General features: G+C 36.5%; 3 protein-coding genes and 1 long non-coding RNA gene across 6 annotated transcripts; 3 read left to right on the top strand and 1 right to left on the bottom strand.

The window, feature by feature from the left end:
- Positions 1-835: 835 nt before the first annotated feature.
- LOC126815010 (uncharacterized) lies at positions 836-20,044 on the bottom strand. Of its 3 annotated transcripts, none has more exons than XM_056099566.1 (12): positions 19,933-20,044; positions 17,800-18,282; positions 13,234-13,309; positions 11,127-11,204; positions 10,423-10,554; positions 9,382-9,413; positions 8,050-8,126; positions 7,011-7,089; positions 5,486-5,590; positions 4,352-4,418; positions 3,192-3,313; positions 836-2,401 (listed from the first exon to the last, which is right to left on the bottom strand). In XM_056099566.1, the coding sequence occupies exons 2-12, from the start codon at positions 18,262-18,264 to the stop codon at positions 1,832-1,834; spliced, it is 1,803 nt and encodes a 600-aa protein (XP_055955541.1). In that variant the 5' UTR covers positions 18,265-18,282; positions 19,933-20,044; the 3' UTR covers positions 836-1,831. The 3 variants fall into 3 exon arrangements, with proteins under 3 accessions (XP_055955541.1, XP_050396475.1, XP_050396476.1); XM_050540518.1 differs by having other exon boundaries at positions 13,234-13,315; XM_050540519.1 differs by lacking the exon at positions 13,234-13,309.
- A 2,496-nt stretch (positions 20,045-22,540) lies between these two features.
- LOC126815781 (uncharacterized) lies at positions 22,541-24,388 on the top strand. Its single transcript, XR_007678064.2, has 2 exons — positions 22,541-22,684; positions 23,015-24,388. It is a non-coding gene; the product is annotated as an uncharacterized LOC126815781 (long non-coding RNA).
- An 8,784-nt stretch (positions 24,389-33,172) lies between these two features.
- On the top strand, positions 33,173-40,777 carry LOC126816046 (uncharacterized). The gene is made up of 9 exons (XM_050542171.1): positions 33,173-33,246; positions 33,768-33,806; positions 34,746-34,835; positions 35,423-35,686; positions 36,545-36,734; positions 37,235-37,314; positions 37,930-38,088; positions 39,812-39,966; positions 40,626-40,777. Exons 1-9 carry the CDS (start codon positions 33,183-33,185, stop codon positions 40,749-40,751), a joined length of 1,167 nt encoding a protein of 388 aa, XP_050398128.1. The 5' UTR covers positions 33,173-33,182; the 3' UTR covers positions 40,752-40,777.
- An 8,649-nt stretch (positions 40,778-49,426) lies between these two features.
- Positions 49,427-54,392, top strand: LOC126816048 (mucin-2-like). Its single transcript, XM_056099698.1, has 7 exons — positions 49,427-49,534; positions 50,898-51,248; positions 51,433-51,622; positions 51,778-51,857; positions 52,235-52,387; positions 53,128-53,273; positions 54,267-54,392. Exons 2-7 carry the CDS (start codon positions 50,948-50,950, stop codon positions 54,390-54,392), a joined length of 996 nt encoding a protein of 331 aa, XP_055955673.1. The 5' UTR covers positions 49,427-49,534; positions 50,898-50,947.
- Positions 54,393-72,089: the final 17,697 nt, after the last annotated feature.

Genomic DNA, 72,089 nt, shown 5'->3' on the forward strand with positions numbered 1-72,089 from the left:
TGAGACTAAAATACAGTATTTGTTGTTTCTATATGTGTAATGCTAGAGAGGAGAATTTTACCTGGACATTGGCATTTTATACCCATTCTTCATCAACTTCAAATTATCAAGGGTACTTTTATGTGCACAGGGGTTTTTGGGCCCAAATACAACACTTTACCATTCCATTCACTTGTTTTTATATATTCACTTGATTTAATATACTCTTTCTTATTGCTTGCAATGTCTGCGTAGTTCGTGTGTCTTGGCCGCAAGTTTGTCGTATCAGTTTTAGCGTGTAGTGGTAGTCCTGTGCACATTACCCGTGACAGAGCTACAAATATCCAGAGATTCTTTTCATACAACACCAGGATTTGAATCCTGTGTCCTGACCACTCGACTGACCTGCCCACTCATGTGTATTCATAAAGCTATTTACCTGACACAATGGCTGGCTGCTATTATTTGTTGGAGTTAATTGGAGACAACATAGGCTGGAATGATCAAGACTACTGAAAATCTGATTAAAACACAGATCCTATTTCGTTTCATTTCTTATTGTTCAAAATTTAGTTTTACTTGCCTTTACTACACTTGGATCTGGAAGAGTTGTTATATTACCTGAATTCTGGTTGAAGTGAAGGATTAGCCAATGAAACGGTCTGTTACGGCGAGTTCTTGGTGTGCGATGCACGGAACTGTGGGTAAACCACTAGAAACGTCAATGTTGATTGATTAATCAATGTCTGATGCCATAGGGTAAAAAAACCATTTGTGCGACCCCTGACGCAACCTTCCAGTACAACCGATCAGACCGTCATGTAGTGTAAGCCATTGAATATATAAAATAACGAAATATAGATCTGTATTTTACTCAGATTGGACTAAAGAATAACATAAGATATTTAAGAAGCAGTAGTATATATTTCCCAATAGACATTAAGAACACAAGATTAGTTTATCCATATAAGAAAAAAAATTCTGGTTCTCATATAATCCTGTGTCATTTTAATATGGCCGCATGACCTGTTTTGATTTCAAATATTGAAAAATAAAAACAATCTCATTAAATACAGCATCTAAATATTTTATCCCAGTTTTAGGATTTTTGATAAGGATATTGCCCGTGAACCATACACTATTACAAGGGAAATAACTCTGAAAAATAATGTAAAACCATCTTTTTTCTCTTATTAGAGATGACACCTCTGTCATACATGACAAAAAAAAAATTACTGACAGAAAGATAAAATATATCATGATTTGGAACAATATAACCGTATATAAACCACACAATGTACAAGTTTCTACCCTTTAACATTCAAATTTAATCTAAATGTCTCATTTGACTAAAAATACCATTTAATAAATAGTAAATAATTATTTGCCATGGATTTTATTTCATACAAAATTCAAAAACAGATATGAATATATTCAACACATTACATTTACAAATTACCAAAATTTAAAAATCTAAATCCATCTGTTATACAATGTAATAGTGTTAAGTTTAAACTGCTACATGTATATAGGGGCTTGAGATTTAGACCGAAATCGGGTTTAACACCCTTCTGTGCCACACCGAACGGGCTAATGTAGACAGGCATACGCCATGCAGTGTGCTATTTATAAGTGGTTGTTCAGACAGTGGTGCTATGGCCTACTCTATTTCCAATTTCAATTGTCACGGTTTCTGTTATGTGCAAGCAAACGTGTACACAAGAACTTGGTTCTCAAATGACAATCTTCAGTTTTAATGTACAGGAAAATTTAATTTTTGATTTTATAAAAATTAATGATATACAACTCTACATAGAAAGAATGTATCTAAATTTACAGCTTAAAGAGGAATTCATTCTTTGTCTTCAGTCTCCTCTTGTTGTTCTGTGATTTCTGTGTCTTCTTTGACCTCTGTGTCCTCTTGTTCCTCTGTGTCCTTTTGTTCCTCTGTGTCCTCTTGTCCCTCTTTGTCCTCTTGTTCCTCTTTGATCTCTGCATCCTTGTCTTCCTCATCCTGATCCTCATCTACAGCATCTAAAACCTCCATTTCTAAATCATCAGGATGGATGCTTCCTTCATCTTCAGACTCTCTATCAGGAGTACCATGTTTCTCCGTAGCACTTTCTGGATTATCTTCAGTAGCATCTGTAGTCTCTGTTTTTGTTTTATCATCTGCTGGGGTAGTTGCTTCACTTTCTGCATCAGGCTTTACCTCTTTTTTCTTGTCACCTGCGCCATTTTCAGGCTTTGGCTTCACCACAGGTTTTATGGGTTTTATTCCAGTGACAAAATCAGCCTTTCTTACAGCTTCTATAATTTGTCGGTCCAACTGAGATGGTTTTTTATTATCCTTGGTAACTTTTGCAGATAATTCTGCAAATTTAGCACCAACAGCTGTTTCATATTTACTACCAATAACCGCCTGAAAGACAAATAAACAAACCAATAGTTATTCAACACTAGAATAATCTGAAATGAATTTCAAGCTTGGTCCTAATTTGTCTACAGAACAATATATTCTTTATATAAGCACTAAGTTGTTGTATCCAGTTATTTATATAAGCACTAAGTTGCTGTATCCAGTTATTTATATTATTCCCTTTATGATTGTACATAATTAAGCTAAATAAATAATCGAAAAAATATATTCTTTAAAATACTAAGAGAAAGAAAGTTTTTTATTTTAAATATTTTTTTCCCTCCAAGAACTAGGAAACTGAATTTTAATGTGTAAAGCAGCCCATACACGTTCAATAAAACCATCAATATTATTGACCCAATATATTGACTCAATAATATTGACGGGAATTGCCCACACACGATTCAATATTTCCATCAATAATTTCATCATTTTTTGGTCATTTTTCAAAATGGATGCCATGTTTACTCTTCCAAGGTTGCAATGGAATGAAAATATTGACGCAATTATTGACAGATTCTCCACACACGATCAATATTGTCATTCAATAAATTGACCATCCGTCAATATTTTGATGAACCATCAATAAAAATCAAAATGGTTTTGATCCGTCAATATATTGACGCAATGATGGTCATTGACAATATTTTACATCAATATAGCTCACACACGTTCAATATTATTGAGTCAATAATATTGATGGAATTATTGAACGTGTATGGGCCCCTTTAGTGAAGAACAAAACTCCAGTTGGTGTATAGTCTAAGGGTCACTTTTAGAATGGAATACTCACAGAAACTTGTTCATAATGAGCCTTGGTTTGACAATGTTGTACTTTAGCATATTGTTCCTTGTTGTAGAATTTCTTACATAGTTTACAGAAGAAACCAGTTACTGGTACCACATATTCTACACCTGTAATTACAAGATAGTTTGCCAGGCAACGAAACATACGCCTACAACAGCTAAATTGTCCGAGCAGTCGATTGTCAAATATTTAATCTTTTGAGGTAATGGGGAGAATTCACAAGACATATTCATACAGATCAGATTATAATTTTCGTCCTTGGAGAGTTCACAAGGTGCTACAAACTGAAGTTCGACAGCCTTTTTTGTTTTGCTAATTTAAATAATGTATATAAATTTCATACAGATTGGATGATGACTTTTGCCGTTCGAGCATTCACAAGGTTCAAGAAAGTGAAACAAGGGCCATAACTCCAGATGTAATTAACGGAAATTGATGAAATTCAAGAGGCCACTTTGTTTCACCAATTTAAATAACACATATAAATTTCATATAGATCAGATGATAACTTTTGTCATTACAGAATACACAGGGTTCAACAAAGTGAAACAAGGGTCATAACTCTAGCAGCAGTTAACAGAAATTACTGAAATTCAAAGACTTCTTCTTTCCACTAATTTAAATAATCCATATAAATTTCATACAGATCATATAGCTACAGATCGGATGATGACTTTTGTCGTTCAAGCATTCACACGGTTCAACAAAATGAAGGAAGGGCCATAACTCTAGACGTAATTAACAAATAGCTGAAATTCAATAGGTTTCTTTGTTTTACTAATTTAAACGATGCCTACAAATTTCACATAGATCGGATGATAATTTTTGTTATTAGAGTGTTCACAAGGTGCAATAAAGTGAAACAAGGGCCAGAACTCCAGAAGAAATTAACGGAAATTATTGAAATTAAATATGATTCTTCATCTCAGTAATGTAAACAACATATATCAATTTCAAAACAATCAGATTATAAATGTAGTCTGTAGAGTGTTCACAAGAAAGTTTGGACGACACACTGAGAGACGGACATTTGACAATACCTCCTCAGTTATGGCATAACATAACAGTCTGTAATAAAATTGAATATGGGAACCCTACCACTTATGGGAAATTAAAAGTAAAATGTAGACATATAATTTGTTTACCTGTAACTTTTTCAGCAGAATATGGATTGATCTTTGATTCTATAACCTGTTTCTTCTTATTGATCAACTGGAAGGACAAAATGCCATTATATACTACAGGTAGTGACTTATACAATCTTTATCTTGGTTCAGCTATAAAAAGTATACTTTTGCCTATGGCCTACTCTTTATTTCGAATTCTAACCGTCAATGGTTCTTTTACATGCACGTCAATGTGTACGCAGGATCTTGGTTTTCCGTCCCATCCGAACAACTAGACATTCTTCTTGCCACGCCCTCTGTCCTTCACCACTGTCAAGGAGAAACAGTGCCGGAAAATCCCCAGATACTTTCTCTGCAAGACTTCCTGGTTAGTGAGCCAGCGTATTACTCACTGAGCCATCGCTGCTCCCCCTTTTCTTCAAGCCCTTAGTTGTAAATTACAAAGAGATGAATCATATCCTTAAACATGCATTATGCAAGAGCTAAATCTGCCTATTGCAGGTCTTTCTTTAGGCCTGAAATGTTATCTAAACTATTAATTAGATATTAATTAACCTATGAAGACCATAATCAACTCTAGATGGCATCACTAGCCTGCGATCTTTAGTGGATTATGAGCCGATTTACTGCATAACTTTCCTTCACGATTTAACGATTGAATGGATAATTTCAACCGCTTAGTTCTTGGTTCATAGTGGATCAATTTGAATGAATCTAGTTTTTAACTATTATAATGAGAACTGCCAACTCGTTATCGAATCTCCCATAATGTATCTTTAAGCTTTATGAGAATTATTTTTAATACATTCATTCAGAGTTAATGTTTATTACAGCTCATATAGTCTGGAATATAAAGTCTTGATTGTAATGTTCAGATTTGTTAATCCCTTGTAAACTACAGCATTGTGGAAGTTGAATCTCTAAGAGAAATATTAGTCCAAAAAATGGTTCTAATCCATTCATTATTCACAAAGACGTAATGAATTGAAAATTTCGCAAAAGATATTCACCATCCTCTGCAGACAATATAAAAAATGCCAGCACCACCTACTAGTGCTGGATAAAATCTCTTTCTAATTGGATTGAATCCAAGCTGGAAGATTATCTACCGTTAAGATTTATTTCCATATTAAAATACATAGTAATACTTACCGCTCTGTGTAACGGTGAATCCTGATGTTTATTATAGGCAAATATTGTATTAAATCTCTTTTTTGCACAAACTTTACATCCCTTTCGACATATTTCACTTATTCTCTAGAAAAACACAAAGAAAACAATATGGGAAAGCAAAATAAAAACAAATAATTAGAAAAACACAAAGAAAACAATATGGAAAAGCAAAATAAAAACAAATAATTTCGATGAAATTTGAATAACTAGCATTATACTAGTTAGCTAAAAATAATTGAAAACAATGAAGATGTTTAGAACTTCATGAAAACTTATATTGTTCACTTATGATCCACGCCTTTTACTAATAGAAATTTTTGTCATTAACACATACAAGTCATCATTACTCTAAACTAATGGTTAGCGTGTATAGAAAGTTGGTTAATCATTAGTCATCAATTAGCAGGTGTCTAACTAGCTGCATAAGATGTAAAAGTTTAAACCCAACCAATAGTGGTGTACAGTGGACTCTGTCACATCCGACCTCTGATTACTCCGGCACTCTGTGAAATCCGACATCATTTTCATGTCCCAATTTATTTCCTTATTACTTCAGCCAAATAATCTCTGGGTAATCTGTACTCTGAATATTTCGAAATACGGCATCAATCAGCCGTCCCGTTACACGATTGCTATTGAATCAACATTGTATAATCCGTCCTTCAATTGGTGGGTGTGAAGCCACAAAAGATTAACAAGCAATCACCAATCAATTATCGGTGAGATTAAAACTTGTTAGCGTAGGTCTTTGTTGATTACTTTGATATTTTTATAATCTCTTGTAAGACAGTTGGGACAAGTACTCAAGAATATCCATGAATTTTCCCACGAATCCACAGCCCCAAAAATATTCCTAGCACCTCTTGGAAACATTCGATGTGCATGCCGATTGAACCTGAATACCTAAGTTTGTTCAGCCTACGAATCTATCCGAACCGTATGACGACGACCCTCACATAGAACGACAGATTATCAATAAACACGTGTGCAATCAACTGAAAACGATAAATTAACGACAGACTTGACCTATTCAAAATGCCTACGCATGTTAAATGAAATAAAAATTAATGTAATAAAATTTTGAATGTACAGAAAGGTTTATTATTTTTAAAGGTAATAACGTTCTGGGCATTCGAAGCTACATTATAATAATACTTCCGGTTTTCGAAGTTACAGTATGTCCGGTTTTGAGAAAACTGAGTATTCCGACACTCTGCGTAATCCGACATATTGTAACGATCCCGTACGATGTCGGATTTGACAGAGTCTACTGTATATCATTCGATAGTGACATAACACCTACTTAATGATTACAGCCAAATCACCGATGAGTAAACATTATGTATATAAAATAATGACTACTGTTTGTGTCATACATTTACATTTGCTCTCATCATAAGTGAACGATATCAACTTTACAGTGCTATACAGAAATACAACCGCTACGATTTCAGTTACATAACAACAATAAGTACAGATAGATAATAATGTAACATAGACATACCATATGCTCTGGATCTTTAAGATGTTTTTGCCATTCACTTACAGTTTTAACACATAATCTACAAGTATTCGGATTCCGTCTGTAAACAAAAACAAGAGTCCAGGTTAATTTAATCGGCACAATCGGTGGGTTGGGTAAGGCTATCAAAATATTATTTACTTCTCTTTGGGAAAATGTCTAAACTGGCTTGTTCTTGTGATCAAGCAATTTTATTGTATAAACATCTAAGTTGCTGATCAGTTTTATTTGAACAAATCTGAATAATCACAGATTATAACCACAGACTGTCCAAATTTTACTCTTTGACTTGCTCCATCCCTCCATTATGTGGCCAAGTAATAAACAGCATCCAAGCAACAGAAATGATATGGCGTTTAATGTCCTCTGCTCCGAACTGGGCTAATGAAGACGGGCATACGCCATACAGTGTACTATGAGGGAAATTTTGCCCGGACAGCAGCACTACGGCCTACTCTTATATGAAATTCCAACTGTTAAGGGATCTTCTACGTGCACACCAATGTGTACACAGGACCTGATACTGGTGATACAAATATAGTTCTATATACTGCTGATAAACTGCTAAAAAAAAAAAAGAAGCGATTTTTTGTACAATCAGGGTTCATTGTCCTGGAAGCTACGGTCCGATACACACAAGTATCGACAGGAACCGAGATCTTAGGGATAAAGACATATATTCTAAATTTCATCAAAATCGGATACAAATTGTGACCTCCGGAAGGTCCACAAAATTTTGTAGCACATAATTTTATACTATTTGCGAAAGAGGAGTGGGCATTTTGTCAGGGCGGTTTCTGTACGATTCTAACAAAATTTGAACTACATGTACAACTGTCATTATGAGGCAACGGTGATATAATTAAAAGTTTTTTTTTTAAATCGGACAAAAATTTAATCCTGGAAGTTATGACCGATATGTGCTAATATAAAAAGGAACCAAGATCTTTGGGTTATAAACATATTTTTAAGTTTCATCAACATCGGATAAAAATCGTGACCTCTATATACAATTACATACTGATGGAAAGTCTGTCTTTTGAATTCTGGTTTCTTAAATGGTTTCATGTCACTAAATCTACCTGGGCCTTTTGTAGTCTGAAAATATTAAATTTAAATATTGATATACGACCACATTTCCATGTGGGTGTATAAAAACACAAATAAACATAGACAAGGACATACTCTAAATTCCCACAAGTAGAAAGTTTAAAAAATCTATTAAATTATGAACCCCTGTATTATGCTGTAAAAGTAAAAAATATATGAACATAAAAATGACTGTGCAAAACACATTTAAAATTTACAATCCAAAAGTTATGAAATTTAAAATGGTTCTTCCTTGTGACCCAATCAAAGTAATACATGTAAGGGAAATAACTCCAAAAATTTTCTTTTGAAACTGACTTTGCTCTTCTTTTGGTATAGACTGATGAGCAGGGATGAACAAAATATATCTACATTCAATTTTTGTTTGTGTATAAAAACAGACAAGTTATTAAAGGACAATATTGGTGCCAGTCATTATCACATATGTGATAAAACTGTTACGATAGATGCGCAATCAATCCGTCAACAATCGGAACTGACGAAGGCAAAAGGAAAACACAAGTTATCCCTCTATATAACTGACAGAAGTGACAAGTGATAACAGATACATGGGCGAATTTCTGCTCACTAATAATTCCTTCGAAGACCAAAATTTGTTATATAAGACTGTAAGAGTATATCTTACAATTCAAAAAAGTAATTGAATGTCATTAGATAAGAGAACACAAAAAAAATAGAAAAAGCCTGATTGACAGCAAAATTGTCGCCATCGCATCATTGCGAATAATAAATTAACAATCAATTATCCAGTGCCGTTCATAATTGTCCATAGTGTTTCTCATGTTTATATACTTGATAGTGTTTATTTCCTGTTATCAAGAACATTTAATAGAGTTACTTCCCTCGATCACAGGAAATATGAACGAGTGGAAATTGTTGACTTTCTCATTTTTATTAAAAAAAATTAACTGATGATGCAGCAGTTTCTGAGAAACAGAATATATTATTTTGTGTGACCTAATTCACTAGGCCATTTCGGTACTAACAAGTGGTTCAATTCTGTTTCAATAATTCGCGTGTGCTTTGGGGTCTTTAGCCATGGGGGGGAGAAAATCGGAAGAACCCCAAAAAAAACCCAAAAGGTTCTGTCACATACAAACTCAGTATCAAAACAACGCCATTGACTCAATGACAGACCACATGATCTAATATGTATGCCTTAAACCATTAGGCCAGCCAAACCCCCATCAAGAGTGATGCTACCAGAGACAAGCTATATGTTAGTGGTAAATCTATACTGTACCTCTGACTTATCATCTGGTTTACTTCCTAGATCTGTTCAATAAATAATACAAAAAAACTGTATAGAAATTAAATCTAAATATAGATCAAAACAGATAGGTTGCTTGGCAACAAAATAGGATCTGTGTTTTAATCAGATTGCATGCATACATATATTGAAAGTAACATGGCTCGAAATATTCAAATCAAAAAATCAGGTCGGAAAAATATTTCATATATAAATATAATTTGTAGCGTAAATATAGTCCGGATATGTGAGAAGGGAATTCCAGGTGGCGTTATCTGTCCTTCGCACGCGGTACATGTAAATACGGTGCCATGAACAGGTGTGATTTGTGTTTTGATATTCAATTTATTACGGATATTTTAAAATCTGAATTCTACAACTCAACTGTGAAGTATTCAATTTAATACGGAAGTGTGGTACCATGATACTTTGCGGAATTCACGTGGATACGGATGATAGAATTGTACGAATCTTCGAGTCGATGAGCCAAAGCAGATTCGCCGACTTTCAAGAACTTTTAGGCAATCCGATGTCGAAGAATAAAAAGGTTTCATATTACGATATTTATATAGAGCAATGTACGTCAAAGACCTAACCACGTGTGTGTGTGTACCTACATGTATGGATATGTGTGATGTGATTAGTCTTTGAGTTCGATAATTGAGATTGACAGGTTATTTACTGAAGCGACAGGTATGAAGAAAAGCCTATTTTACACAGCTCAAACTCAAGAAGAATTTTGCCTCGGTGTTCATCCAATTTAAATCGATAGATATACTTTCTTCCTTGTTGGGCCTACTTTCATTCCCACATCAGGACATGACATACAGAACTCTTAAGAATCACAGTTCATGGTACAACATCTTGGTAGCAAGTTCATCTCGATACTGATGTACATGTACATACCCAACAATCAAGATTCAAATATTTTTCATAATTCTGTACAGTGCAGGGCAGGACAGCAACTGAATTCTAACAAATCTTGAAAAAAAAAAAATATAACAAGACAGGATGGTTCTGATCTAAATGACTTACCAGACTTTCGTTTCCTACAGTCCCTAAAAAAATGACCCTTTTCGCCACATTTAAAGCAAGTCTCGAGTGATTTTCCTCCTGCTAAAGGCTTGCTCTGTGGTGATCTTGAAATATTGTTAGGTTTATTTGGATCTGTTGAAAAATAATAATTAAAATACTTCAAATAAACTCACTGAAGATATGTTGCCAGGCAACAGATTGTGTTGAAACTTTGAGCTAATTTTAGCATTCAGCTATTCGTCTCAATACCCAGACCATTTTATGTAGAGTGACACAATTATTTGCAATGACAAATAGCTGCTAATGACTATTCAGACAATCCAAACCAAAAATCTCCCTTACTGAATAAAGTCTTTAAAAATTTTTCCAACAAATGGATACCCCACAAATGGAAAGACAGTTAATAATGTACGACTTTTACTTTTATTTCGAATTCCAACTGTCAAGGGTTCTTTAATGTGTACACGAGATATTGGCTTTCGTACCATACTAACAACAAGACGCTGTTTCTTGCAAGGACCCCAATGCCGGAAAATACCAAGGAACTTCTTCACACAACACAGAGATCGATCCCAGGACATCTTTGTTAGTTGACCAGCGCCATGATCACCAAGCTTCAGTGGCTACCATAATGGATAGACAGTTATCAATATTATACAACTTTAAACATGCAAGTTTAAGAATACTAAATACATGTAACTTACAAGAACTTCTGTCAATTTTGCTTTTACAATCTTTAGCTAAATGACCAAATTTGTCACAAACATAACACTTCCTTTTAGCTAAAAAAAAAATCAAAAATTATATATAATACATTGTAACTTTATATTACCAATCACATTGGAAAAACTTACCTTAGTGTATACATCTAACAATAAATTTATACCATAGTGTGTTAATGTTAATAAAAGAAGATAAAATTAGACAGAATTGAAACAACACTGGAAACATTACTAACAATAAAGCAACAATATCTTCACCATTGAGAATTATAATACTTAAAATTCGTTCCAAAAAACGTGACCAATCCATAGCAACAATCAGGTTGGAATGTTCACTTGTTGGAAGATTCCGGAGACTGGAAACAGTAACACTCTAACATCAGAACAATCATCTTGCTCAGTTCAACGACAGATCTACATGTAACTGCATACAGAATATGTGAAAAGGCGGAATGGATTAAAAGGCACCACAAGAACTATATATCCATAATAACAGAACATCCAGGATGAAAGTTTAGATCTTTCACTTTCAGCTACTCAAATCACGTACATTAATAATTAGCAACATATTATAGATTGCAAAAAAATGTCCTTTTTGTTACCAGACTTTTCTTGTCTCTTCACAACTCATTAAATATTGTATTAAGGCAAAATATTCCCACACAAAAAAGTCTACCATTATTACTAGATACAATACAGCTAAATGAAGATGAAAGCAGTTCTGGTTCTGCTGAGACACAGCCTTTGTAGTATACTACTGGTTCAAGATATATGTTTGGTATTACTTTTCTACAAATTTTTAAGGTTCTCCATTGTAAAACCTTAAATAATAACTTTCTTAGCGATGGCTAATTTCTGTCGACAAGTATGGTTCCTTTATAAAAACTGGAAAATATCATCCTTGTCATACTTTCAAGTACAATTTCATATACCGTAGTACTGTATCATTCAAAGTAACTGAAATGCTGTGTATCTACTGTCATCACTTTGGTACATGTTGGTGCAAAATAAGCACACATATTATCTGCTTACAACATCTTGAAAAATATATATCTCTATGAAATAAATTCAGTAAAATATCAAGCTATATCCATCTTGTCGGTGTTTGATGACTCTGGCTTGTGTTTTTCTGTGGATAAATGTATGTATCATTCTTGTTGATTAAGAGTCGCCAAAGAGGGAGACACTCAATTCCACAATACAGTCAATATGTTTGATGTCTTGGGCTTATCTTTCTGGTGTTTCGGGGTATACATGTTTCATTGTGGATATTTCTCACATCAAGATTAATATTAAACAGTGTTCTGATTCCATAACTTGAATAACTATCTTTGGATCTCTTCACTAGGCTCAATCTTCAGGTTAACTTCTACTTGCCTTTTCATTAGGCTAGACATCGATATTCATATTTCTTACGGAAATGTAAGAACATATGGTTTCCAATAAAAAAAATTGCTGGCTACATACACTTCTGGATATAAGGCACCTGTCACAGGCACTGTCTAGCACAAATTGCTTACGAAAATGAAGAAGATATGGTGTCCAATAAAAAATTCTCTGACTACACACATTTCCGATGTCCACGCCTGCAATTAGAGCGTCTGTCACTGAAATTGACCGGTACAATTTCAGGCTTTGTCAGCCACAATCCCTCTAGTATATTTGTCATTTTATCCGGCACCGATTGGTCTATATTCTGTCTTTTTATTGTTATTTATAGTACATGACCACCACTGATGGACTAAGTTCAAAATGTCAGTAGAGCACAACATTTTGTCAGGTACAACTAAACCATTTTTTTCAGTCCTGCTGATGCCCCAAAACATTATTGCCTTTTATTAGATATTTTTTCTGTTTCTGCCATCTTATCCCAGTAGTTTCATTTTTCCTTATTCACTACATATTTCCTTTGTTTGCACTTAAGGCAAACTTAGGCACACTAGGTACTACTAATATATCTGATTCCACATGGGAATGTATCTTAATACAGACCAAGCATACAGAAATCAGAATAACAATTTGAAAGATAATTTTATAATTACCACATCAAATCACATCTCAATTTACATATGTTACATATATTGAATACCTAGAGATTTGTTTCTGTTGTCTTGACGATCTCCTCTTCCTTCTGGACCTGCATCATTTCTGCTTCCACCTTGGAACTGAAACTACCACATAGCACATTTGATTTTTAAATCAACCATAATACCAATACAACAAAATGTCGAATTTAGATCATTATCAATACTTATCTTAATTTTGTTTAAAATGAAAGGAGATATTTACAGAACTTAATTCCAATCCCCTTAGGATTGGCACTACATGTCACATCTCTTTACAATTTCATTGTAAGCCATATAAGATTGGGGTAGCTAATCAACTGCGCTTGGACAAGTTAACTTGGTCCAATATTGATCAAAATGGGATTCTAATTGTATGTAGCACAAACTGCTATAATTTACATCTAACATACACATGTACGTTCATGCCAATTTTATTCTCGCTTTACGCAAGAGCCATAACTTATTTTGTAAGGATGCCATCAAAAGTCTTGCAAAGTTAATGGCTACACACGTGATAGTTGTATTTGGTAATGCAGATTTTGACACTCTTTCTCTCGGTTATTCAGTACCAACATTATATTCAATCAGACTCTGCTTTGTCTGAATACATTAACCTCTAAGCAGTACAGATTACAACGAAGCCATATACAAATGTCTTAGCATCCCTCTCTAGAACACCTGGTACCACTTTTAACTTATTGGAGATGTTCAGATTTCATTAATCAATGCTTGTATTTTATGTTACCTGTATTTCGAAGGTTTACAGCTATATGTATTTGGATCTTTTCTGATGATGAAAGAGGCCCATTTCAAAGAAACAATAGCAGCCTAATATAGCTTTAACATAGCCAAAAGAACACAGTATGCACTCGCCACAACATTGGACCTTTTGGGTTCACAGCAGAGTCAGTCCATCATTCATAGTTCGCTTGCTGTACCAACTTACAAAGTATTGAATCATGTACATGTATGCTTCATTAACCTTACTGAAATAGTTTTCGTTTATTTTTTTATTTAACCATAAGTTTTAGTATTTGCTTTCTTTCGATGATAATTAATTAATTTAATTTAGCGCATCAAGAATTGTCCAAAATTGACAGAGATTGTGTCGAGTACATCATGTTCTGGGTTTTTCTTTTATATCCCATCTGAAGTCATTTTTCTATAACTTCCATATTTTACCTACACAGGTAATAATATTTATGTATATGTAAAAACCTTGTTACTACTACTACTATTATATACATTGTACATGTAGGCTACTATTGTTATGGCACACAGCTGGCTGCACAAAATAACTAAGTTTATTCAAGGATACAGAAATGCAATGAAATGGGGTTTAATATCCTACTTTTCTGCATCGACTGGGCTAATTAAGACGAGCATACACCACACAGTGTGCTTTTATGGAAATTTTGCCAGAACAGCTGTACTACTGCCTACTCTTATTTCAAATTCCAACTGTTACGGTTCTATTACATGCACGCTAACGTGTACACAGGACTACAGTTCTCTGTCCAATTCGAAATGCAATGAAATGGGGTTTAACGTCCTACTATTCTGCTCTGAACTGGACTAATGAAGACAGGCATACGCCATACAGTGTGCTATGAGGGAAATTTTGCCCAGACAGTGGCACGATGGCCTACTCTTATATCGAATTCCAACAATCAAGGGATCTTTTACGTGCATGCCAATGTGTACACGGGACCTCAGTTTTTTGTCCTATCCAAATGACTAGACAGCTGTCCTTGTTAGGCCCTCTGTCCTACATCACTGGAACCCAAACCAGAAAATCTGGATGAACTTTCTTGGCCAATGCAGGGATCGAAAACCCAACCTCCGGGCTAGCAAGTCAGCGTCTTACCCACTTAGCCACCGTGGCCCCCCTGTCCATTTCGAACTACTAGACACTCTTCCTCATCAGGACCTCACGCTGGAAAATCCTGAGGAACTTTCCCGGCCTACACAAGGAGCTACATTATGCCCCAAAAGATCATTCCATATCTTAATGACACCTCAATGTGCAAATTAAATCAAAACCTATCAGCAAGGCATCTCTTGAGGTTTTTAGTTTTGGACTATGTGAATTTTTTATGAACCTGCCTTATAAATTTATCATAAATTTAATAATACACATGTTCAGATTGTTCAGATCAGTCTTGCAGTTCAAACTCAATTTTTGTTCATTAATCTGATAAATCACATGGCTGTGTGTGGTACAAGTTAAACATACATTATGCAAGAGCTAAATCTGCCTATTACAGGTCTTTCTTTAGGCCTGAAAGGTTATCTAAATTGTTAATTAGACATTAATTAACTTATCCAGACCAAATCAACTCTTGATGTCATTGCTAGCCTGCGATGTTTATTGCATTAGGTTCCGATTTGCTGTTTAACTTCCATTCATGATTTAATCATGAAATGGATAATCGAGACTATGTTTTTTTTATCGTACCGACTTCAGTAATGATGATCACGGCTAGGTCGAAAATTCAATCGCTAAAATCAGCAAATTCCCTTTACATTATCTAGTTTTTAACTATTATAGTGAGAACTGCCAGCTCTTTATCTAATCTCCCATAATGTATCTTCGTAAAGTCTACTTCAGATACAAATGAGTAATTATCAAAATAACAATATGAACCTCATAAAGCCCTCAGAAAACATATAAAAGTAATAATAACAGGTTCAAATAACTTGTCTTAAGATGTTTTCTACTGGCTTACAGAATACATGAGCTTATGTATTTCCAGAATAACGGGTAGAAGTACTTTGGGTTATCGCTTATTTAGGAATTGCAGTCAATAAGCAGTCATATATGCCTGTAACTAAAATACAGTGGTACTGTACTATTAAATTCTGGAATATAATATCTATATATATATTTGTGACTGTCGTTTGTCTGTCTGTCTGTCTGTCTGTTCGGGGTTGGCGGCTACACTCACTATACGACTGGTACCGTGGAATCTTGGGTAAATAGCGTTATTATCTAATCTATGTAGAATTATTCATAAATATCATTGAATTTGGCCTAATAGCATTCAATTTGTCCTTGTATACAACTTAAATCTTAACGTGCAATTTTGATTACCAAGCGTTAATTGACTAGTGTTTAGTTTGTCTACACGTGTGTAATTATAAGCGTCCCGCTTAATTTTGACGACTGTTCAATAATTAGTTGGACCGTTCAATTTCCCGAGTTGTGATTAAAATTAGTCAAGGTGTCCAATTACGCCAGGTATTCAATTCTGTTGCCGAACATCCAATTTCACATGCGTTGTTCAGATTTTAACGAAATGTTTATATTGAAGGAGTTGTAATATAGTAATGCTGCCGTGAAAACGTGTACATGTATAATGTACAGGCCGGTTTGAATAACAACAAAATGAGTTCGGTAATCTCGGGAAAACATTTACCGGCATTCTGTATCGGTTAGGATTTTTTTTCTAACGCACTGTACATGCATATAACGTCGGCCAAAATGTATGCAACAATGAACAACTTACAATTTTTTTTTTTACAACGTATCATTACATCTTCATCTATAACTTAGATGTAATCCATCAATTATTGGCTGCTATAAAATCCACAAACTTTAAATTATATACGTCATACGATGAGCTTGCAGCTTCAGTTAATCTAAATCAATAATTCATAGAGCACTCGATCCACTCCACGGGGTGCTTAACGGTAAGTCACATGGTCAGAAACGCGCCAATATTGGGATTATTTTCTTAGTCTGTCTGTGTTAATCGGCGACAAATCTCCGCTGTGACAATATACATCTACTTTAAATGTCGCCCAATTCATTTCGGTGGAAGCGGATATTGAATAAAGCCATTTCACACACGTGTACATTACATGCGCATGTCATATATTTATACAATGTCCACGAGTGTGTTGGCCTACATGTAATTCTCGCCTTCACTTCACTTTTTTTTGGGGGGGGGGTGTTGGATGGCTGAATGGTTAGCGTGCGCGAGCTGTATCATAAAGTCTGTCATTGAGTCAACTAGGTCTGCCCCGAGTCTGACATTTGGGGTATAGGGGTAGCTCGGACCGGAGGGTAACATAGGCCAGGTGGCATTAGTCTACCACTTCCGGTTTCGGAGTTATGACCCCCGAGCGAAGCCCGTCTGTTCGGGGTTGGCGGCTACACTAGGTCTGCCCCGAGTCTGACATTTGGGGTATAGGGGTAGCTCAGACCGGGGAGTAACATAGGCCAGGTGGCGTTAGTCTACAACTTCCGGTTTCGGAGTTATCACCCCCGAGCGAAGTCTGTCTGTTCGGGGTTGGCGGCTACACTAGGTCTGCCCCGAGTCTGAAATTTGGGGTATAGGGGTAGCTCGGACCGGGGAGTAACATAGGCCAGGTGGCTGAGTTTACCATTTCTGGTTTCGGAGTTATGACCCCCGAGCGAAGCCGGGTATCCTGCTAGTATTATAATAAACAAATGTTCATTGTTCATCAACATCTAGCAGGTCCTGTAGACTTTCACAGATAATTACTTTCAGATAATTCTATCAATAAAATAAAGTGAAATAATTTATTGAAATATAAGTAAGCTTATTATATATCATACATACCTGGTCATTTCTGAATCGCTTTGCTGGTGAGGGTCCATCCATCGGATGGTTCATTGGTCCACGAAATTGTTGGTTCATCCGCATATTTTGGTTCATATTTCCCATGGGCATCATGTTTCCTGGATGTGGTTTTACATTTTGTGCCATGATATTTGACTCTAGATTTTGTAACATCATTGACTGTTTTTCTAAAAGAGAACTAGTCATAGCAAGCTGTTGTTCTCGAATCCGCAGTTCCTCTGCCATCTTATGTTTACGTTCTCTTTCTTCCAATAATTCCATTTCCACTCTACGATTTACAGATCGCCTGCTGTCTCGTGATCCGCTGTCATAACCTTCATTTGAACTTCTCCTGTCATTCCTTCGATTATCTCGTTCATCTGTCATGATACGATCTCTCTCATCGTACCTTCTATCAACTTGATCACCTCCTTGATGTCCATAACGCTCATTACCTCTATACATCTTTATATTTATTCACTCCTACAATAGCAAATGTAATTTTGATCAACACATGTTGCATGGATTAACACTCTCTGCAAATCATATAAATCAGTGTGTCAGAAATTAAAGGAGCTAAATCTCTATTCTTTGAAACTGAAAATGGGCGAACATGGGTCAAAAGGCACATATCAATCTAGTTCAGCTCTGAACGTAGGTCCCATTACACTAGGGTAACGCACAAATTTAGAGGATGAAGCACGAGTGTTTGTAGCAAACGCAGTATACATTAATCACTAGTTTATGTATTTTGTGTTATTATTTTCAATTGAAAAACACCTATGTAAAAACCGGGACATTAAAATTTAGGCTCATGAGAGGCATCGGGGCGGGATGGCTGAAAAGACCCCCAAAACCAGGACCGTCCCGGTTGTATGGTAACCCTAAACTAGGCCATATACACATATAAGACGAAACAAAATATAGTAAGTCGGGGGGGGGGGGAATTGAAATCTTTGAAAAGTTGAGAATCTTCAGTCATTTATTGCTTTGCCTAGCCCAATTACAATAATTTACACATCAAATTTTTTCAAAAATCCCAATTTTGTTTCACCTGCAGACCTAAATTTCGTTTCGTCTCATATTTGTGCGTTCCCCTATATCTAGATTTCAATGCCGTCTGCCAAGCTGTTTAGCAGAAGGGGCCATACTTTTAACAGCATATTGTGTTGCACATGCTGACGCTAGCGAGGTAATCAAGGTCTTATTTTCTCACTAAAATGTTCTTTTACATTGTTCAGGCGTTCACAGTGATTGACACACGACCGTTTAGCAGTAAAAAGTTGCCCAGTAAATTTAACTGGGGCCGATTTGATTTTTGACATGGATTCAATAGAGGACAGTTCCTGAACATACAGGTCTAGTGTAATGAGACCTACATTCAGAGCTGAACTAATATTGATCAAGTCTGGACATAAGGCACCAGTCACAGACTTTGATCAGTACAAATTATCACATTACATACAAGCCTGGACATACATGTAAGGCACATATCATAGATCTCATCAGGCACAAATTATTACACAACATATACATGTATGTATGTCATAATATATGTTGTAGGATAATTTGTGTGTGACATTGTCTGTGACAGGTGCCTTATGTTCAGGCTTGATAGAGTGTACATAAACTGATTTACAAATTACATTCATTTTTTAAAATGCAATTTCTAAACAATTGGGTTTCATCAAATCAAATAATTATGCGGTACACCTTTATTTCAATGAGAATTGGTTTATTATATGTTAAGCTATGTGACATAATGTGTAGTACAGTTTGGGGTCAGTTTATCATGTGTAAATTAACTTAAGGGGGCTATAGGCTAGTAAACTTTTTGTAGTCATTTGACTAAAAAAAACTTGCGCAAAGGAACTCCATAGGACGAGCCACTACTGTGGCTGGAGTAAGGCGAAAGACATCAGTAGTGGAACTATTTCTAATTTAGCCCTTAGCTAATTACTATTGTTATCTCAGACACGCATGATCATGCCGCATCGGCGTGGTCATGGTGACATGGTCGAGAATGGGTTTTATTTATCTATAATTCAACCAGTGCGTGTCTGAAATTGTGCGTGTCTTGGCTATGATACACATTCTAGTGCTACCTACAACATGAACCACCTAAAAACTTACAATTTAGACTTTCTAAGAAACTGAATACATCAAATAGGCTATAGGCCTAAAGCAAAAAATTTTGCACAATAAAATTTATGCGAAAAATGGATAACTCTAGTGTACTTCCGCTGAATTTCAGTCTCGCCTATCCAGACTGACTACATTGAACACTGGCTCCCAGACGCTTCTAATCATTTTTTCATGGTATATCATTTCAGTATATTTAAATTTAATGACCCCCCCCCCCCCTTTCCCAATTTACAATCAACAAGGTGGTTCAGTAAATAAAAATAATTCCTATTAGCTATAAAAAATAGGGAACCATAGATACGATATTAACTATCGTGTTTTCATGTTAGTCCATGATGCATATTGTGTAAAATAAAAAAGTAAAAACCCGAGCCAAACCGGTAGGTTTTAAAGTTTTATCAATTTGGAAGAATTTATCAAGTTTACTATTAAGAATAAACGAGTTACCAAAACGCAGCGGAAAACAACCCATTTTTTTCTTTTTGACTCATGCCGCCCGAATTTCCGAATTTGCACTATAGCGTATAAATCACGTTTTATTGATCAAAATTAATATTTAGATGCGGCTCCATTCCTTATTGAAGTTTATTATATAGAAGACTGAAACGGGGCTAAAACAAAAAGGCTAGAGATAAGGTAACTGATCTAGAAACATACAGAATCTAATTATTTTTATGAGACACTATATCGGTAATTTTTATAAATCAGGATAAAATCGATAGTTATTTGCTATGAAATCAGTTACCAATCACATTCTTAATGACCAGTGTCGAATTTATTAGTGTGTAAGTATATAATTAGGACATAAACCATGTTTCATCGACCAAAAATAAAGGATAGTGAAGTAATTCAGTAAATAAATATAATTAATCATATTCGCTATCAGTAAAAACATCTGAATAGGATTATCGCAATAAAATTCAGACTCTCTGCGACCCAACGAATTATGAAATTAAATTGGGGTTTACGTCCTTCTGTTCTGCACCGACTAGACTAATGAAGACCAATGAATTATGAAATGAAACAAAATGGGGTTTAACGTCCTACTTTACTACACCGACTGAGATAATCAAAATGGGCACACGCATACCGACAAGGGCATTTCTTTTGCCAGTACCACTCAAAGTATTGCAAAAAGTGACAAACGGCACGCAGCGATCCATCTAAGTCATCTTCGAGATTATGATCACTGCCCTATAGTTGCCCTCCATTTAAAACGCCCATGTGATCATTTTGGGGCGGGACTTATCGACCGGACTACTGCTTTGTGTACACAACAGAGTAAAAATAACCCGACCAAGCACGTGTTTTATGTAAACACATGTCATTGGCAAAATGTCAACTTCTGCCACTCCAGTAAAAGCGATATATAATATGTGCTAGTGGGTAATATTGCAATGCATTCTTTGCCATTGTAAACTGTCTTTAGAGTTTAAATCTGTTTATCTTTCAAAACAAAGTTAGATAAATTTGTCTCCGCAAGCAAAACCGCCTCTGTGAAATTATCTTTCATTGGCCCCGCCATATTGAATAATTAGAGGACTATTTTGTGATTCGGCTTTGATTAGTTTGACATCTTTCATACACACAGCGGCTAAATAAACATATTTAATTTCATTCAATATGGCAATAGATCAAGAGAAATAAATACTTCCAAAAATTACTAAAAGCATACTCAGTGTTTTCGACTAAAATCGTCGATGTAGGAATTAAAATGTCGGTTAATTAGCTTAGGGCCTGTTCTCAGGCGGAGCTAGCTGTCGACAGGCAGGCTAAGTTTGGGATGAAAAAGTGACTGACAAGGAACGATATATAATGTTATAAATATATACATCCATATTTTAAATTTTTTCATTAATAAAAATTTTAAAAAATATGGCTGATTGAAATTTTGTCAAATACGGTCATGCTAATCACCGACATTATGATAATTAGGGGGCAAAAGAAAATGTACATAGTCGTTCGGGTGGGACTAAAACACGAGATCCATCCTGTAGACATTGACACCACTCAAGAGAGCAGGCAAAATTCTCGTGCCTGGAATTACACAGCCTCCCCCACGAAAAAAACACCAATACCACATTTCTCAAAGTGACTAAAATATTGTATAATTGGCGAGTTACTTAAGGATTATGGGATACTTAAATCTAATGTCAGTCCTAATAATATACGATCACACTGATCCGCAGTGAATATTTGCTTGGCCGCGACAATCACTGATAAGGATGACATTGATGCGGCTTAATGAGCTAGAAATATTAACTTTTTTCCTGCGACAAATTAAATTCTAAAACATTTTTTGTATATATTGGAAAAATAAATAAAGGCGTTTGACGTATTTGTAGGTAAAAATTATTTCCGATTTAGTGTAAATGGGTATTAAATTTACTAAAATGCAGCATTCTCTCCGAAGCAGTTATGTCTTATGTAAATAATGCACGCGCCATTCAGCCAATGATTCACACCGCGTGCTGTGACAGCACGTGTTAAGGCAGTCATCTATGACAGAGATATACGAGACTCGTAATTCTCTGTGAAACAGATTGATATACGATGAGCAAGCCAAGTGATCCAGGTCTGTTTTTTAGACAAACCTACAGGAAATGAAAATGGCAATATGGCGTACTATCAAAATATTACAAACTAAATAATTATTTTGTAGGTCTGCAACTGATGGTCAACTGTCATATAATTTTGCAGAGCTACACATTTATGTTGTTTCTATTTATGTGTGAAAAATGTGTGTGCATAACATATTTCTTTTTTAATCCTAATTATGTCCAGCTGGCTTCAGTCATAATCAGTGAGCGTTCCTGGAGCCCCTGGATAAGGGAGCCCCCTCCCCTCACCTCTCCCGCTTTCTCATGTCGATAAAATATTCTAATGTAACAACAGTTCCGGACAAGCATGTTGTCCACCGAGAGCTGGAAACAAGCATGCATATTTTTGTTTTGAATTAGTTATAAAGACAGCATTATGCGTATGAACTCGATAATCATTGTGTTGAGTAGAGAAAGCATAATTCAAAATACATAATAATATGATATATGTGTTATATTTTCTGTTTTAGGTTATTTGAACAAATATGGATATAGAACAAGAAGAAAAGGCTGTTTCTATGACCTGCCGAGTTTGTGGCGAAAAGTTACGATCATATCTCCAACTAGAAAAACATTACAAAACACACGATGGTGAAAAACCTTATAAATGCAATGTTTGTGGTAAAACATTTGGACACAAATCAAATCTTATGGTTCATTCAAAACTTCACAGTGGTGAAAAACCCTACTTGTGTGAATTTTGCGGAAAACAAGACAGTGACATTGGTAACTTACTAAAACATATTAAAGTTCACACAACAGACAGATATTAAAACAGTGAAGGTGAATGTGTCTGTCACAAACAAGACTAGGAGAATATTAGAATGTCATTTTGCAGCCTTTCCATTTGTGACCATGGAATGGTTTAGTTTGAGTTTCTTCCATTTATTTATAAAAAAAACATAATTGGCTCATCTAGTTGAATTGCCCCATTTGGTGGTGGATTTTAGGGAAAAAGTTAATTATTCTAGCATAGCCTATATGTTCTATTCTGGATTGGTAGCTGTTTTCTTTCAGATCAACATGCATTATTTTTAACCTGCATATATCTATTTTCATGGTATTGGTAGAATATTGTTTATGTGTGTCGAACAAGGTGTGTGGATAATTAGTTCATCATTATATATTGCTTCAGTGTGTTGTTAAAAAAACAAAAATAATTGATGTGTATGTGTCTAGTTTGTAAACTAATAGCTAAATATGAGAAATGGGAGGGGGTGGGTGGGGTGGCAATGCTCCCTTAAAAAGTAGCACAGGCTGAACAGGCCGGTACTATCGGATCTGTGTAGCTGCTGGATCAAACAATGAGGCAGGTGGAGAGAGAGTAGACATAATAGATAAATATAGCTAAAAAAAATCATCATAGTTTTCATATTCTGTGTCGTCATTAGCCCAGTCTGAGCAGAACAGTAGAACATTAACTCCATTTCATTTCATTTCATTTCATAGTTTTTGTAATGAGAAAATGAAATGTATTATCATAGATGCATTTGAAATGTGTGGTCAGCTTATATTAAATTGTCTGGGGTCTTGTGGAATATTGACAAAAAAAATCAGCATTTCAAATGTGTTGTTTGCTTTATGTAAATATTTTTACTGAATTGACTGGTTCTTGTGGAATACTGACGAAAATAAATCAACATTATTAATTGAAATGGTCAGTGTTATGTGTTAAATATATTTTACATATATCTATCTACATTATATTTATTATAATGAAATATTATTCAGATATGATTTTTAGACATGAATTATTTATGTTCAAGTGTATATTTTAATTTTATTGTGTTCGAATTACAAATGATATTTGATAAATTGATTATAAACTAACAGTACAGCTTGAACATTTACATGTACATATATGTATAAGAACAAAGCATACAGTTTATTTTATCTAGTCCAGTAAGAAATCTTTCATGTCACTGGTATCACTTAGCAGCTGGGTCTGTCTGTATCGGAGATGGAGATTATCATGGAATAAAAAGTGACCTACATGTAGCCTACTCTCAGATAAGGCTCACACTAGGAAGGAATATAATTTTAATATAATAAAATGTTCATATTATTTTTATCACCCAATAATACATTCTACAGTAGATATCGCTTGTGTGATATATTTCATAATCTACTGCGATATCTCCTCGCTTTACATGAATTTCATTGGTCAGTTGAAAAGGAACTACTTTTTTTTATTTTCAAAGAACAGTTCATTTCTTATTAAGAGTAACTTTTATTAAAAATGAACTATTGTTATTCAATTGACCTTTATGGAAACACCAGGTCAATATAAAGGACTTTGCAATGGTTGAATTGCTGTCAAAAAAAAAAATGATGTATCACTAGGCCTTAATGTTCAGTAAAAGTGAAATCTACAGCAAAGAATTATATTTATCTATTTGTGCATGTAAGAAGGGATTGGGTGATAAATAAAATCTCCTACTCGTCTTTTTTGATATCAAAAAAGAGCCTCGTTTTTTGTTACTTTATCAACTTATGTTTTTGTTACTTTATCAACTTATGTTTTTGTTACTTTATCAACTTATGTTTATATTTTTTGATATCAAAAAAGACTGGTAGGAGATTCTCTATTTAGCCCACTGGAATATTTTATCTGCCAAACATTTGTGGTAGAAAATCAACATTGTAACAATTTTATTTATCAAATACATGGAACTGTTATAAGACAATTACTGGTATACACAATATGAGTCTCAGAAAGATTCAAGTCAAAATAAAAATTGAAGGCATCCCCTGGAAACGAGAAGAAAATGTTCATTCATGATATAAAAATGTTGAACTGTTCCTGTTAAGTGTCTTGAGATGGCAAAATACCCGTTTTACATCATTTCGTACAACAATTGTAAAGAAAAACAACAGAAGAAGAAAGTAAATATACTGAAGTCCCAAAGGAAGTATACACTGTTCATTTCGTCCTGTTTCAAACAAAGTCGTTTTTCCATTGTATGCGGTATTTGGGTACAATGTTCATTTGTTTTGCCTTTTATTTGCTTAGAAATATTGAGTTTGGACGCACGAGACGTGTTCAGTGTAGTTTTATCACATTTTATCACTTTCTTTTGGACTTCGGTATATAAATTCAAAGATTATAATTACCGTCAATTAAAAGTTATTGTTCAGTGTTCTTAGTTTTTTTTATGATATGGACGTATATTGTCGTCGGATAGACGGTCTGTTCTCCATTGCTTGTGAATCAATTTCTTGTGGACGTGAGAGAGAGAAATGGGGTTTAACGTCCACTCGACACAAACTAGGTCATTTCGGGACTAACATATGGTTTAATTTTTATTTCAATAATTCGTTGCGCGTAGGGGTCTTTAGCAGTGGGAGGAAACCGGAGGACCCGGAGAAAACCCACGAGGTTGGACAGGCGACCCTACTCCTTGTCACGTACAACCAGGGATTCGAAACCACGCCAGTTGACTCAATGGCAGGCTTTATGATACAGCACGCACGTGCTAACCATTCGGCCATCCAAACCTCCTCTTGTGGACGTATTATGCAATCTGTTTCAGTTTGCGTATTATGCTGTTGTCGCAGTCAACCCCAATGCCCGTTCCCATTTGTTTGATCACACGCAACGGGTCACAATTAAGTATGATGTCTATACATGTATTCCAAAGGTCCCGGATGGGTTCGATTTCGGAACATATTGGACCGTAACTTCCTGGATTAGCTGTGATCCCTTTAGAGGTCACAATTTAAATGAAACTTAAAATATCAAAAGATCTTGCATGGATTGGTGTGATTTCTTGTCCGCATCGGACCTTTCATTCCGGAGCAATTCCACCTTTTCCCAAAACCTTTATGCGTTCATTTACCGTTAATTACACATTACGCTTTAATACCAATTATGCAGCTTCCGCAGAATGAATTGCAAACGTCGGTTAAAAGGCGAGTTGACTGGAGAACATACATGTATGTGTTCAATTTTGATGAGGCTATTGATAAGTTCGCTTCCAAGTGTGCACGAAAAGTGCCGTTTGAATCCAGTTAAAAAAAACGAAGCGTTTATGTGATGATAAAAAATTCTTTTTAATACTTTGGCGTCTGATTGTCATGGTTTTTGTTTTTCTATTTGTTTGCGTGCTTAAAATTTCCTGTCAAAATCGTGTACATCTGATTACATCAGTAAAACTAAAACGTAGTACATCTATTTGGTATGTCATGTTGTATTAAATCTCAGTTTCTGTGTTTTAGCAAAGTGACCCCCAGTTACCCCAGATAAACATGTACGTCAAAATGACGATAGAGACCATGTATCTTTTCCCATGATCCGGACTTCTCTTCGTTTAAAAGGAGGGATGGGGGTACTTATCTGTATTTCCTTGGGTTTATATCTTCCAGCACAATGCGAGGCAAGTTATATTTATAGCTCGCGAGTTAACAGGTTTAACCGAAGGCCGAGGGGTTAAACCTGTTAACGAATGAAGCGTGCTATAAATGACTTGTCACATTGACAACTGCTCAACATGCTTATTGTTATTGCACAAAAAACCCACCCACTTCTCTATATGATTTCTCCAGTATATCGGTTGGCACCTTCCTTGATAATATCACCTGAAAGATCATTGTCATATTTATAGCATAAGTTTGACCTTACAATGATTCGAATTTACTTGATTCTCAGAGAGATCTTTTTTGAGGGGTCGATCCCCTCCTTTCGGGTCTCCTTTTTTAAGCACTATAATGTTGGAATTATGGCAATTTATTGTAGATTTTTATGTTCTTATCGCAATATCCATCACTACCATATAGATATCACATGTAAATTATTCTAAAAGTGGCAACCACTACCGATACATATACCTCGTAAATGTTCTTGCATGATCCAACTCCTCTGTATAAACACAAGATTATTCGTAAAAATAATTCTTATCGTTGTGGTTTAGTCGATTATTTTGAGAAACAAAAGTCTGTGATATACTATTTATTAACGATGGAAATAAAATCTTTTTTTAATCTAACCAAAATAACCCAAAGAAACAACTGGTCCTTTTGGCTTAAAGCCGGTCATGGTTGGATTATTTATACCACTGAATGAGCGATAGGCCAAAAGTGAAGGAACTAATTTTTTTTCTTACCGTAGCTGACTTGCTAAATCTGCCTGAAATTTTATATAAATCACGAATTAGACATTTATTCGCATGCCAAAAATCAACCCTGTTGACCATCGGATGGTTTTGATTTTTAGCGGATTTAAACACGATTGTCAATCAATAATTTAATTAAAATTGGATAATCGAGACTTCGTTTATTACCGTAACAATGGTAGCAGTAATACAAGTCAAGACTACACCCAGTACACTGCTCTTCAAACGGCCTTAACTCTGCTCAGAATAAAGTAATTTGACTGAATTTTTTCAACATTCTCCCTTTTCATGCATTATCGATTTTTTTGAGAACTGCCAACACTTTATCTAAAACTTACATAATGCATCTTCAAATTGTATATATATAATAATCAATGATACAAAACTATCAGCCAACCTATCTTAAATTGTATATGAAAGATACAAATCTATCGGCTAACATAAAAGATACCTAACTATTCAGAACAAAACATAAAGCATCAGACTATTTTGGTTAATCCACTGCTGATACAACATACACATTTAAAAATACAATGCACAAGTATATGTACCACATAAACAGATTACTTTTCATTCTGAATAGTAATTGGCCATTTTAGTTTACTAGTATACGACCCATAAGAATAAATTTTGTATACATATTATCAAAAACAAAGACAGTAAGTTTCCAAACACGCTACAACTACAATAATAATGCCTTAAAATTATACTCAGAAATTTGATTTTCATTTCTGCATTTCACGGTTTAACGACAATGTTCAATTACATGGATTTACAAATATTTTATCTCGAATATAATTTAGACTGCAAATTAGATTATAATTCTTCTAAGGTAGCTATGATGTGTGGTAGTCTTGGTCTGGACAGAGCTCGGACGCTAGTATAGGCTTTCCAGAGGGCCCTTAATTGGACGACTTTAGCCTGGGTCATAATTTGACCAAATAAAAAACCCAAGCCGAAGACGTCCGACTGTGGAGTTGATTGGCAGTTTTCATGGACTTCGGGAGCCAAGAATTGATACTTAGACATGTAGTAGGAGCTGGCAGTAAATTCCAAGCCTTTCCTGAATGTTGACATCCCAAAGTCAATGAAACGGACATCAAAACCATCGAGATCCACCAGGATGTTGTCAGCCTTAACGTCATTATGGATAACGTGACAGCTGTGGATGTTGAATAGCGTCTTGCTGATATTTATGCAAATCGTTATCCATGGTGGCCTCGATGCTTCCAGATCCGAAAAACTCCTGCGCTAGCGAGAAGTCATTCTTGTCGATGGTTGATGTCATGATGCCATGAAATGTAGGTGTTACGTCTTTTCCTTGTAACAGAGTCACAATTCGAGCTTCGTGTTCCACAAATTCCCAGCAAACGCTTTCGTTGAAGAAATCCTTTACAACAATCTGCTTTGATGTTTTCAGCAACCGTCCTAGATATACGACACCATAGCTACCTCGCCCAATCTCCTTAAACGACTCGTCATCGTTCTTGTAAAACACAATGTCCTTTGATCGGATAGAGGGCACAAAAACAGAATCCAGGTCTTCAGGTAGATCACTCGAAGCTTCATATCCTGATGGCAAGAAAGGCGAATGTCTTGGATCATATCCCAACGTGTCCATCATGCCATCGTGGTTCATGCCGAAATTCCAAAAGCTGTCAATATATATCAGACTGGCGATGTCAAAGTTTTCTTTCAAGCTGCCGTTCAAAAGACTGTCCTCTATGATGGCATCTTCTTGGTGGTGACTTTCTGCTTCTGCCTTTGGGACAAAATACACTGGATCCAACAGAGCAGCTGATCTAGTTAGCTGAACTGTTGGTTCAACACCAAGTATAAAATCCAATCTTGCCTTACGTATTTTATTTGAAAAAGCTATACTCATCATCGGTACTGGGCAGCTGTATTGTATCCTTTTTGGTATGTCGGAAGTTCTCCAAGGAAGAGTAGCCGAGTGATTTTCAAAACGCAGTAAGTTGAACCTAATGACACTTTTGAAATCAATCAAGCCAGAATACGACGGTGCTTCGCCAGCTGCATAATTGGTGGTCCGTTTTGCACGATTTCTTATATCCGTGTTCAAGGAGCAAGCTCCGCTGTCTTATGATGGCACATTGTTGAAGGACCATGCATTAACCTGTGAAGATACATCTATGATTTCTTGTGTCGTTTGGTCTCGATATGTTTTAACTACTGCTGCATATTGCGTCGCATGGACAATAAGCGTTGGTGCAGTTTGAACAGAGGCTTCTACATAGTCTGTTACAGCTTGAACATATGTACTGGTTAATTGTGGTGTAGCTTGAATGAATACTCCTCTGCATCCCGGTACAGCTTGAACACCTGTATTGGTTAATTGTGGTGTAGCTTGAACAAAGACTTCCCTGCATCCTGGTACAACTTGAACAAATGTATTGATTATTTGTGGTGCGGCTTGTACTGAAGCATCTGTGCTCTCTGATATACTTGTTTGACACCCAATCGTGGTTTGATAATTTGCAGCCTGACAGCTAAAATCGCGATAAATAACCGAATCACTACTAACAGTTTGAGTTGCCTTGGATGGTGGGGACAAATGATCAAGAATTTCTTTATGCTGTCCAATATTTTCCAACAACGTTCTGGTATCAATTTTTGATTTCTTCCCATTTTGCTTTGTAATCAGAACTTCTATGTTAATATCATGGTTATTAACGACTATCATGATAGTAGTATTTCGGATCACTGATGGTAGCATGCTTATTGGCTTGTACGGATGCTGCTGTAGTCTTCGGTTTATGAGTTTTTAATGGGATTACACAAAATCTCTGGGAAGATAAAAAAAAATATAAATTAAGTTACTATTATTACTAGTTCTTTTATAGACTGGTTAATAAATAAATGCTCAATTTTCCCCGCACAATCACTAAGTAAAAGTAACCTTTTTGTGACATAAAACTTCCCCTAATGGTGGGTGTATTTTATTTGTGAGTCAAACTAAAGAAAATCCTGCTGTCTCCCAAATTTCGGAAAAGGGTAATCAGATTTTACGTGATAATAAACACCATGAATTTTACATTATCGTCATAATCTATATTAGTAATTTTTCGGGAATCGTAATTTCTTTAATTGACTGGTGTATTTTGTGGTCTTTGTCAATTCGAACCGATAAACAATTGGGTCCTAATCGGACACCTCTAACAGTCTCCTGTTATAATTAGTTTAAAAATTTGTTGGTGGAGAAAACTTTTCAAGATTTTCCAACATGGTTTCCCTATGTCTGACGTGCAGGATCGAGGGTAAAGGCGTCTAGTCGTTCGAGTGGGACGAAAAATCGAGATGCCGTGAATATCAATCGCGTAGCGCTACCCAGTCAAAGGGCGTCTAGTCATTCGGGTGGGACAAAAAATCGAGATGCCGTAAATATCATTCGCGGCACGAATGCCGAATGCCGTAGCGCTGCCCGGTAAAAGTTTCCGCATAGCGCACGACATGACATCTGCCCATATTCCTAGCCCTGTTTGTGTATAAAAGTAAGACGTTAAACCCCATATCATTTCATTACTACACCGAGTTTGAAGGTTTATTATTGCAATTGATTTCTCTCTTTATGTATATACAACGGGAAAAAGACACATATTTGATAAGACTCTCCCATAAATACTCGATGTAAAAGTTTTTATTATGTAGATGTACATGTTGTTGAGAACATATGGTTTGCCTCACATGTTTGTTAATTACATTCTACATAAAGTCTGTATTTTATAAACTATTGAAATTAAAACCACGGTGTTTATTGTCGTATAACTGCCCGGTGGTCTGGTTATTTCAATTGCATTGTGTATCATGTATGACGTTTTCATACACATAAATTTTTAACATGCCCGCCTGCCCACAAGTCCTTTATGCTTACATATTAACCTTTTTGGGACCCATAAATCTGCTCTCCCCTCAGCCCCCCCCCCCTCCCCCCAATAATAAAATAAAATATTCGTGATAAGTTTCGGTAATCAATACCTTCTACGGTGATTAAATCCCACATTCTCACTTAGTCATAATCTTGCATGAGGTAGAGTCCGTGCCGTGTTATTTCTTACCAAACCCATCCGGTTGAGAGGTGCTTTTTCATGATCCTCAAAGTTATGGGGTATAGTCTCAATGCGGCAAGGCTATCCATTCCGTTTGAGTCGTTTGACACCGCCCTCTTTGTTCAGATAAGCTATAGTGATTTGGCGACAGACAGTATCTGGTCAGCTCTGTTTATCTCAATAACCAGTGTCTGAAATACTGCCAGACTGCATTTCCGGCAAACTATTTCTCAAATATTGTCGCAAAAATATTCATTTACCTTGATTCAATCACTCTGTTGGTTTGACACTTTCCTCTCTGGTTGGATAAACTAGCGATTTGTCGTCAGGCGGTATCTGGTCAACTCTATTTATCTCGACAATCGGTACCTGACCGAATACTGTCAGACTGCATTTCCGGCTGTCTATTTTTAAAAAATATCTGGGAGAGGTCCCTCATACCGCTCGCTACTTTGGCGCTCACGAGGGCGCTTCGTCGAGGTTCGCAAGTCCGTTCGTTTGACACTTTCCACTCTGGTCAGGCGATAGGCGGTATATGGTCAGATCTATTTATCACGACGATCTGTGTCTGAAATACTACCATTTCCGGTAGTCAATTTTTCAAAAATTTCTGGGGAAGCCCCCCCACCCCCATATCCCTAGCTGAAGCTCGCGCCTTTGCCCCCTTAACCTTGGACTTTGCCCAGCATTGCCCCTCCTACCATCCAATGAACCACCCAAATGCCCCCATCCTCCCTAATCTCGCAGCCAGTTTGACCGAACAATCCAATCTGTTCCATAATGGTAATGCGAAAGACTTCTTTTAACTCTATAGAAGATGACCTACCTTTAATGTCTCGGGCATTACAGGTCTCCATGTAGCGCCACACCAACACATTTATTTTTGTTCTTAAAAATTAAAAAAAATGTTTAAGAATTCAATTTGCAAAAGGAAAAAAAAGTTAATATTGAGAGCTAATTAACTGGCAGCGATGTCATCCCTTTCAATTTTCACTGCTGATCAGTTTGCGAGCAACCTTGAAACTTAGTCATTTCTGGAAAAGGTTCCCCACCCTCCCTACCAGCTTGTCCAATATTACTTTTGACTCGCAAGGTACCTTTTGCATCGAAATCTCTTAATACCAATATCAGATTCAATCACGTGTCGATCATGCTTCTGTTTAGAACTGCGAAAAAAATGCCAAGTATTTATATATCGATATATCACACTACTTGAATAAAGAAAATAATTTTTAAACAATTGTTTACTTGTGTTTAAAAAACATTTCATTAAAATGTATATGATAGTGTGTAATTGGAATGGCTGCAACATGGCCACCTGTTCACAGAACGTTGGTGGATAATGATACACACACCTCTAATTACATAAAATAATGTTTGGTTGTTTTTTATATGATCTTCATATATAATATAATTTGAATTTCAAATATGCAAAATTCTCTTACGGACATCACTCCACTATGAAACTAACAATTGCTATTTTGGTTTGTGCGTTCGTAGCCGTTTCCGAATCCGGCCATCTTAGTAAGTTGTCTACAATTAATTATTGAGATTTAGCTATAGTGCATGCAATAAAGAAAAAGCCAGATATTGGAATTGTTGCAGAGAGTTAGAATTGTATTCAATTAATTTATTTGGCTCTTCGATAACCCAAAACGGGAATTACTTTTTTGAGACTAAAATAGACAAATTGAAATGGGCTAGTCAAGACACAGGAATACGCCATCAGTGTGCTATGAAGGAAATATTGCCTGGACAGCTGCTCTACAGTCTACTCTTATTTCTAATTCCAAATGTCAAGGGTTTTGTTACGTGCACGCCGAAGTGTACACGGAACCTCGTTTTTTCGCCCCATTTTTAACGACTCTCTGTCCTACACTACCAACAAGGGGACACCACTCCAGAAAATCACGAGGAACTTTCTCGGCTAACACCAGGAGCGAACCCGAGTCCTCTTAGTTTGTGAACTACCATCTTACTATAGTAAATTTATCTATCTCAATAAAATTTGGTAATCTTATATCCATATCTTTTCATTTAAACAGGTAGAAGACTCAAGCGGTCGTCATACTGCACTGGGAACCGTAAGTGTTCATATTTTAAAACTTGTAAGCGTGATCCAAGACACAGTTGAGCGTGTACTTGGTGGTTATGAGGTAGACCTCTGTCGAAATTCATCCATGTTTTCTATTAGAACTACCTCTTGCTTACATGAACCAGTTATCTCAAATATCGAAGATATATCTTTAAATATCTTTAAGTGATTTACGAAATGAAATGAATGCTGGGACTTAAACCTCCTACCATTCTGCACCGACTGGTGTAATGAAGATGGGCATATGTTTCGAGTGAAATTTTGCCCGGACAGCGGCAAAGGGTCTACTCTTATTTCGAATTTCAACTGCCAAGGATTCTTTTACGTGCACGCCAATGCGTACAGAGGACTTGATCCCCCCACCCCCCAAATAGTATCAAAATCACACACCTTGTTCTAATAGATCTAACTCCCTGTTCGGAATGCAAACCAAAGAGCCTTGATCAAAAGAAGTATTAATTTGAGGGGTATGGCGGGATTTGAGTTGATTATTTGTTTTTGTTAAGGACTGTATCACCAACGCCATATTGCTCACAATCTTGTGTATTTTTTTATAAATTAATCTTAAATGGATGAATGAATGTCCTGCCTTTTTGCTCCAAACGGGATAATGAAATCATGCTGTGTACTATAAAGGACATATAGCCAGGACTGTCAAGGTTTTTTTTTACGCGACAGCCAATTTGTGCACGGAACCGCTTTTGGCGTCCCATCCGATGGACAAGCCGCTGTGCCTTACCATGGGAAATTCACGCCTCGAGGAACTTTCACGGTCAACACCCGTATCGAAACCAAGAATATACGATATGGTATGCATTATCTCGCAGAACACATGATACCTCCTCTCATTCATTTATGTACCTTACATTTGGTGTTGTTTTTAAGTGATTATTAAACGCACTTTTAATATCATTTTTTTTATATACAGTATATGTAATATTTGCTTCATTGTGTGCAACAACAACACCCCCTCCTCCACCACCACCAGCAGCTTTACCAGCATATTGTTTCAGTCCCTGTGAGTAATCATTATATTGTTATATTATTGTCAATAACCATATGTAAGGACACGACCCTAGACTGCGCCTAAAACAGTCGTCTACAATCGGAGTTGTGTTTATCATCAGACCTATTAGATAGATGAAGAAGCGCCTTTAATTTCAATACTGTCGGATATTGCCATTGATCTCTGTCGGGCACTTGCTGCCACTGAGAATTTTTTTAGACAACCCCGTATTAGTTATGATACTTGATTATGCTGTATAATATTATATATTGTATATTTGAAATTCGTTGGATTTCATCTATTTCTAGTATTTGTTTTTTGCATTAACTATTATATTCTATTTTGGCATCTGATTGTGTAAAAAGAGCTGAACAAACTTAATGTTGATCATGCATTTATTGAGTTCAGGTAAATATTTATGAACACAAACACCAAGTAAAGTAAAACGTATTAACCCAATTAGATTCCCACAATGGGACCACCTGGAGCAAAATATTTATCACAGGACAATGTTTCCGATTCCAGCAACACTTCATTAAACTTAACAACGAAAACTGGTACTGAATTCGGACTTTTAAGCTCTTTCACACCCATTTCAGATTTCTGTGCCCTCTGTGGCACTTGTGCAACTACAACTACAACTACTGAAGCACCAACTACTGAAGAACCAACTACAACTACCGAAGAACCTACCACAACTACCGAAGAACCTACCACAACTACTGAAGAACCCACTACAACAACTGAAGAACCCACTACAACTACTGAGGAACCCACTACGACCACTGAGGAACCCACTACAACAACCGAAGAACCCACTACAACCACTGAGGAACCTACTACAACTACCGAAGCACTGCAGTGTAATATAACTTCCGTTTTCATTTTATTTTTAAACAATTGGATGTACTAATAGCATGCACATTAATGTCCGGGCTTAATATTGATTTTGTGGCAGATAAGTTTTGATATTACATTTGAGGCATTCAATAAAAATATCAACGCCAAAAGAGATAGCCATAAACAACAGCTCATCCTGTAGTAATAGTTGATCACTGTTCACCATGATCCTAACGCACCTCACCAATGTTGACAAAATCGTGTCCCCTAGCTTTATTCTAGACGGGGAGTGGGTGGGGGGGCGCAACGGCAGATTGCGGAATTCTGAATATCGACGTCATCATGATCCCAATTTTTCATATCAAATTTGTTATAATTCCGTTAAAATCTGTAGTATCTTCAGGAAAAGGTTGCGCCGTGGGTGGGTGGGGGGTGTTGTAATGAATTTAACAATTGCTCTAACAACACACCAGCTTATCCGAAATAGGTCGGTAATATATTCACGATAGTTAAGTCTAGTTTGAGAATGTTACGTTTCAAAATTATTTATTTTGATAAAAAGTAGTAATGCATCGATGAGTATTAAAGATGAGGGGTACTGGATCTCAGAAAACCGAAATCACATTGCCAAAAATGATCGTAGAAGTGATCGTAAAACAGATCCTATGTAATTCATCTAGAGAGCTCGCCCCCAATTTCTCAGTTACAGACAGTTTATTCAAACTCACGAGTAGTCAAGAAGCCCTCCCCCAACTTCAACGGAATTGGTATTTCGTCGAAGAAGTATCACACACAGCTTCGGACAGATGCCTGAAACTAGAATAAAGTGGCCAATGAACCTTCCAGCTTAATTAACTGAACTATTTTTGTTGTTATTTTAGTATGTCCAGATCCTTCAGTAACAACCAGAAGAAGGAGAATGATAGGTGGAGCAGCCACACCAGCATGTGATGCACCAGGAGTTGTAAAAGTATATCATCCGGATTTCAATATAGTTTTATGCACTGGAATTCTTATTGATGAAACAACTGTCCAAATCCCATCATCATGTGCAGAACTGGCCACTATGCCGTATGTTATATATAAATACCTTTATTTATTTGTGTTGAAAGAATGGGGATTAATATAATTAATCCGATTAATGTAGTTTTATGGTCCAGTACCAGTATGGTCTATTAGTAAGTGCAGGAGGACCGCACTGGACCGACCGCCTGTCATCCTCAATCAAACTCTCTCGGGTAGTTGGATTTAGATAAATTTGTAATACACCTTCAAGTTTGAAGATGAAATAATTTTACTTCAAATATACAGATAGAAACCACTACTCTTTTAAAACAAAATTGCCTTCCCTAACAGTAATGTCACTGTAACATACTGTAATCTGCCAATTTGAAATGGAAATTTTGTACCTGAAATTAACGATAATCATACCAGTGCCCCCATACCAATTCGAAAATATTTACACTTTCTACTTCAATCTGATCGGATGTACGTTCATGTGCTTTCTGAGAAGGCTGGATACAATTATTTTGCTTATTCGCTTTTCATAACCACAAACATGCTCCTTTCAGAACGGTCATGGAAGGTTTGCAGCTTACAGTTGGTGAAGGTGCGGATGAACAGACTAGTGGAGCTGCAAGTTCTGCTGACGGTTAGTGAACATTTCGATTTGAATAACGCTTTATTGTGGTGTTTCCACTTCCAGTAACCGAAAATTCTGAATTTTGGTTGACGGGCCATCGGAACCAGGTGCATGATGGTGGGGTGGGGTGGGGTGATTATTGCCTTCGCTAGTTTGAAAAGGGTATACCTTCCTCGACAGTCGTCTAATAGCGTCAACAGGTAGATAAATATTAAATAAATATAAGAGAACAATTTATTGGGAAAAGATATTTGAAAGTTGTAAAAATTTCTTGACAATTGACAATTTGAAAACTTACTGGACGATTTTACTTGAAATCCTAACAATCACATGCGAAGAGCCGGTAACACATTACCGGGAATGGCGTGATAGGGCTGAGCAAAGCAATGCATGAACTTTTGGAGATTTATCGTATTCGAGACAAAATGTTAGGCTCACACCCTATTTACTTCAATACTTAACATTATATGAAATGGTTTTGTTATGTTGTCAATTAAATTATTCCGGTAAGTGAGACTTCTGTTAGTGTAGAAGAGACCATTATTGTGAAAATATGCAATTATTTCCATACAAGCATACATTTGTACTATGAACGATTATATGATTATGTTTTTTTGTTAATAGGAGCTATCTCTGGTACTACAGATATAACTCTGACAACCCCAATAGATGTTACAAAATGTCCTGGTTTACCTTGTATATATGATGCTGCTACAATGGAAGGTTTCATTGATTTCACAACATGTACCACTTCTGGTTATGGTATAGTTGAACCTTCCGACGGTAGGTATTAATGTTATACAAGATAATATACACATGGAAAGATGTGAGGCACCCCCTGACAAAATCAGCCACATAATATCTTAATTACTTTCGAGTTTCATATTAATTCTGACTTTAGTAATAATGATCTTCGATACAAAGCATCTGGCACATGTAGTATGCCTCCTCGCTTTTTTCAAAATTAAGTATGTATACTAACCTAGATAGGTATATACAGGGTCTTTAAAATCGGTTTCTTGCCATAGTGGCTCGTGATCTATGAAGATGGTGCGAAAGAGAGTGTCAGAAAATCTCCATGTCGGCCAAATCTATTAGCTGTCTACAGGGCTTCCATCGCACAGTTGGAAAACTAATGTCGTAAAGTACCTATCACGTTCGGGACAACCTAAAGTGAAGTCACAGCTTGAATATAGGGGATGATTCAGTTACAACGAGTTTCCGTCCTATGTCCTCCAGAATATTGAGGAACCACCGGAAAGCGGCTGGGCTTGTCTCTAAAGGTCCCTTACTGAAATATACAGATCGGAGACGGGACTGGAGTCTCTGGCTAAACATCCGTTAATCGCATAATAACAGGTTTCTGCTCGAATTCACGTACGGCGGAAGCTTGTGGGAAGTGTCTCACACGATTGCATACTGGACATATTTACCATACCAGGTAATCTTGGACTCGACTAGTGCATTCGCATTGTCATAGAATCGGTTGTTATCCCACATTTTGAAAACCATATACTCACCACAAGGCCTATTTTACATGGACGACAAAGCCATACCCCATCCTACCCGAACAGTACACTGGCCTACCTTTAGAACGGTTTGCCATGGAGGTTTGTAATGATCAGATGACCATAATATAGCACACGAAGGCTGAATATGGTTACATTTGTTTTTAAAAATAAATTAATAATAATATTGATTCTTTAAACATGCATTATGCAAAAGATTAATCTGCCGATTGCAGGGCTTTTAGACCTGAAATGTTATCTGAATTATTAATCAGACATGAATTAACATATCCAGACCATAATCAGCACTCGATGCCATCGTTAGCCTGCGATATTTAGTGTATTTGAATACGTTTAGTGATGGATAATTTAACGTAAAAATGGATAAGGCTCCTAAGCGTAAACAACCAACCAACCATGTTTTGCAAGAGTTGGGTAGAAAACATGCTAAAAAAAATTACAAGATTTTTCGTATTTTTAGGGACCATAATCCAGGGGGTTATGGTCCGATGATTGCAAAGATCGACAGGAACCGAGATCTGTGGGAGATAAACTTGTATATCAAGTTTCGTCAAAATCGGACACAATTTGTGATCTGTAGGGTGTCCACAAACAAAATGTGAACGGACACACGGGCAGGGGCAACGACAATATACATTCACATGGAAATATGGGCGTATAAAAATGGCTGTAATAAAACGGTGTCTTGGGGATTTCGTTTTTTTTTCATTTGGTTTTTTTTTTGGTTTTTTTAATTTCTTTGGGCTATTCAGCCAGTCAAAAAGAGAAAAAAACGGTTGCCACTTTTACCGAAACATGACCTGTATGACTTTGGATACATTGAAAATATTGCAGAATTGAATGCTGGCTAGAATCCGTATTCCTTGACTTTCTTGCCTCTCCTCACAAAGCTGCTGGTAGACGTAGATTCGTTGTCTGACTACGTCATGTTGAAATCATTCTTGTATTAACAGAATTTTTTACTTTTTTTTTTACAGGTATAACTTATACATATGATGGTTTAAATGGCTTCTCTATTGATTCTATCTTCGATTTTAATTCTGCTGATGCCAGTTCATGTAAAAAACCTGATGCATTAGCTGATGATGTTGCTATAAGTTGCGCTTCATCATCTCCTGGTTCACCGTGTGCTGTGAGTATTTTGACTTGCAGTAGGTTCCACAATAACGAAAATCTACCGATTACTCATATCAACAAAAATCCCATACTTACTGATGTATTCCTTAAAACGGGCGATGTTTTTCGATACAGAACACTGATTTAAACCAAGTTTTGTATCATGATTTGGAGAACTTCTGTATGGTTTACCGACTAAAAAGCTAAATTCCCACAATGGAACAGTGTTGGCTCAGTGAGTAGGACGCTAGCTCACTAACCAGTAGTTCCTCGATTCGATTCCAGTGTTGGCCGAAAAATTCCCCCCTGGATATTCCAGCGTGTTTCCCCCCTTGTCAGTGGTGATGGAGAGCCTTGCAATGAACAGTGTCTTGTCGTTCGGATGGGACCAAAAATCGCGGTCCCGTGTACACGGTGGCGTGTACGTAAAAAAAGCCCTGACAGTTGAAATTCGAAATAAGATAAGATCGTAGGGTATTGTCCTTCACGGCATACTGCGTGGCTAATTCCCGTCTTCATTAGCCCTGTCGGTACTGAAACTTAGAACGTTAAACCCCATTTCATTTCCCACAGATATTGTTACTATGGTGGCGCATGCAACTGAGTGACATGCTTATTGTGCTATTACTCATTCCCCTTTACGGCAAGTAAAGACGAAGATAATATTTATTTCAGGGTGATGGAGGATCTCCTATTATATGTGAAGCTATAACTGGCGAAAAGGTCGTCGTTGGACAAATTGAAGAGTTCCCTTGTGATTCTTCACTTCCTTTAACTTTCATTGATTTTACTAAAATGTAAAAGGAAATAAATAATTATTCTCTTTCTTTACTGAGTTAATTTGTTTCCTGATACCCATAGTCTATATTTTTAATACTTCTTTGTGAGCAGAGAGGGGTGCGGTTTAACGTCCACCAGGCCCGTAACTAAGGGGCGGGGGGGGGGCACCGCCCGTAAAAAGTTCCGCCCCCCACCCCGTGAAAAAAAATGTCGATAGATATACATTGTCCGTCAATTTTACAGCACCCCTGAGATCACTTCCCGCCCCACTCGTTGCTCTGAGCTATTTACGGCCCTGACGTCCACTGGATGTAAGTTCTTCGGCTTCACTCGGACTGCATATATTATACGCGACTGACATTTGTTGTGGGGAGTCTGATAGGGGCGGGGTATGATCTAGACCTGTTATTCATCATTGGCTTTCTCGCAATTGACAACTGTGTAACCATATTATTATGTTTTGGGAAAACATATGGTTCTCTCTTACGCCAAATATTTCCCAACAAACGTCTAGTCAACATTCTTAAATAATCAATCTATAGGAGATGTTCTTAAAATAGATCATTTCAATACATCATTTTGTAATGGTATAAGAGATTTGTTCAATCTACCTTTATTGTTAATTTGGCGAACGTTTGTTTGATTAGTGCCGCCCCTATCAATATTTCAGCCTCCAGACATCTAAATCACACAATTCACATGTACATAATAAGTCTTACTTTTCTAGGATCTTATTCGGGTCAAATAAATCGATATTTTGGATATACACTAGGTAGGCCTACCGCCAAAATTTCGAGTTTGCTTAGAAACACAATTCCGCTACAAGGTCCTCCCTACAAAACAAACTATACATTTTTGGAAAGCTTAGAACTCCAGGAACACAAATACAGAGACAGTGGCGGCGCCAGCCGCCGGTGGTTGGAGGGGCAAAGCTGGGGCAAAGTCCAAGGTTAAGGGGGCAAAGGCATGAGCTTCGACTAGTGGTAGGTGGGCCTCCCCCAGAAATCTTTAAAAAACTGCCGGAAATGCCGCCTGGCAGTATTTCAGGTACTGATCGTTGAGATAAAGTGTCAAACGAACGGACTTGCGAACATCCACGAATCCCACTCACGAGCTCCAAAGTAGGGAGTGCTTACGGAGGGTATGGGTGACCACCCCAAGAAAATTTTGAAAAATAGAGTGCCGGACATGCTGTCTGTGTATTCAGTCAAGCACCGATCGTCGAGATAAATAGATCTGACCAGATACTGTCCGTCGCCCCCCCCCCCCCCTTTGCAAAACCCTCTTGCACCCCCCCGCCCCCCCCCCTTGGCGCCGCCACTGTCCAGAGAGTTTTATGCAGTATTTACGACAGGTAGCTGTAAACATCTAGTTCAGATTTGTTTTAAAGCCAAATTACAAACATTTAAACTGAAACCGTATCTATAATTGTGTAATTTGTTAACAAATATAGATATAAGACAAAAACTAATTATTTATTGAAGCAAAACAATCATTGAAAATCCAAATTAGGGAGTTTCTTCGCTTTAAATATCATCAAAGTTAGTCAACATCATCATCATCATCGTTGTCATTACACGTACAAACATCAAATTCGGTCTCTTTAACAGTCTCTTTGTTTCATTTTAAAGTTGCAATTGCAAATTTTCAAGTTATATTTTTAAAATGTATTAAAATAAAGCCTTAAAATAGATGGTATCCATAAACAGTCCCACCTTGTTAAAGAATAATCCTATTAATCCTATAATTCGCTATTGCCAGCTGAGAAATTGGCAAAAATATCATTTTTAACTTCAAATTCCAACGTTGGAAAATGGCTGCCCCATGTTGTCAATAGCAAAACAGGGGAGCTAATTGTGTTGTTATTTCCTGTGTCATAGATTTTTAAGGGTGGGAAATAATGCCCATGATCGTATAATAGTGATTTGATAACCTATTGAGCAAAAGACATAGAAATAATTATGTTTTGACTTTCTTAGAAAATTTGAAATTCTCGCTTTAACATTTACTACACTTACACAGATTAGATATGTATATATACAGGACAACCCCGGTGTGGTTTTCCCCTGTCAGTATTACGGGGTTATAAATATAATTATATTTCTGTGATATATGGTCTCATTCTCCATTCTCTGATGTTTGTGCCCGAAAAACTGAAATAAATTGCCCCAAAAATGTACAGTTCACCGAATCTGGGGGTTTGAGGGGCATAATTCTCCCAAAACCGTATTTCTACTAATATATCTCTAAACCTTTAGTTCATTTTAGATTTGAGGCTAAATTTCTAACAAATATTTGAATTAAAACAAAGCATCTATAAATATGTAATTTTCTCATTAAAATAGCTATATGGCAAAACTTAAAGGGCCAATCCCGATATTTTTTGGGAGAATAAAACTGCTTAATTTTGTGTTAAAATCCCTTAAAATCCTCTACCAAAGGGCCGAGCAACTAACTTCATATTTGTGATACATTTACAAACAACTTAAACCCGCCAGTCTTCATCAGGAAATGGAGACCGGTGTCCCAAGCTGTATTATGCGGTGTCTGGATAAGACCAAACTCTTTTTTAATAAAAAATAATGTGTAGGTGAAATGTACCTTTCGTTATCAAGTACGGCACACGGGTCATTTACTGTATAGACCTCTCAACGAACGGGAATCGATTATCAGCTCACCCAGCGAAATAAATGGCCCGAAATCCTAAAAGGGTTACATGACCGCCGTCCGGATAAGCAGTTTTGATGGTCACATCCAAACGACTCAATATTTTGAGCTGAAATTTTGAGACAAGGTAAATACGCCATTGCTCTATATTTTGGCGCTTAACTTTCATACTTACCCGGACTTTTATTTTTGAGACTCTGTCCAAATCGGGATAGTTCCTTTAAAGAACGCTGTAAGGGAGTGGCAATTGTAATGATGAGAAAAAAATCAAATGGAGTGTAATGCCTAACTGTTCGGTATCAACCGGGATAATGAAGATGTACATACAAATTAAATGTATGGCGTATGATACCGTCAAGAGTTCTTTTACGTCCACGCCAACGTGTGCACGGGGCCTCCGTTTTATCCGGTGATTTGACCAGTGATTCTCAACCAGATCTTAACTGTGTCGCTAAATTTTGAACTGCACAGTAAGAAAATGCGAAAAATCACATGATTCCAATTGAGTATTTATTCACTGGTGTCTACTGATAAATTGATAGCTGTGTTTCTCTTTATTTAGTTTGAGTCATTCTATGTGTCCACTAGTCTCTGTCTACGGTTGTATGCCGTGTGACTTACAATGTTTCTATTTTGCAAAATTCAAATATTTTTCATATATATTTAGCCAGTTATGCCGCTATTGTTTTCATGTGTTCCAAGGTGTGCCGTTGACAAAAAAGGTGAGAACCACTGAATTAGACTTTACCCATCACAGCGATAAATAATTAAAGTAGATCCAAAATGATTGATTCCCAATCCAGCCTCATTTGATCTTCTTTCTAACCACGATGCTGTACAATATGCATATGGTATGCCAAATTCCAATATGAACATGCATTATGAAAGAGCTAAAAATGCCTATTACAGATTTAGTAATTACGCATTTATTCACATGACAATCCCATAACCAACCCTTTAGACCATCGTTGATATTGAATCGATCAAAACCGTCTCTCCATTTATCAGCTGTCTAGTCGTTCGGATGGGACGATAAAAACCGAGGTTCCGTGTACACATTGGCGTGCACGTAAAAGATCCCTTGGCAGTTGGAATTCGATATAAGAGTAGTTCGTAGCGCCTCATAGCACACGATATGATGTATGCCCGTCTTCATTAGCCTAGTGGGGGCAGAACAGTAGGACGTTAAACCCCATTTCATTTCATTTCATTTCTCTCCACTTAATAAATTAACATTAAAATGGATAATCGAGACTATAGCCACTTGAAATTTCCATTATCTGCCATTGACTAATCCACGCCATATTTACGTTTAATGCATTTTGGTTTAAATCAAAATTTAACCAATAGCATATTCTTTGCATAGGATGAGAGTATCGGGTGTTTTCGCCAATATTAAATTTTATACCAACTTCACAATTGTTAGTACATGTATAAATATAGCATTTATTTGACAATTATCACAATTTTCATCTGGCCCTTAATCGAGTTATTGCAAACACTTTGCTTGGAACTCTCTGGATTTGTGTTCCTGGAGTTATAAGCTTTCCAAAAATGTATAGTTTGTTTTGTAGGGCGGGCCATGTAGCGGAATTTCACGCTAAAAGTTTTGGCTGCAGGCCTAAGGTCGCAAGCACTCGTTCTTTTAAACAAAAGTGGAGTGAAAATGACCTCTGTTGTTTTTCTATACGTTTAATTCTACACACAAATCATAATATCATGTCCTGGACGATAATTCCTATATTGTAATCTCTAATACCCAGTCTGAGATATATGTTTCTTCACTTACTTTTTAATGGTTATTTTCAGGGTTGAAATTAAGATGCTAATGATGTTTAAATAATTGTTTGTTTGCCGTATTCCTATTGTTTTTATCACGTAATACATATAGCTATAAGGATGGTTGCAAAATAGCCATCTGTTCATACAAAGTCGTTAATTACAGAAATATTATGTTTGTTTGTATATATGTTGATATAAAATGAAATGTAAAATTTAAAAAATGACAAAACGTACCACGGATATCATTACACGATGAGGTCAACGTCATCTTTTTTCATCTGTGCCCTTTTGGCCGTTTGTCCCTTGGTAGAATCGGGACATATTAGTAAGTTGTCTACAAATAATTTGTTTGAGATATAGCCACAATAATTCCTCAGGAAAGCCTTATGCCAATTTATAAATTCCAGGAACATTTTAAAGTCACTGATTGTCATTTCATTTTATTTTTCGGACCATATCTATTTTTTTTTTTTTTTTTTTTTTTTTGCGGCATAATAATAATATTCACTCCAAAATGAACTCAAAATGATTATTCAACATTTATTTAAGAAAATAAAAATATGATATGAATGACAGATATATCCTCGCGGCATGAATTAATCGGATAAAAGGAGACTCTGATTATATGTGGCAAGAGCATCTTCCGCGAATCCGAATGTTGACAAATTTTCAATTCATCATAATGGAATCGTTCCATTGTAAGATTGATATTCTTTCTTAGAGATTCGACTTTCACAATGTTGTAGTCTGCCATCTTTCAAATGGTGGGGTACGGGTTTATAAAATAAACACTTAATAATCTCCCGGCATGGATTAATCGAATTAAAAAGAGGCTCAGATTACATGTGGCACTGGTTTCTTATGGCCATATCGTTGGCCTAGGATGACACATTTTCTATTCATCATCGCGGAATCGAACCACTTTAGGACTGGTATTGCTTGTAGTTTGAAGCGGATTCATCAATACACCCAATGACACCCAGAAACTTTAAGTGAGAATCGGCTATATGTTTAAACATTTGATCGACAGTTTCGCTGCCAATAAAATAATCTAGATTGTGTCTTTTTGTCCTCGGAAAGTTGGATGGTCCAATGGTTAGCGCGTGCGCGTTGTATAATACGATCTGTCATTGACTCAACTGACGTGGTTTCGATTCCCCGTACGTAACAAGGAGCAGGGTCGCCTGTCCAACCTCGTGGGTTTTTCCGTGTCCTCCGGTTTCCTCCCACTGCTAAAGACTCGTACGCGCAAGTGAATTATTGTAATAAAATTGAACCATATGTTAGTCCCGAAATGACAGTTTGTGTCGAGTGGACGTTAAACCCCATCCTCTCTCTCTCTCTCTCTCTCTCTCTCTCTCTCCTTTGTCATCATCCATAAAAACTTTCGCTTCTTCACGGAATATACCGAGGCTCATATCACGAAGCGCTAGTGATAACGGGACAATTATTGTGAGAGTAGGAAACCACGAGCTCTGTTTAATATTCAGTTCCACTGAAGCCTTATTTGTCGAAAACAGCCATTTGATGTTTTTCGACGGATTAGACACTGATATAAAGTATAAAATCAATTTTAGTCATCGATCAAATAACAATTAAGCATAAGATTTGAAATTAGATTTAACTATAAATAAAATGTTGATGTTGCGTGCTAGAAATGAAACTGGAACATTAACAAAACTATATTAGAAATATTATTAGCCAATAAATAATCAAAGTAGATCCAAAATGACTGATCTCAAATGGTTTTATGGAAGCAAATCCTAGCCGCGGATCATTCCTAACCCAGCCTTATTTGATTTTCTTTCTAACCCGATTTGAAATCCACGATGCGTTACAATATGAATATAGTATGCTAAATTCCAATATGAAAATAACATGTTTGAATGTTAAACATGCAGCCATTGTCTCCACTTTAGGGAATGATGCCCCTCCCTTTTAAACAGTAAAGAAGGTGGCTAGGGAATTTAAACGTGGCAGAGAGAAAGATATCCTTGACGATGACCCGCGTCCTGGAAGGCCATCAGCAGCAACCATTCAAGAAAACATTACCCGGATACATGACATGGTAATGGCTGATCGACAATTGACCACTCGACATATTGTCAGTGTTGTGGGAATCAGCACATTATCGCTGACGAAGCAAGATGAGTGCCAAAGCTTTTGAGTACGGACCAGAAACGTATTAGATTCTTGACGCCCTGTGACCATCTGCGCCGTTTAGAAGCTGATCTTGATAATGTTTAGACCAGATTAGTAACCATGGATGAGACATGTTTCCAAAAATTAAAAAAAAACGAACTAGCTGGTCGTCATGTTCTTAGTAATGATGACCTCATGTCAGTTGTGAACGACTTTTTTAGGGTAACTGAAGAAAATTTCCTCCTGGCCGGGATCCAGGGAAGGTCTTGCACAGATAGGCTTATAACTTGTTAGCCAATCATCGTATCAAATTAATAAATATTTTTAAAATATATGCCAGAAATCTGGTCCGCTGCGCCTTTAAAATGGTAAAATACTATTTACATGTATTATATTTACAGGTCAATCTTATAAAAAGTTACTGTATTTTTAAGCATCAAACATGTAAAATATTTTTTTATATCACATTTTAAACAGGCAACATACTGAAGAGGTCCACGTACTGCAAACGAAACAGTAAGTGTTAATATTGAATTGAATTGTTATTATCTATGTTGTAAATATAATATTAATGTTTATTCATTCGATCATGAATATTATTCCCCCACCACATCCCACCCCTGAATAAGAAACCGGTATTAACTCTATAAATTTGACCAAAGTATGTAATAGGCGGTCAGTATTAACGTTGAAATTTGACTGATAAGTAATACTGAATGGTCGGTCAGTATTAGCTCTATTAATTTGAACGAAATTTGTAATACTGAATTGCCGGTCAATTTGTACGTTTTGTACCAATGATTCATACCTTTGACAAAAGTTCAATAATTATCAATATTAATCAAGATACTATACACAAAAATACTTTTATCTGTCCATTTCAGCGTTAGAATCGCGAAAGAAAACCAAAAATTTTTTAATAGTTCACCAAAGTCTCCCCATACTCCAGGCGAAATTTAATTTGATTAAGGCAAAAAATACTCCCTTTTTCATATTCACAAATGCATTAATTTTATTCATCCGCGCAACAATAAAAATTGCTTACATTTATTAACAATCAAGTGACATGTTTATGTTTTCAGTTTTATCTGCATTCTGTGCGCCACCCCCAACGACTCCACCACCACCACCACCACCACCACCAGCAGAAACGAAACCTGCAGCAGGAGAATCATCAGCTTACTGCGATACCGATTCGAGTGAGTACAATGTATGTTTTGCTACATCCATATGGTAGACCATTATAAAATTACTTCATTGACCCGTTTTGCACAGAAAAGGGATTTTTGTTACAATGGCTTGTTACAATTTAGTATCACCAGCTATATCAAGAGTTTGTGAGAAATCCAAACTCAGAGTTCTCCCTTAGGCTTGCTTTCATCTAAAGTCGAAACAATTGCAAATTTTAATTTATTATTATTTATCCAATTTTATAACACTCTTGGTTTTCCAAAATATAACTTTCAGACAAAATGGAACACTAGAACTATGCTTGTGTGTTTGATAAATAGGTATCCATATGACAACTTGCTGTATATGATTATCAAAATCGTCAAAAACTTCTAATTTACTACTGTTAAAGTGTTAGTACCTTGGGTTGGAAAGGAATTCGTGGAATTCATTGTATTTTATGTGTTGATTTGTTATGTGTAGTTTAATGGCCAAGGGCGATACCATTAAACAACTTAAAATACAGATACTATCCAGCACGTGCATTTCAATGAAATGCGTCACGCGGGACCAGTATTTCAACTATTATAAATAATGTACGCTTGGCACATTATCCAAACCAATATTTGAAGCAATGGTACGCCAACATCAAAAGGGATGACGTCACATCTGTATTTTAATTTGGATGACAACCTGCTCGTTATAAATGTTGTTAGTGTTAAGATGTCACCAATGTGATATCCCGCTGTCGACACAGTAAGCCAAAATTGAAAGTAAAATTAGTAAATCAGCCGATTAATCTTTATAAACTTAAATTTAATCGAACAGATCTTGCCTCCATCAGTAATTAAATTAAACACCATCAGCCCAATTCAATAATTTATTCTAACATAAATCAAAGCGGCATAACGCCTTTCCGTATTCTAATTAATTCATGAACATTTTGTTCGCAGTATTATCTTTATTCTGTCCACCACCGCCACCACCAGCAACAGATCCACCACCACCACCAGCAGAATTACCAGAATATTGTTACACGCCCCGTAAGTAATCATTCCATTGTTTAATTAATTGTTTAAATTGCAGCGATATAATATCCCAGATCCTGGTTAACTATCCTACTCTTCAGATACCCGTTTATAGCAACTTTAATGTTCAAATCTACTTATACTAACATCTATACAACCATACTAATTTTCTGATTTCAGTATACCCATTCTTAGATATAGATTCTGGAATATAACCACTCTAATGTTTAGATCCCAGTGTATAACCACTCTAATATTTAGATCCCAGTATATAACCACATCCTAGTATATAACCACTTCAGTGTCAGATTTTGTAATATAACCACAGTAATGTGCGAAACTCCCGATAAGGGAGGTAATCAAGCTCTACTTACATCCTAGAGTTCCTATCCTGTATAATAATCTTGTGTTTTGAGGATCACTCTTACTCGTGTGAAGTAAATTGAATAAGTATAAATATCCTAGCATATAACCCCTTATATTTGAGAACCCTCGCTTGTCTGGATATCATGTCGGTGGAAGCGGAGGTTAAAGCTATTTCACACACAGAACCGCCGTATATAACCAAACCTACATAATGATTTAGATTCTCGTATATAACAATCAAATTGTTTAGGTCCCAGTACACACAACTTTGTGTTTCAGATTCCGGTTAATAACCACCCAATTGTTTAGATTTCAGTATAATATATATAAACTATACCTCAGATCCTGGTACAAAATTATTCTAATTAGTATATAACCACCCAATTGTTTAGATTTCAGTATAATATATATAAACAATACCTCAGATCCTGGTACAAAATTATTCTAATTTGTATATAACCACCCAATTGCTTCGACCCCAGTATATTACCACTTCATTGTCCCGATCATAGTATATAACAACACCAATTGTCCGGCTAGATCTATTTCTTAAGGCCAACTCAAGATTTTGTCAAGGTCGCTGAGGTGAAAATTAGGTTAGGGTACGTGATTGTAGGCGGGACTTTAGGTTAAGGTTAGGGCAAGCGTTAGGGCTAGGTCCAGGGTTAGGCTTCGCGTGTTAAGGGTAACAATAAAAGGGTGACCATATCTATAAATTGGTAGAACAATTAAAATATTAGATAATATTCAAAGACGAGTAGGTGAAACGCCACTGCCTCGGTAAAATTGTCCCCTCGCATTGGTCAAGAAGCCGTAGACTAGTAGACAGACCTACAGAAAAATCACTTGGTTGAGAACTAATTACAACCAAAGAAATAGATAAGCTTCCGGCATGTCTGCAGTTTCTATAAGGATAAGATTTCTTCGAGACATCATTAAGGAAAACCGACAGTTTGTGCAGAATTCTTTACTGTGACAGTGTAACCAATTATGAAGATTTATTTTATTTCAGATTTTTGTGTGCTGTGTGACACATGTGAAGAAGACGAACCTACCACAACCATGGCACCGACAACAACGGAAGAAGCAACGGACGCTCCAACAACTACTGAAGAACCAACCACTACTACGGAAGAAACCGCCACTACAACTGAACCAGCAACTACCACTGAAGCTATCACAACCACTGCCGAGCCAACAACTACTGAAGAACCTACAACTACTGAAGAACCTACAACAACTGTAGAACCGACAACTGAAGAACCAACAACAACTGAAGAACCTACAACAACTGTAGAACCGACGACAACTGAAGAACTAACAACAACAGAGGCTCCAACTACAACAACCATTCCTGCTCAACGTAATACAATTATCCTTGTCTTTCTTTTATAACAGATTCCTTTTGCATGCATACAATTTATTCATGTTTAAAGACTAACGCATTTGGAAACTTGAATTTGATAATTTGTATACCCTAAAAACAAGTTATAAACGTTAGGAATAAATTAAAAACTTAATATTAAGTATTACTGTTGCTATTTTAGTATGTCCAGATCCATCAGTAACAGCCAGAAGAAGGAGAATGACAGGTGGAGCAGCCACACCAGCATGTGATGTACCAGGAGTTGTAAACGTATATCATCCGGGATACAAAGTAGTTTTATGTACTGGTGTTCTTATTGACGAAACAACTGTTCAAGTTCCCACATCTTGCGGAGAAATAGCCGCACTACCGTACGTTTCATATACATTTACTTTATTCAAAGAATGGGGGTTTGTTATCGTTATATAACTATGCTTTTAATGTCGATAATTAAGGATTATCTCAAATATCAATTCATATCGTATGTACAAACGAGCCCGCTTTAGCACTTTCCAATCTTTTTCAGCAATGTTTTAAGTGGTTTAGAACTTACGATTGGAGAAGGAGCCGACGAACAGAAGAGTACAGCAGATAGCACAGCAGATGGTTAGTGATTCAAAATCTGATTCCAACGTCCAGATATTTATAGAATGCGAAAACGGGGGTACAGTGCACACATTTTTACACGCTCCTGAATCATGATGCAAGCAATTATCATCAAAGAATAGGGATGGGCGTACTATGGACCGGAAACTGAGAATAACTTCATCGCAACCATCCTCGAATTGTGACGTCAAATCAAATATCGAAGTCCGACAATCGTTGCGAGAGTGTCAAATTAACATGCCAAGTTTCATGTCGACAGTAATTGAATTAGCTAACACTTGGGCTATTTTCGGAGAGCGTCGCCCCAAAACCAAGGACAAAAAGACGAAGAACAAAAACTGTCGTACAGTTCATTATTCTAACTTATATTTTTATAGGAGCTATCGCTGGTACTACAGATATAACTCTGACAACCCCATTAGATGTTACAAAATGTCCTGGATTACCTTGTATGTATGATGCTGCTACAATGGAAGGTTACATTGATTTCACAACATGTACCACTTCTGGTTATGGTCTTCTGGAGCCAGGTATGTAACTATAATACACAAGATGATAGTAAGGTACCAGTAGATGTGAGTTTAAAATAAAGCAGTGGAATATTTCACTGGGAAACTTTAATCGGGTATCTTATTTCAAAGAATTACCCAATTGGGAGGGGGAAGGCACATATTTCAGAATACGAAATTGCACGGTTAGTGGCAATCGTGGAACGCGAAATGGGCAGCTGGTGCGGGGCAGGACCTTGGTTGACGTTCTGGGGTAGTTATCTACGAAGAGTTTGTGGGACGATATTTATGTCACAGATACTTAAATTTAATCTATCCACTGTCTATATCATTCATTTGTTCTAACCACATATATAATCACCAACATGTGTTACGGACGTAGTTACGTAGCTATATGAATCTCGCGTGTCTACGAGACTCTGAAAAAGGTAATTAGTATATCTTTACTCTTTTCGAAAGACCTGATATGATTTTGCCATTTACTTAGGCATGTTCCCTGGTGATTTTCACGCACTATTATTCTATTTAGTCTGTATTTTCGAAAATAAAGGAAATAGTCTATAATTCAAAACTTTGCAGTGATAATTAACACAAGCAACACACACCTTGTTATTCGATGACACAAAATATTTCGCGAACTCCAGTATCATAGGTCTTTCTTTGTTATGACATAAAATTTTATTGTACACGTCAGCTCAGAGACGTTTAAAAGACACGATACTTATAATGGCTTTACATATTATATTTTTGCGTTTGAACAGCTTTGCCTGATGAAACTCCTAAATATGATGGTTTACAAGGTTTCTCTATTGATTCAATTGATGACAGTTCATGTACCAAACCGGATGATGTAGCTGCTGACGTTGCTACAAGTTGTGCTACTTCCGCTGCTGGTTCACCTTGTGCTGTAAGTATTTTAATGAACTTAACTTGTTAATCGCTCTACGTATAAGAGTTTATAAGATTTTTGTTTCAAACTTGATATAAAAATTGGGGACAATTCCTGGATTTGTCACAGATATCCTGTTAGTTAAAAATTTTGAAATTTTTATGGTGATATAAGGATCAAATATATTGAAATACAGAGAAAAACTTTTAGAATTTGCTCGAATTCTGTATTTTCAAAACATTAAACTGTGGACATCCTTCATGTATGAACGACAAACCTTTTTTTTTTTTGGGGGGGGGGGTATGTTTCGTTGCCTTGCAACCAACCTTTTAAAGGTTTGCTATAATTTTGCTTTGTAACTTAAACAGTGTCTAAGCATCGTACAGGACAATTCTTTTGATATAAAACCAACAAACGTGTCAAAATTGTTCAGCGGTCACATTCAGCTTTCTCAAGTAGTATATTTAAATGGTTAGTGACGGTTAGATCCATTTCATAAGGCTATCTCCAAGTTTGGTCAAAGGTCACGAGATGTAAACAGGGATAGTAATCACAAACCTAACCCTGGACCTAGGCGTAACGCTTACCCTAACCTTAACCTGCAATCTCGCCAACAAGCACGTGCCCTGACCTTATTTACATCTCAGCGACCTTGACGAAATCTTGAGTTGACCTTAAGAAATAGATCATAAAGTAACCAACAAGACGGAAAGTGCATTGATTTGAAGTATTATTACGACAGAAACACGTCACAAATCGGTGGCAAAATCACAATGACGAATTGATTATAGATTTTCAAATTTCTAATCTAATCTTTAATAAAGAAGGAAACACAACTACTACTATGCGTTTAAATTTCCGTATGTCCACGACCTAGTGATAATAGTCTGATCACACCAAAATAAATAGATGTTTTCTTTATTGTGCCCTTACTTTTGAACGCGATAGTCTATATAATTTTCATCAGATTGTGGTTAATGAAGATCATAACAAGATAATTTTTTATTTCAGGGTGATGGAGGATCTCCTATTATATGTGAAGCAGTAACTGGTGAAAAGGTCGTCATTGGACAAGTTGAGGAATTCCCTTGTGATAGTACCATTCCTTTCACTTTCATTGATTTTACTAAAAATTAAAAAAGGAAATAAATTGAAATATTACCTTTCTTTGATGACTTGTGTTAATATATTCATATGCATAAATAGAAATAGAAATACGTCCAGTTGAAAAAAATTTCAACCACTTTTACTGTCTCACACTGATTCTACATGAATAAGCGTCGTCAGATGTTATATTGTATGTTTATATACCTGCCTGAATAACCTACCGGTCTGTCTGCTGGGGTTTGGCGGTTATACTAGGTCTGCCCACGGGATTGAAATTTGGGGTTTAATGACAGCTCGGGGGGGGGGGGGCGAATGGTTAGCACGCGCTCTGTATCATACGGTCTGTCATTGAGTCAAACTAGGTCATTTCGGGACTAACACATGGTTCAATTTTATTTCAATATTTCGCTTGCGCGTAGGAGTCTTTAGCAGTGGGAGGAAACCGGGGGACCCGGAGAAAACCCACGAGATTGGACAGGCGAACCTACTCAATGACAGACTTTATGATACAGCGCGAGCACGCTAACCATTCAGCACGCGCGCGCTGTATCATACGGTCTGTCATTGAGTCAACTGGCATGGTTTCGATTCCCCGGTTGTACGTGACAAGGAGTAGGTTCGCCTGTCCAATCTCGTGGGTTTTCTCCGGGTCCCCCGGTTTCCTCCCACTGCTAAAGACTCCTACGCGCAAGCGAAATATTGAAATAAAATTGAACCATGTGTTAGTCCCGAAATGACCTAGTTTGTGTCGAGTGAACGTTAAACCCCATCTCTCGCTCTTTAATGACAGCTCGATGGATTACGCTATCTGTAACAGCCTCTCGGAATTGGTTTATGAGAGAGAGAGAGAAATGGGGTTTAACGTCCACTCGACACAAACTAGGTCATTTCGGGACTAACATATGGTTCAATTTTATTTCCATAATTCGCTTGCGCGTAGGGATCTTTAGCTGTGGGAGGAAACCGGAGAAAACCCATGAGGTTGGACAGGCGACCCTACTCCTTGTCACGTACAAACGGGGATTCGAAACCACGCCAGTCGACTCAATGACAGACTTTATGATACAGCGCGCGCACGCTAACCATTCAGCCATCGAACCCCCCATTGGTTTATGAAAGGACGAACGAAACAAATAACGGGAAATAAACTGAAGGATACAATTCAGGCACAATGTGTAAAATTAAACTTAGAAGAAATAAGAAAATTGATTTCTGTGTGAAAAGGGTGGGGGGTGCCCTTTTGTTTCGTGTGATGTGACTTCTCTGTCCAGCAAAAGATAATTTGACATTCTTTTATTAAAACTCCTACTTTGTTAACACTATCAGAGCGATGGGCCTACAGTTTGGAGTGAAGTTGTCGAACATTCATATTGTACCAGATGTGAAACGTTAATGATATAGGTACAATAATTGTTGAATTATTCCACTTTAAATAGTGTACTCGTTTTTTTCTGGGCCACCCTAAATGTTTGTTTCATGGGGTGGTGGTGGTTATAAGGTTAAGCCCCCAAGCCTACAATAGTAGTAGTAGTAGTATCTTGGTGCTTTAACGTCTGCTTCCACAGAAGTAATATTGCAGACAAGACATAGGAGAGCCGAAGCTGCTTCCTGGAAGCCTACAATCAGAACTCCCGATTTTTATAGCCCACAGCTGATTGGTATTCGAAAGTGGGGAGATATGTGATTAACAAAATCCCTTACTTAGAAAAATAAAAGTCCCAAACTTGTAGTAGCCTGAATTCACAACACTAGAAGCCCAAGGCGAGATAACAATTAACGAATTGACGTTTGCTAGGATAGAATTTTAAAAAGAAAGTTTTAACAAGTAACAAAAGATGCTTAACAGAACATTCTAAATAAGATATAACTATATCTAGCAGACATAAAATTTATTTATTCAGTTATGTTAACAATATTTAGAATTAGTGTTTTAGAATTAGGGCAATGAAAGAAGAATCAATGAACGATTACATCAGTTATGTTTTTGTAGTCTGTTAAAGTGCATTATTATAGGACAGTAAACTGAATGAACTTTCAAAGTATTTCGATTTTTGTATTGCCATGTCGTGTAACCATAGCTATTGCATGTTGCATGAATAAGGAAAAGTGTGTGGATTTAGCAAACAGAAGGTTCTTTAGAGCTCTCGTACTTTATCATATTACGAATAATTTCTTAAACGGTTGGGGGCACATGACAATATCATGGCCTAATATTGGTTGGTTTCTAACTCGTAAACGTAGATGGGACAAAAAGGAAAAGCTAAGGAAATAGATAATACATTCAATAATATGTTTATCAAGAAACGGACCCCCCCCCCCCCCGTCCCAACCTCTTCTTTCAACCGGATAGCGTAGCTGCGCGTTAACATAAATACGTGTGTGATATGCCAGACATGATGTCAGAGCTAGCTGTCCAAAAGATAACTTGCAAGAAATGTGCATGTCCACCTCTATGATAAGTAATCAGTTTCCCCATCACCTTCAAATTAGGCATACATACCTTGCATATTCTGGCATATAGTTAACCAATCAAAATCGCTCATCCAGAAATCAGGAGTATAAAATAAACCTTTTCGGCGTTTTCAGAAGTTAGCCGGTCTAGACAGAGCGGGTCGAGGAAGACCAACAGACATTAACATTTTAATTTTTAGATTTATGCTGAGCTGAGCTAATGTATCGGTTATAAATTCCGCTCATTAACTTTGTGGAGAAGTCCATATTGTATACAACGTGAAGCCAGATTGAAATCCAAGATATGAGAGCTGTAATATCATATATGTTAGTCATACCATAGTGGCCATGACAGAATGTGTATAGAAGGGGCAGTGTTACACGTCGCATTTGGTAAGCTAGTGGCCAGGTTAGCCTTCCATATTCGATCTACTATGCTGCTATAACATTTCATTTCTGTATAATGTAAAACGCAAAGAAAACACTCCAAACTAAAAACAAAATAAATGTATTTTGATCCCGAATGTTTTTTTTTCTGGAATATCTTATATACCTATTGACGCTTACTTATACCTATTTTTTCGGAAATAGTGCACTACATCCGCCACGATAAACTACGGAAGCACTGAAGCACCCCACGCAAGTGAAAAAGATTCGCTATAAAAGAAGATAATTAAAGTCTTTAACAATTTTATGAATGACGCTTAGTGATAAATATCCTTCAATCAGCAGTTAATTTTGTCATAATACGCTTAGTTCAGAACGGCGAAAATTTCAGTCAAATTATTCCACTCTGAGCCCAGATATTAGCGATACAATTATAGGCTGACCTTGATTGTCATTACTAATAGTTACGATAATAAAGTCTCGAATATCCATTTTTACGGTAACCACATCCCCCACAATCTACTATGGCATCGAGAGTTGATTATGATCTTGGTAAGTTCAGTAATGTCTATCCAATTTATATAACATTTCAATAGGCAGATTTAGCTCTAGAATAATGCATGTTTAATACATATCCGGCACATTGTTAACAATGTCAGGTTACTTCAACAGAGTTCGACATTTTGTCAGCTACAGCTTTAAGTGTTGTTTCCAAGGATGCAAATATTTTAAATTATTAAGTCATAGAAAATCTCTTTCAAAATAACACGGCTGAACAAACGCTTTATGAAACTGTATTCCTGAATCTATTCAAACGCAATTGCGTCGTCTAAGGGTTTTGTGTGAACCTTTTGTGTATATGCCTTACAAAAATTCTGCCGTTTTGTAATTCAAGAGAATGGAAATTGTTTTCTGTTTGTTTATTTTTCCCATCATTTCATCTTCACTACAAATTAGTTGTTTGCTTTATTTATTGAGTGGTCCTTTACTGATTTTCAAATGTATTATAACGTTTTACATTTTAACATGAATCATGAAAAATAAAATTTTGTTTTTAAAACAATGTGTTTGGTTAAACGAACCAAACTTCTGTGATCTAGGTAAATAGTCACTTTTAGCTCTTGTATAATGTATGTTTAAGACATGAAATCAAATCAAATGGGGTTTAACGTCCTACTGTTCTGCTCCTAACCTGGGCTAATGAAGACGGGCATACGCAATACAGTGTGCTATGAGGGAAATTTTGCCCGGGCAGCGGCGCTACGGCCTACTCTTATATCGAATTCCAACTGCCAAGGGATCTTTTACCGTTTTTTGTCCCATCCAGACGACTAGACAGCTGCCCTTGTCAGGCACTCCATCCTGCATCACTGACAAGGGGAAACCACGCAGGAAAATCTGAATGAACTTTCTCGACCAATGCAGGGATCGAACAACCGGACCTCCAGGCTAGCGAGCCAGCGTCTAGCCCACTAAGTTACGTGATCTCCAATGTTTAAGAACACTATATACATAAGCAGCATGCATAATTAGAAAGACATACTTTTACACAATATAAAAATATCAAAATATTTCACAGGCAATGACTGTGCGGGAAAAGGACAGATTTTGCTAGAGAAGCGGTAGGGACCAAAAACTTACACCCAAGGTCTAAATTTAGAACTACGGATCGCTTTTCTGAAAAACGAAATGCAAATAAGATAGCTACGGCTGTCGGTGACAAGGCTATACGAAGGAGAATTGTCACCTAATGTTTGTATCATGTCATCATGAATTTGCTTTGTGGTAAAATCTTTCAAATAAAGATAAATAATCACTGCTCTGCATTCGGTTTTCTCCATTTTGATAGTAAATGAGAGTGTCATGCTGTCATATATATATACATGTATTGGCAATTGTAGCACATGAAATTCATCTTTTGCATTTCAAGAATATGCTGCGATACTTTTCTATAGCAACATGGACAGATTTGGTTGAGAATTGGCAATAAGTTCATATTGAGACCGGAAACGCTGGGGACAACCCACGCATGTGCATATTACATGTATAACCTTATGTAAAATAATGACCTTGCTCTCTGTGTTACCTTTAAAGAAACTTCCCCACAAATATATTTATCGGGTGGTGATTTCCAATACAAGTATAGCAATTTTGGTATATATGGAAAGTAGAAACATCCAATCTTACTAGAGAAATACCCATGGAGCGCATACAGGTCAAAAATGTATACTGGGTTTCCCTAACCGACAACCCGGCGATTAGGCATGTTTGTTCGAGTGACGTTAAAGGTTGCACGCGAAGATTGTCTGATCTCGTGGTGTTAGCGAGCGCTTGATGTACATGTTGATAAACTTAATTGTGGGGTTAAACGTACAACAGTTTCTGAGATAAAAAAAACACTGAAAAAGACGTGGGCAGTTGATAATCCGAGAATTTAATTATTTATGATAAATGGACTGCGATTAAAAACAACATCGTCTTGTATATGCAGTGAATTCTCCTCCGGCTTCGCACCCATTTCTAGGTACCGTGTCAGTCAAGTCACGTGACACAAACATGACATCTTTTAATAGATTTTTTTTAATAGCAGGGGTATTCCCTCTCGAATACAATGTTTTGAGAAGGATATGAAGCCAAATTGTGATAGATTAATTACTTTGAATATGTTTTTAGTCCAAACATATCATCCAATCAACCAGTTTGTACGCGGGAAGATATCTTTAATCCGATCGAAATCCATTCTCTCGGGCGATGTAACGGATAACTCTTTTGGCGTTTTTACTTTTATGGTTGCTAGAAATATAGCAGCGTTTACCCAGGCAATATTTATTTTCAAACGTGACTGGTGGCATAATTACAAAGTTTACTTACTTAGCCAACACTTGGATTGATCCATCGACGTCGTGGATAGTGAGCCAGCGCCCTATACACTGGCCCATTTTCCTTCCATAGTGCCAATGACCTGCGCAGAAGGATTTAGCCGTTAAGTATTCAAATGGCCGAGCTTACTGTCAGACATATTAAAGTGTAAAGATGAATTTAAACAGATGTTTGCCGATAATTTAAACTGCAGTAAGAAACGATTTTACACCAATTCAAAATTTGAAGACGTCAACACAATGACACATGAGTGGTTTGTACGCGCCGGAAGTAAAAACATTCCAATATCAGGTCCAATAATTAAGAGTAAAGCGTGGTGATTTTAAAGCATCGGATGGCTGGCTTTCGTCGTGGAAAGAACGTTTTAACGTCAAAGGATTTAAAGTTAGCGGCGAAAGTGCAGGTGTTGACATCGATAGCGTTGAAGAATTCCGCGCGCGCATCCCGACTATTGTTGAAGGCTATTCTCCTGAAAACATTTTTAATTGTGAAGAAACGGGTTTGTTTTTTAGAGCATTACCAGACCGATCATTATGTGATAAAAAAAATGTAAACGATTACATGCACTGATATTTATAAATATATTGTACGCATGCATTGATATTACATGTAAATGATTTTATTAATATATATAGTACGCATGCATTGTTATTGTTAATTATTTAATGTAATAAAATTTTGAAAGTACAGAAAAGTTTATCATTTATAAAGGGAATAGCATTCTGGTGATTCGAAGCTACAATATAAAAATACTTCCGGTTTTCGAAGTTACAGTATTTCCGGTTTTGGAGAAATTATTGTAACGATCCCGTACGATGTCGGATGTCACAGAGTCCACTGTAGTAAAAATGGTTTAAACCAAATTTTTCAAATTTTGGAAACAAACCTATATTGTGAAATATCTCAAATTCGACAATGCCCTTTAAAAATTATAATGGAATAACATTTCGAATTCTTATATAAATTTTGTGTGACGATTTCTATCAGTAATTTGGCCTTTAATTGCTCTATTCTCTTTAAATAGCTAACCAGTTTATACAAAAGTGAACGTTAATTAGGTAAAATAATTTGATATGGATAAGCATATTTGAACGCATTAAAGAACAATAAAGAACGTCTTGGAATACATGTATGGAAATATTCCATAAATAACGAGACAACGCCGTAGATAAGATTGGCTTAACTTCGATATTCATACGGTAACTATAGCAACCATTGTTTACAAGTTTATAGCCAAAGATGATTTTTGTATTGTTAAAAATAAGATTTTAGAGATAAATCGAATTGCATTATCCTAAGCTTATTTTTACCACAGAAGAAACTCGGGGCTTTCAGGGTGATAAAACAACAAAATATTCACAACAATAATTTGGTGCGTTCTAATTGGATTTGAAAAAAAATTGGATGTAATTTTGATGTAAAAAAAGGGGTATTCGAAGACTGAAATTGCTGTCTACTTGAAGGAAACATTTTGTATGGTTCAATTTAAAGAATTTTAATCTGCTAGAAAATATATGAAATTTATTGAACAATTTTTTTATTTGCATGGATGATTTTTTTTTCCATTTTAATGCTTATTATTCCAAACCAGACAAAGTTTACGTTGTGACAAAACCCCGCGAGTGGGAATTGTCAATTCTAAACTAAGCTTCTATTTTATTTTACCTGACAAAAGATTTCATAAGCCATTGTTCTAGTCGAGTAAGTCAGTATTGTCAGTAAGGAGTGAATGACGAGACTATCGATGTTTACCTGTGCTGTCCTGATACGACGATGAATCTTGCTGAGAAAATGGCGGGTGTGAGCTTAAATCCCGTCATTTTCTTTATTTTGATTTTGATTTTACCATTTACAGGTAAGTGAACTATGGCTTCATTCAAGTATAGTGTAACTGGGGAATATTATTCATTTTCGAAATTAGTTATCATAGGTACTAGATGCTAAATTACTCTCACGTCAATTTGTCAAAATGGTCTTCGAGACAATCTAATTAAACTAGAAAAAAATTTCCTTTAGTTTCGTTTTATTTTTAAAAAAAATCCCATTTTTATGCGGATCTAAATAACTTTCTGCCATCACCATGTTCTTAAATATGGTAATGGCGTCTAAACCGCCCATGTTTCGTAGATCAGTGAGTAAGTCTTAGTCTCAGGGTCAGGTACCGGGTTTGATCCCGGTTTTAAACGGGGAAGTGTGTCGGGATTTTTCACCCTGGTGTCTCCTTTAATAATAAATCAAAGTCACACGTCTAGAAACAAAGACGTCAGTATGGTTCATCGCAAAACGAGGTAATCCCTTCTAATTTTAGTTTCAAATTCTTTATAGTTTGAATTAAAGTGATGCGTCTCGCATAAAATACGCCCAGGCTGTTTGAGGCAGACAAATTAAAATTCAGATGTTAATTCATAGCAACTACACAAATTCGTAAATACCTAAATATACGGTGCCAACTTTTTCGATCGTAATTTAATAATCGAACACGTCATCAAAGACGGGACACGCAATGGTTAACCTCGACTGACTTCCAAATATCAGACATATACATGTATACGTTTTATTTGCTGACATTGCACTCGGGGGGGGGGGGGAGAGACTTTTGGCAAATTATCTGTACATGAGCCTTTAAAAATAAAATAAAAAGAACAAAAGAAAACATTTTCTATTTAGATAAAGAGTTGGCTGTCCATGCTACAATAGCTTAGAAGTACAGTATGAAAATTGAATATACTGAAAAATTTCAATCAAATAGAGTGACGTTATCAGAGAAGGTCTGACATGATAGTCTCGATTGTCAAATACTATTCCTACTCTAGTAAACAAAGTCTCGATTATCCACTTTAACGTTAAATTGTTAAAGGGGAAGACCAACGGTTTTCAACAAGGTTTCCATAAATTTAAAAAATAATAAAATATATTCAGAAATTATCCCGATGTAACACAAACACCAACTGCGTCACTTCCGGTTTTTATAGGAAAATATTTTTTCTCTTATAAAAACTTTTTGCTTGTGTAACAGGGAGAATTAATTTATGAAAACCTTATTGAAAATCGTTGGCCTCCCCCCTTAAAACGCCACCCGCCCCCTTAAAACGGCCTGGAGGGTTGATCAGCGACTTATGTGAATTTTGACCTGGTGATAATAAGAACCTGAGTAGCAATACTCATGCGCCACTGCCATATAATGACTTTTACGCCACTTTTGCTATCATTTTTAAAATTATCGTGATTTTTTCGTATCATATATGATTGTATTTTATGATTGGTAAGTTTTGAATGTTTTCAATTAAACTTTCCAATTTCAATTTTTTAGACAAGAAAGGGGGGGGGGGGGGCACATAGAAATATATGTCTTCTATGGCCGTGCATGTCAAGTCAAATGAGAGTCACCAGAACCCTTGTGTGAATATATGTCCTTGAGGTATGTGAACGACCAGTCTAGTGGTGCTTCTAAGGATGAATTTATGGCACGGAACCTGGATTTAGTTTCAAAATTTCCTGGATCGTAGATTCGTGATAAAACGTGTGGTTTTTTAAAGTTATATTTATGTAAAGCGCCCGAGAGCAGCTCGCGGAGTTGAATTGTCGGCTCTATATAAATTAATTATTTTATTATTAACCACGCGGTCTGCGATAACACATCGTTAATGGTCAATTTAGAAGCCTGGAGGTCGGGTGTTCGATCCCTGCATTGGCCGAGAAAGTTTATTTCGATTTTTCCGGCGTGGTTTCCCCTTGTCAGTGATGCAGAACGGGGGCCTGACAAGGACAGCTGCCTAGTCGTTCGGATGGGACGAAAAACCGAGGTCCCGTGTACACATTGGCGTGCACGTAAAAGATCCCTTGGCAGTTGGAATTCGATATAAGAGTAGGCCGTAGCGCCGCTGCCCGGGCAAAATTTCCCTCATAGCACACTGAATGGCGTATGCCCGTCTTCAATTAGCCCAGGTTAGGTGCAGAAGAGTAGGACGTTAAACCCCATTTCATTTCTGTTCTGTAAACATCTCCCAGTAGAGAGCAACTTAGAAGATCAGAGTGGTTCCACGGCAGTCCAAGATTGTCCTCACACTCTACGAATATGTAGTCTGATATGCCACAATTGTCTACGATTATATAAACAACCCCACAAAATCATAGGCGGGATGGGTTGGGGCGGTGTGTTTTTTTTGGGTTTTTTTACTGAAGCATAACATTGTTGATGTGTCAGCTACTATCGTATTTGTAACACTTGTTTTATCGCTGTCAAGAATTCCATCCTCAATTCTGTTCCCAGTTAGAGTATACAAAAGCTAATTACACATTATTCTTTATGAGTTTGGAAATTCTTTTTTTTTCACAAGCATGTGCAATAAACACAAAAAGAACATTTCATTGATTTTCATGCTTAAAGCTGAACTCCGATTACAAAACGAAGATATAAAAAAAGTTAACGCCCTAAACGATCGTCGTACTTGTTTTCAATCTGTAGTTTTGTAATCGGAGTTCAGCTTTAAAATGATTAAGGATAGTGTTGTTATACGAAACTTATCGATTATTGTTATATACAGGTCATAATTCTATGGAGTACAATTACTGCTTATTACTGAGCGACGTTTCGACTAGGCTTCTCTAGTCATTATCAAGCTATGATAAAATATAACAAGATAATATATATATATGCACACAGCAATGATTTGATCAGGTTTTAGTACTCACAACACCATGAAAAGAAGAAATTTTATTAGTATTAATTAGTAATAAGCAGTAATTGTATTCCACAGACTTATGGCCTGTATATTCCAGTTTAACTACTAAATGCCATTGAAACAATTTAACAGACATCAGTATGGAGATGTGCCAGTAAAACTTGTCGATCAAATACAAAGAACAGGAAGAAAATATGTATAGTACCGGTATAGTACCCAAGGGCCTAATTATTGAATTCCCAGATATCAATAACACCAGATCCCCATTACCACAGCGCCCAGTTTCGGATAGTACCAGACAACCGAAAGAAGAATGCTTAACCGAAACAATTAACCTTAGTGATCGAGACTTAACCGATGACCAAATCACCATTCTATCAAGGGGATTAAAGTTCGCACCGACCACAAAGTCCCTCAGCCATGACACCTATATTGCCAACATTGAGAAAGGATTACGTCAACTCGCTCCATTATTTAAGGCACCAAAAAACGAGATACTAGGAAAGACAAACACTAAACAGACGAGCAATGTTTCCCACCAAGAAAGGAAAGCCCTGAATGACCCCAGAGATGACAGAACCATCACAATTGTTTCCGCTGACAAGGAAAAAGCAACGGTCATCATGAACACTAATGCCCCCGTCAGATCGGGGCGGCGTCATCACTGCGCTGCTGCGACCATACAGCGACCAGAAAATGCATAAGGTCGCCGGCGAACGTGAACACAACGCGAGAAAATGTGACAAAATATTACAAACTTGATAAAAAGTCGCGTTCTTACAGCTTTCCAGGTCAGATTGCAGAACCATGGCGTTTGTTTTGAATATGCTTAAAACAAACGCCGTGACTCGGCGATCATTGGGGACCATGGAGACCACAGCACGATATCTGGTGTTTCCACTACGCTTTTACCACGCTTGTGGCGATCTTGAAGCGCCCTGCGACCATTTTCCGTCGCCGAAGCATCGCAGTAAGGACGCCACCCCGGTCTGATGGGGGTATAATGAATACATCCCCACTGCCAACGATTTACTCAAAGATCCGGCAACATACAGAAGAATCCGCAAAGATCACACAAACGCTCAGAAGGACAGCCATGAAGACTTGCTAAAAAAACTGAAAAAAGTAAAAAAAATCTCTGAAGCTCTCTATTACAAGCTCAGACCAAACCACTCTCGACCACCTTATGCCAGGGCTACCATAAAAATCCAAAAAATAAAAACATGACAGTCCGTCTGTTAGTGTGTCCTCGAGATTCAGTCTTCAACAACACAGCCCAATACATGTATTTAAAAACTACTTTCCTCACTTGGCACAACAGCACCGCCCTTCATTAAAGATTCAGGTGAATTTTGTGAGAAACTGCAGAATATTCAAATGTAACACTTTGGTCCTTAAGACAATATTGGGTCTTTGAAAACTTGTTGCTTCACTCTTTGTATAGAGTCAAATCACAAGTACTTAATGAACGTGAATGATATATTTATGTATAAAAAAACAGTGATATTTTGGTAAAATCCAAACCATTGTCAAAATATCCATCAAATTATGTCTGTTTATGTGTTTATTGACCTATGGTTGGTAGACCAAATAAGTTAATGTTCTCCCAACCCCCAACCCCACCCCCCGGTCTTGGGAACTGAGGAGGTTTATTCCATATTTGGGATGTAAATTAACGTCAAAGCCAATCTAAGACGTGCAGAAATTAGGGGGTTAAAAGGAGGGTGTCGAGCGAGACTGGTCAGAGCTCACCCAGGTGTTCCGGGCAGCTATTATTTATTGAGAACGAAGGACCTTCGAAGCCATTCCAGCTTAACAATAAAGTTGTAGGAACCAATCATTTAACCTGTAGTGTTATATATTACGATCACGAAGAAAACAAACATAACAAGGGAGTCCGATGGTACTACACAAATCCCGGGGAGGATAGTCTCATATGATGTTGTAGATTTGTTTACAAATGTACCTAGTGAAGAGGCTCTGGAGATTCTACGCACGCGTATAGACAGTTTATTAGACATCCCACTGGAGACCCCCTATCAACCGACAACAGCATACTCTTGTTGAAACAATGCATCAATTCAACCTATTTCTCCTGGGGTGATGACTTTTCGAACAGACCAATGGATTGCCTTTGGGAAGCCCACTCTCACCCTTAATTTCAGAAATATTTTATCTGATTTGGAAGAGATGGCACTTCAAACGTCCACCATAACTCCAAATTGCTTTTTTTAGAAGAGTGGGTGACACTTTTGGTATTATCAAACAACAAGATGGTCCACAAACAGGATAGATGACCACAAGTCGAAAACAGCTGTAGCTGACCATTTGAACTCCAGCCCCCGCCACAGAGTTCAGTGGTCAAATGTCAAAGCACTTTGCAAAAATATCAGCAACAAGAGGACGCGCCGACTGCATGAATCAACTCAAATACGAAGACACAAACCAACGATGTACAGAGATGAAGGATTGGTCCTCCACAGGGCGTATGATAATCTTATTACATAATCATATGTAACTGGGCTAAGCATAATAGTTTCTATTTAATCAATATTTAATATTTAACAACAGTCTCATCACTATTCAAGATTATAATCTAAATACAATTGGGTATTATTTTTTTCGGGGCTGCTGTTAGTTCAAAGCCTGCCTTTCTAAATAACTATAGCATCCAGTAAAAATACTACTCGCTAATTTAAATAGTCGGCCTTCGGGAGACCATTGATGATTTTGGCAGTCATTGGTGTAGGAATATTTTGTTTTTAAGTGAAATCACTTACATCAATATGCATGTATCAACATTATTATACGCTCACATTTTCATGTGGACGTATATTGTCGTCGCCCCTGTGAACGCTCTACAGGTTACAATTCTTATCCGATTTTTGACGAAACGTGAAATATACTATTATAAGTTTATCTGCAAAAGATATCGGTTCCTTTCGATATTGGCATGTATCGGATCGAAACTGCATGAATTAGGACCAATGCTTATATGGGCACTCTAGATGTCACATTTTTTATCCGATTTAGATGAAACTTGAAATTTTTGTTAATGACACAAAGATCTCGGTTAATTTCCATATTCGCGCATATCGGACCGCAACTTCCTGGATTATGGCGCCTGATTGTACGAAAATCGTGTTTTTAGTTTGTGGTTCCTCTAGAGGTCACAATTGTTACCCGATTTACCCGTTACACACAAAGGATTCTTATTATTCAAAATTATTACATTTAATACTCCACTTAATCTAAATTCCTATTTTATTGAAAAATCTCTTGCTTCCAAAACGGAAATTTTGCTCCGTTCACAGTCCAGTAAATCTCTTTTTCTTCAAAAATGCAAAACGGAATCCATGAAACGTACTTTTCATTAGTCTGCATGTCTTTTATGGAACAATCTACCTTTTGATATAAAGATGTGTAAAAATGTTGAAAATTTTAAGATTAAACTGAAAACTCATTTATATTGGGCACTGAAGGAACCATAATATTCAACTGATGACATACTTATTATTTTTAACTTGCAACTGTGTGTAATTATATTGTTCTTCCTATATTCTACTTGTATATTGTATATGTTTTGTAGTTTAGGAGTGACTTCCCATACTTCCCACTTTAAAATGCTATTGTATTTCAAATGATTTTGAATTTATCCTGATATTACATGTATATATGTCTTTGTAGCTTAAGAGGGACTTGTGGAAGATTAGTTTTTTTGCAAAATTATTATTATTATTAATGATGATTGTGTTCGAATTTCGTGAAAATCGGCCCAAAATGACAGCTCCTTGTACGTAAATACATGTAGTGTAAAAGTATGTAATACCAAGGTCGTGAAGCCTATATGTTCTAATTTGCAGAATAGGGAAGTGTAATGTGCAAAATGACTGTTATACTGTATACGGTATTATTGAAAAATGTATTCTGTATTTTAACCCTGTGGAGCAATGAAAATTGCAAATTGTAAAACTAAAATACGTATTTTAAACTGCTGACATATGCAGTTTGTACAGTGAACATTGAAAATATATTGGCAACGTTAATCTTCCATATATATTATCTTGTTATATTTTCATATTTTATCATTGTTTGTTAATGACTAGAAGCCTAGTCGAAACGTCGCTCTGTAATAAGCAGTAATTGTATTCCAATAGAATTGTGGGCTGTCTATTCAAGTTCAATCACTAAATGCCATCTGAACAATCGATTATTGTTATGTATTGTAAATATGATTTTACTTTGACAATTCAGACACTTATAATCCCCGACAATAATGACAAGGTTTAATTGACATTTGCGTTCGCATGTAAACCGTTTGAATGGAACTTCCGTTGAAATTTAAATAAATACGAAGCGCTGATTTCCTTTCTCCCGTATAAAATTCTAGCTTCATTATTTATATTTTTTCTACGCCGAACGAAATTTATAAAGGGCACTGATTGTAATGGGCTCCATCCGTCCATCCTGGTTTTTCCTTCAAGGCATATCTCAAGAAACACACTGGGCCCTGTTTCACAAAAAAAATAGCTAAGTCTCTAACTCAATATCGTCCAAAGTCTTCGACATTGAAAACACGACTTATTTGTCACTTTAAATCAACATTGATGTTGTGATCTTACCGGGAAAAGAGTGGCTTCTGATATCCAATATTTAAGACAAAATAAACAGTTTACCATTGGTACACGAATCTTGTACCATAATGCGTTTCAGCGTCATTTGTAACAAGGGACTCGAAGAACGAGGCTAGACATAATCCACAAGTCATGTCAAATGGTGACGCTATATTCTTATCTGGGTAGCATGCACAATAAATACTATCGGTGTAGACTGGAATAACTAGGCGCTAGAGGTTGCCATTCGATTGAGACTTCTGGCGTATTTCGCCGAACATAACTGATTTGAAGTTAGAGTAAAATCGGAAACGATTGGATGTAAATCAGTTTATACGCATTCGTATTACATTATTTTATGCGTTGCGACCCATCTGTGTCAATTTCTAGGTCCCAAATATTAGCGACTTAGCTCCTTTAAACTAAAATCACTAAAATAGATTTTAACTAAAATCAAAATGAAATATTTTTTTTTCTCAATTTTATGCGTTTCACGAAGATCGATTGTAATTTAAAATGCAATTTTAATAGATTTTAGTTAAAAATGCTTGCGCTCGCGCAGTGTACAATTGCGGCGAGGGCACTTAGGGTGTAAGCATCAACGCTTCGGAACTGAAAACTGTTGCCAGGTTAAACTGACCGTTACGAGTTGCATACGTTGTAACAATGTCTGCACATGGTCAGGCAGTCGTAGAGAAATGAAATAAATAAGTTTATTGCGTATTATTCGTTTTGAAATGTATCAGTTGGTTCGCCTTGAATTTGCATATCGCTTTCGTGACCTTGGCATTTGATTTACTCGCAGGCTTCAATGGAAATAATGTGTATCGATAAACTAAATCGCTTGAATTTCGTAGTTTTATGGTATTTTGGATAACAGAAACTATTGACAATTGTCACAAACATGTGATATTTCTGACTCAAACGATTAATCTAGACTAAAGTATTGTCGAATTTTAAAAGTATTTAACAACTTTTAAACTAAAACACGAAATAACCACTGTTCCGATGCCTAGATTTTGTTCTTGGGGTTTTAATTTGGTGCGTCATCTAATTGCTTATATTGCCTTACAATAAAATAAACGGGTGGGCCGCAGCTATATTTCCCATTTCAATGAAAAGAAATTGAATGAAAATTAATTTTGTGAATAATAGTATGTTTAAATTATATATAACCGGGTCATTGGCAATATTATCATTATTCCAAATATATCTTTATGTCGCAATAGATCTCACAGCGTAGCTCTAATCAATGTTTGTTAGTGTCTTAAGTTAAAATTGATTTTAGTTAACGGAGCTAAATCGCTAATATTTGGGATCTAGAAATTGACACAAATCGGTCGCAACACATATGATAATGTAATATGAATGTATATAAACTGATTTACATTCAATCATTTCTGTTTTGCTGTAATTTCTAATCAGTTATGTTCGGCGAAATAAGCCAGAAGTCTCAATTGAATGACAATCTTTAGCGTCTGGTTATTCCAGTCTAAACCGATGGTATTTATTGCGCATGCTCTCCAGATAAGTATATAGCGTCACCATTTGACATGACTTGTGGAATATGTCTAGCCTCGTTCTTTGAGTCCCTTGTTCCAAATGGCGCTGAAACGCATTGTGGTACACGATTCGTGTACCAATGGTAAAATGTTTATTTTGTCTTAAATATTGGATATCAGAAGCCACTCTTTTCCCGGTAAGATCACAACATCAATGTTGATTTAAAGTGACAAATAAGTCGTGTTTTCAATGTCGAAGACTTTGGACGATATTGAGTTAGAGACTTAGCTACTTTTTTTAGTGAAACAGGGCCCAGTGTGTTTCTTGAGATATGCGGTGAAGGAAAAACCAGGATGGACGGATGGCAACCTCTAGCGCCTGGTTATTCCAGTCTACACCGATAGTATTTATTGTGCATGCTCCCCAGATAAGAATATGCCGTCAACTTTTGACATGACTTTTGGATTATGTCTAGCCCCGTTCTTCGAGTCCCTTGTTACAAATGACGCTGAAACGCATTATGGTACACGATTCGTGTACCAAAGGTAAAATGTTTATTCTGTCTTGAATATTGGATATCAGAAGCCCATCTTTTCCCCGTAAGATCACAAGACCAATGTTGATTTGAATTGACAAATAATTCGTGTTTCCAATGTCGAAGATTTTTGATGATATTGAGTTAGAGACTTAGCTACTTTAAATTGTCCCTAAAATAGTTTTGTGAAACGCCACTATTTAAAGTTAATAATTTTAACTTACAATCGTTTTGTGAAACGCATCTATTTTAAATTAAGATGCAATTTTAGTTTAAGACGATTTTAAGGAGATTTAAGTTTTATGATTTACACTATTTGTGATTTTTGCCAATAGGGAAATACTTGCTTTTAAACATACATTATGCAAGAGCTAAATCTGCCTATTTCAAGTCTTTCTTTAGGCCTGAAATGTTATCTAAATTATTAATTAGACATTAATTAACCTATCCAGGCCATAATCAACTCTAGATGGCAGCGCTAGCCTGCGATCTTTAGTGGATTGTAAGCCGATTTACTGCATAACTTTCCTTCTCGATTAAACGATTAAATGGATAATCGAGACTATGCTGTTTATCGTACTGACTTTAGTAATGATGACCGAGGCTTATGGGAATTTCAGTCGCTTAGTTCTCGGTTCATAGTGGATCAATTTGAATGAAATTTTCACCAAATTGC

The sequence above is a fragment of the Patella vulgata genome, chromosome 3 (genome assembly GCF_932274485.2).
Source record: "Patella vulgata chromosome 3, xgPatVulg1.2, whole genome shotgun sequence".
NCBI lineage: Eukaryota > Metazoa > Mollusca > Gastropoda > Patellidae > Patella > Patella vulgata.

Excerpts from the sequence above, each read along its gene's own strand:
- LOC126815010 (XM_050540518.1), bottom strand. The coding sequence starts at position 18,264 with ATGTATAGAGGTAATGAGCGTTATGGACATCAAGGAGGTGATCAAGTT. Across the intron at positions 3,314-4,351 it reads TTCTGCTGAAAAAGTTACAG|GTGTAGAATATGTGGTACCA; the intron begins GTAAACAAATTA and ends TTGTAATTACAG. Across the intron at positions 2,402-3,191 it reads CTCATTATGAACAAGTTTCT|GCGGTTATTGGTAGTAAATA; the intron begins GTGAGTATTCCA and ends TTTGTCTTTCAG.
- LOC126816048 (XM_056099698.1), top strand. The coding sequence starts at position 50,948 with ATGGCACCGACAACAACGGAAGAAGCAACGGACGCTCCAACAACTACT. Across the intron at positions 51,249-51,432 it reads AACAACCATTCCTGCTCAAC|TATGTCCAGATCCATCAGTA; the intron begins GTAATACAATTA and ends TTGCTATTTTAG. Across the intron at positions 53,274-54,266 it reads CTGCTGGTTCACCTTGTGCT|GGTGATGGAGGATCTCCTAT; the intron begins GTAAGTATTTTA and ends TTTTTATTTCAG.
- LOC126816046 (XM_050542171.1), top strand. The coding sequence starts at position 33,183 with ATGAAACTAACAATTGCTATTTTGGTTTGTGCGTTCGTAGCCGTTTCC. Across the intron at positions 35,687-36,544 it reads AACTACCGAAGCACTGCAGT|TATGTCCAGATCCTTCAGTA; the intron begins GTAATATAACTT and ends TTGTTATTTTAG. Across the intron at positions 36,735-37,234 it reads GCAGAACTGGCCACTATGCC|AACGGTCATGGAAGGTTTGC; the intron begins GTATGTTATATA and ends TGCTCCTTTCAG.